Here is a 72,089-nt window from a genome sequence, read left to right as displayed (position 1 = left end):
AGGATTTGCGTGATAAGCACATTGTTTAATAGGGATGACATTACCCACATCTATTATCACTGTACAACACTATCTAGGGTAGCTGCGTCAGCCTGCGTAGTCTGCAAAGGAACAGGTAATAGGTTTATTCCATGCTGAAAAGAGAAGAAAGAAAATGCAACGTTTCAGGTGTGAAGCCTTCTTCAGGCGTGAGGGTCTTCAGCTCAAAATGAAACACTTGGAGTTTGTAATGTAGGGCGCTCTGAATGAGTTAAACTTTGATGCAGGAAAAATGCATTTCCCAGAAGCTATACTGATTCTCTCTGATGCAGTGTAGTTAAAAAAATATCTCTGATGCAGTTCCTAAATTAATATTGTTATGAACATCAGACATGTTATGCTCCTCTTCTTTTTATGCTCAGTTACAAAAATTTCCCTTTCGTTTCTTTTTATTCTCAGCTACTAAAATTTCCCTTTAGTTTCCCTACCGGGGGAAACGGGTGGAATACTGGTGTGTATTGTCTGTTTAGGGTTCTGTAGCATTCCAGGTTATGTTGTGTTTGTGTGTGTGTCTCTCTCTCTTTCTGCTGGGGTGCTGTGTCAGCTGTGCTGAAAATTAAAGCTTCATTTTTCATTCAGTGTCTGAGTCACTGTGTCTGTCCTCGCCGAACCCAAAAATAACAATGCTATAAACGCCCAGTTAGGCTGGGCAAATGATTTTTTTAATTTTTAAAAAAGAAATCAATAATGAGATATAATGATGTGTTCCTGCTTAACTTAGACATTGCATGATTTTAAAAGCTATAAAAACAGGTTTTGATAGTTAATAACCACTTTTTATGTGTGAACAAAACAGGTGATTTTTATTCATTTTGATAACCTTAGAATATTTGTGTATGCTGTAAGTTTTTTACTTCTTAATTAAATGTTTAAAATACGTGAATTTCATAAAGACAACACACTTTTGAACAGAAAAAAATCATATTCTGTTCTCTTCCTGGTATCAGCAGGTCTTTTTTTCCCCAATTGCTTTTTTCTCCTGTATTTATCATATTGGCTAGCTTATGCTCTCTCTTTGCTAGCAAATGTTACTTGTGGCTGTGTTTCTGTGTTGCGTAGCAATGAGGGACTATATTCTCAGTTGGAGGAACGTAAGTAGCTTAATTTTCATGTTAAATAAATTTTTTAAATTAAAATTTATTCTATACAGCAATCACATATTTGGCGTTTTATAAAAGCAATAAGGCACTCGAGGCCTTTAGCACAGGCCTTGAGTGCCTTATTGCTTAAATAATTAAATTCTGAAAAGTATGAGTTTCTTTTACTGTGATAAGGAGCAAAAATATTCATGGAAAATAATAATCACTTATGTTTGTAACAATTGGCAGCATTCCAGAATCACACACATCTTCCTTTTCCATATTTGCAAAAGATTCTTCTTTTAACACAATCAGTTACTTAGGAACATGTGTTATGAAACTATATAACACAGTATAGTATAGCTCTTGTGTCGAGCATTCTCCCATTCCACTTCAAACTAGTTTGGTTTGTCCACCAGGGGCGTAGCCACATCCTGATTGACCCTAGGCCTACCCAATCAGTCCAAAGTCATTTAAGATTTTTGCCCTACATGATTTGCTTTTTAATGTTACATGTCTGATTTTTTCATCATATGAAATTTGATATTGGCTCGCTTTTGTGACCAATAAGAAAATTATGTAAATGCTTTGGGCAGGTGCATGCATAGCCGTAGCCTAATTGGCTGTCGTTGTTGTCAGACACTCTTAGAGCTATCTAGGGCTAAGTTTTTGGTTTATTAGCCAACATGGCAAAACAAATGCATTAATAACTAAGTTTTTTAAAAAGCCACGTGTAGACGACCAGACCAGTCCCGAAACAAATAAGACACATTAGATGCTACAGACACCTTGGGTTTTAAGGATTAGAGCCTGGCTACCCGAATACAAGTGTTTCTGGAACGCAAGGGGCAGTGCAAGCGTTAGCTTGTAGCAGCTCGATACAATCTCGACCTGTAGGAGTTGTAGCGGCGAGGCTTAATAATAAGGCAGAATTAAGTGTTTCTGAGCTTCCCAAATGAGGCCCCATTTCTCTGTTCATCTCTGTGGAGCAGCCACAGAGAGACCATTAGTGCAGGGTGATTTAAGGTTTCCTAGGACAGCTCCCAAAGGGGGATGCACTTAGCTAAGTCTGGCTATCATGATCAATGGTCATCCACTGGCGCCTATCAGTCTAGGGAGTGCCGGATGGACATCTGGACTGCATTACTAAGTGTCAGGACTAAGTGACTCATATCTCACCTTGATCAACCAATCAGGGACTGGTAGGGCTGAGTAACCCACGTGGGACTCTGATGCCCATGGAACTTTCAGCCAATCAACGAGCTGAAGTTCCTCCAGGTAAAAACAGGCACCACAGGCCTGGAGATTCAGATTCGGGAGATTCAGTAAGATTCTGGAGAGGATTCTGTGGACTGTTCTAAAGGGAATTCAAAGGAGAATTCCAGGGCAGGACGGCCGAGGAGCAGAAGGCTCCCAAGGGCAGGACATTCTCGCAGCGCCTCCTGACCATCCTGAGACTCAGCCCGGACAACCACGGAACGGCCAGTGTGTCCGAGTGCCAGAACTTTCCTTTGTTCTAAGAGTCTAGAGTGGAGGTTGCCAGAGAGTAACCAGCAGCAGGCCTCGTGAACAGGTCGGAACTGTGGACAGCTGAATCACTATTCAGAACTAGCTTTTCACCAGGAACGAACCGGTCCTCTTCCTGACTTGCTGGGACCCCCAGTCATCTTTTCTCCTGTGCACAAACTTTGCTAGTTAAAGCCAACACTAACTAGCCGGTCAGTGAGCATCAGCAGCGCACCGTCGCAAGCCTGCAACTGTTTCTTTGTGCCCACAGGAGATCTGAATCCCCAGAAATTGGATGAGTATTCAACTTCACTGCATTACAGCTCGAGAATTCAATTGTTATCCCAACCAGTTTATATCAATTTAATTCCTAAGAGTTATGTACTTGTTTTGAGTATCTAATGTAGAAGTTATAACCAAGTTCATTTACGAAACGGTCTTAATGAATGATATACTGAACGTATGTCCTCTTGATATATGTAACTCTTCGTAACTGATTGAATATATATCTTTTGTATTCTGATAACCCTCTCGATAAGATCTGTTAGGTTTATATGCATATTCTATGTATTAATAAATGTATCCTCGTGTATTAGTACCTGTGTGTGTGCGTTGTTTGAGTTATGTCGCATGGTTGGATTCTAAAGCCATCAAAAGAATCAACTTTGTGATTTACTGCTACAATTGATAATTGTCTCAGTAAATGCCCAAACCCTACAGAACTGGTGCCTTCAGAGAGCCACAACGTTACATATTTGGCGTCCCTGAACGGCTATGAAACACTACAGAGTTAAGCACGAAGAGGTTCTAAAATGTCTCCTGTAAACAAATTACATGTTTTGGAATGCATGAATAACATTAAGATAGTATTGAGGGATAGATGTGAGTGTGCATTTTACAGATAGCTATTCATATTGCCTTTAATGCCCTACAGTATTTTTAAGTGAATGACATTTACAGAGCTAAAATACATCCAAATTATGTATTTAATGCTTTTATTAGCATACCATACTTGCAATGAAAGGTATGATGAATTGGTTAGCACTGTAATGCGACTATACCAATTCAGTGTTAAGTCTTGGGGGAAGTAAATCACGGATTTCCAAATTAGGTGTCTTTTGGCATCGAAAACAGAATACTAAATTTGTGGCTTTCATATACGTTTAAAAGCATCATGAAGGATCAAACAAGATCTTCAGAACTTGATATTTTAATACCTTAGCTTTTTATTCTCATAGCAGCTCACTCGATATTTCTCTTGGGGTGATGCATTTACTCCAACCTCTGAAACCCATATGTGCGTGCACTTTCTTCTGGTATGTTATGCAAAGTCTGCGGAATATTTAAAGGCAAGGTAAACCCTGCATGGTATTTTAAATACAATATTTTGGACTGATTTTGAATCTAGCGTTTTGTGTAGTGTTCATTGTGTTTTGAAGGCCAAAACCTCACAACAAAGGTAGGCACTGATGATTTTTTTTGTGTGTCCGGTGTGGCACAGTAGTGTTCTGCAGCCTAGGTAATTGTTGCTTATCCTGTGTGTGAGAGAGAGACAGTATATATGTGAGAGAGATAAGGTATACAGATGCAGCCATTCAAAACGCGTGGGGTATTTCGCGGTGCACCGCGGTGAGCGTGTTGCATCAAAATGCAGTATCACGCGGTGTAACGCGTCATTTGACGTCATACCGGAAAATATCTGGAATCACCTTGTAAACCACCAGGAGGAGCCAATAAAGCTTTACCTCTCACGTACAGCATTTGAGCTTTTAAATTTAAACTGTGTATTACAGCATGTTAATCATCAGTCATTAAAAAGTTGGTATATGTTATGAAAGCAAGATTGCTCAGTTGGGCAAAAGTACACAACCTACCTTTATCATAAATATTTTAATTATGCAGAAATATTTTATGCATCAAAGCCTTTACCGAAGATATTACTAATAGTATTAATAACGAATGACTTTGGACAAGCTGTAAACTCAAAGTATTACGCTTGTCCACATTCTTTCTAACCGTCATTTTAAACAAAAATACTTTTATTTTTTTCTTTGACAAATCCCACAGCATTTCGTTGATCTAACTAACGAGGACAGGACATTAGCTAGCCAATATGATAAAGGAATAAATGACTTTTTTTTGTTCAATTCTTTAGCACATTTGTACAAGCACTTGGAAACTGTCCAATCCCTACTTTGTCAGGCATTTTCTATTACTATAACGGGCATAAAAACTCCCTTGCTTTTAACAGAGCATTTCATAATTTCTAACAATGGAAATTATTTAAATTGTAATACTTATCATTCAACCAGAGTTCAAAATATCACAAGGTTATTCTGTTCTGTTCTGATTCTGTTTTTTGGTCTGTTATGGTCTGTAGCTCAAATCCTGCTTAACTAAAAATTAGACACAAGAAGAGTATTATTGGACAATGTTGTGAGGCTCTGGTGGAATTTCTCTGTAAACTGAAGAGTTATAGAGGAGACAGGTTGTGTATCGCTTCTTTTGACACTTGTAAAAAAAACATTCCAATGTTAATGCGACACGGAAGATAATGTGGTGTATTGGTTGTTAGTGAAAAGATTTAATCATTTAATCTCTTTACTGTGCACATTTTAATCCGCTTAGTATTAAATATTTATATGGAATTTTAACACTAAAGGGAAATTTTAGTAGCTAAGCATAAAACGCAGAGGAGAATAACTTATAATATAATAATAAATAAGGTCATAAAGGTCATAAACGATATTAATTTAGGAACATAAACATATTATGTAAATTGTATGTTGCTGTTATTGGTATTTTAAAGAAAATATACACACCAATACTCAATTTCTCCCTAAACATTTTAAGCACCAAAGTCTTAAGTGGTTGACCTTCCAACCATATTACTGCAATATCTGTATTGCTGTTTCAGTACGTGTTATGTGGCGTCATGGCTTAAGTGACTGATTTACAGTACTATATAAGTGTGAAGTCGGGTGTTCAAATCCAGCAATTGCTATGAGTTTTCTTTTAACAGAAACACTTCTTTGAAAAACAAAAATAGCAAATATTATGGACACTACAGTGTATTGACATTTTTTATATTTCAAAATAACACGTTCGTACTGTATGTACAGTACACAGCGGTACTGCAGGTTGAACTGTAGGGTGCAAATCCACCTGAGCCCAAAAGCCCAACATATTAATGTGCATTCGACTGGCGCTGCGCAGTTTTCATCACTCTCTGCGGGAGTGCTGGCTGTGACGAATTAAACTGGTTTCACAGGTATTTTCAAAGTAGAAGGGGGCAAGTCTTCCGGCGAAAGACACCTCCCCCCCCTCCAAAACCCCTTACTCCTTAACTTGCTTACAGTAGTAGTACTTAAGGACATTACAGTAAGTACTTACAGTACTTACATACGGTAGTACTTCTTGCGTTAAGAAAGCTAGGTGTTAGCATAAACTATTAGTAATCAATAATATTAAATTTAGCACTGTAATAAATTGTGCTAATAATAAATTCTATTCTACTCTGAGAATGTAGGGGGGAGGAAGAATGCCCGTGGTCTTTTCACTGATAAACTTGTGTCAAGCTGTCAACAAAAACCAGCTGTCAAAAAAGTTTTTTTTTAAAAAAGTCAATTGTGTGTTCATAATATTGCTATTTTGATATTGCTAATTCCTATTGCTACTGAGTCTCTGTGTCTACAGTACATTGTTTGTGAACAAAGCGGTTTCACAGGTATTTTCAACCCCCAGCCACTGTTGTTTCATCAGTTGTTATCATGTAAAGCACTTTAAGGAGGCACCTTTTAAGGCGCTATATAAAATAAAGTTTATTATTATTATAAATATTGATCATATTTTTCCTCCCAGAACTTGTAAATTATTGTTGTTATTGTTGTTATTATCCTGTAAAGCGCTTTGAGAAGCATATTGTCCAGCTTGTCAGATGCATTCTCTTGTAAAATAATAAGTAGAGCTTTGGGGTTATTACAGCAACCCAATGTAAATACATTTTGTCTCCAAATCCACCACCACTTGTATGAATCATAGCCCTGCCAAACTATGCAAATTCTGCTGCAATGGTTGTGTGCAGGAATTATTCAGTATGGCATCTCCATGTTCATGCAAACACTGCTCTGTGTGCAAATGCAAATGCATTTAAATTTAAAAAAAAAAGCCACCTTTAAAGGCGCTATGTAAAATAAAGTTTATTATTATTATTATTATTATTATTATTATTATTATTGATATTGATGATATTCTTCCTCCCAGGACTTGTAAAATTGTTGTTGTTATTGTTGTTATCCTGTAAAGCACTTTGAGAAGCATACTGTCCAGCATATTGTATTTTATTGCACTTTGACAGATCGTCTTATAATCACTTGTTGTTAGAATATCCCCCAAGAGGATATAGAGGATATCCCCCAAGAGGTATCCAGGTAACAGTGAAACGGGCGTTCAGTCTGGGGAGATCGCCCGTTTTCCATGTAAATAATTCCCTGGTTCCTCACCCCTTGGTGTTTCTTTCTCTCTATCGGGCCCGCGCTCTTGGCGGGCTTGTCTTGTGTCTCTCTCTCGTCTGGGCGCTGGAGTGCTGCTGGTGGGTGGTGACGGAGAAGAAATAAAGTGCAGTTTTTAACTCCACAAGCCTGAGTCTCTGTGTTCATCCTCAGTGAACCCAAATTCATTACATTGGTGTCAGAAGCGGGAGGATGGATAGTGAACAACTCAGAGAAGCGCCGGTTCCCCCAGCAGCCGAGTGACCCCCTAAAGCGCCTTTTGGGGGTGAGCAGCAGCCACCAGGGGCCTGGATGACCCCCTCAGCACCGCCAGTGGCCACAGCCCTTATCAGGGCTACCCAACAGTGACCTACTCAGTGGAAGGGGGGCCCTTTCCCGGGTCGCCTCAGGCCGTGTAGCAGGAAGGAGATGCCAGACCATCAGGGTCCAGCCTGTCACCCCTGCTCCAGCCTGAGCCGGTGAGACCGAGCCGTTATAATGGGGAGGTCCCATGGCAAATGTTTGAGGCTCATATCCAGACAGCAGCCTGGGCAAACTGCTGGTCTCAGGTGGAGATGGAGGGCCACCTCGCTGCCATTCTGGAGGGGAAAGCCTGCCAGGCGTTGCTGGATGTACCCGGGGACCAGCGGTACAACAACGCGGCATTGGCGTCGGTCCTCTGGAGGCGTTTTGGCAGGAGAGGGGAGGCGCTGGGACTGCTGCGGGCTAGGTTGGCCCAACGCTGCTGCCTAGCGGGAGAGCCACTGGGTCTGGTCACCGCAGACGTGGCCTACTTAGCCCGCCAGGGTTACCCTACTCTCCCGGAGGAGGCCCTCTGGGAGATAACGCTCCAGGCGTTCCTCTGGGCCCTGGCACCAACTGAGCCGTCCCCTGGTGGCTGCTGCTCACCCCCAAAAGGCGCTTTAGGGGGTCACTCGGCTGCTGGGGGAACCAGCACTTCTCTGAGTCCGACATCATTGGCCGTTCACTGTCCATCCTCCCGCTTCTGACACCATTGTAATGAATTTGGGTTCATTGAGGATGAACACAGAGACTCAGGCATGTGGAGTTAAAAACTGCGCTTTATTTCTTCTCCGTCACCACCCGCCAGCAGCACTCCCGCGCCCAGACGAGAGAGAGACACAAGACAAGCCCGCCAAGAGCGCGGGCCCGAGAGAGAGAAAGAAACACCAAGGGGTGCGGAACCAGGGAACTATTAACATGGAAAACGGGCGATCTCCCCAGACTGTGCGCCCATTTCACTGTTACCTGGATACATTTTGGGGGATATCCTCTATATCCTCTTGGGGGGAATATCCTCTTGGGGGATATTCTAACAACAACTGATTATAAGATGATCTGTCAAAGTGCAATGAAATACAATATGCTGGACAGTATGCTTCTCAAAGTGCTTTACAGGATAACAACAATAACAAAAACAATTTTACAAGTCCTGGGAGGAAGAATATCATCAATATTAATAATAATAATAAACTTTATTTTATATAGAGCCTTTAAAGATGGCTTCTCAAAGCGCTTTACGGGATAACAACTGATAAAACAACAGTGGCCAGGGGTTGAAAATACTTGTGAAACCGGTTTGTTTACAAACAATGTACTGTAGACACAGAGACTCAGTAGCAATAGCAATTAGCAATATCAAAATAGCAATATTATGGACACACAATTGACTTTTTTTTTACAGCTGGTGCAGCACCCCACCGCGCCAGCGCGCCAGCATTATATTCTCATGTACGGGTAGAATATGTTCATTGTCTTCCAATGAAAGGCGGGTTCCTTTCGCAGAAGTCGGAAGTCATTAGAAGCTTGCCACACCCGGACTGTTACACCAACACATTAGCAAGTTAAAGCTATTCCATTGAGGAGCCGGGTGCGATAATTGTTTTGTTCCTTGATTATCTGATCTGCAAGGTCATTTGGCTTCAGCGAATGTGAATTCTGTCTGGCATTGCCAGATTGTGAAAAAATAAAAGTATTTTAATCAAGATTCCCTTATAAAATTAACGTGAAACAAAACAAAAACTAAAAATAAGTTACAATCTATAGACATTCACAACATAAACATATCTTAAAACATTTACATATATTGTTAAATTATTACTTTAAATATATACTTTAAGTTACTGAAACAGCCAGTTAATAAAATCGTTGCAATTTTGTTCTTGTTTGGAGGTGGAGATATTCTGACAACAATTGATTTAAAGACAATCTGTCAAAGTGTAATGAAATACAATAATTACGCTGGGTAAACGTTCCGAGGTCAAATTCTTCCGCGACAGGGGTACCTTTAAAGTGCAGATGACGGCATCGAAAAATTTTGGCACGCCCTCTCTTTAAAGCCCTGTCCAAATACGAAGACAGTACGTACAGTTATAATTCAAACTGAATTAAAAACTACTCCTATTTGGCATTTTAGTTATGGAGGCGGAAAGGTCCCCCCCCCCTCCCATCTCTGGGTGCCTGAGTTGTCGCCATCTTTAACCAGTCGGTGTCCGAATCGCAGTAGAGACACGTTAAAAAAAAAGTTCATCCCAGCTACAATACATTATTTTTAAGATTTTTGTGGTAAGAGGGAGCAAAACATCAGTATTTACTGCTAGTAATTAGTGTAAGATCTATAGTTGAAATCTGAGCTTAAATATAAAGTTAAAATCTTAACAGACAAAGCAATGTAGAAAATGCCCACACAGAAATATACATAAAATAAATCCATTCTGACATCGCAAATCAGTTTCGATCAAGGTCTCCAAAACGAACAAGAAAAAGGGCATTTTCAGAGAGCAATTACGCTGTGTTTATGTAGAATAAGTGATTCGATTTATGAGCAATCGAATTACTTATTTGTTTAAAACGCTATATAAAATAAAGTTTATTATTAATTTGCTGGACAGAGTGGTGAATATTATTATGCAGAAGACAAAGATAACGATTTAGGTTAAAAGACATTTTATTAAACACGGGTTTGCGATTTAAATGGAAATGGGGGTGACGGGAACTCTTAATCTAAATAAAAATAAAATAAAACAAGTTTCGATAGTTAATAACCACTTTTTATGCGCGAAACACGGGTGATTTTTCTTCCTCCTATTCAGCTTAGAAATCTGTGTACACTGTAAGGTTTTTACTTCTTAATTAAACTTTTAAAATACGTGTTTCGAATAGAAACTACATATGTTCTTGTCTTCCTGGTGTGTAGAGCAGATCAGCACGTCTTTTTTCACCAATCAGAGGGGTGTCAGATTGTGTCAGCCAATCACCATTCTGAAGCCCTACCGTAATCTCTGGTATAGGGCGACCCCAGAATTCTGTCCCATAGTTTAGATAGATAGATGATAGATACTTTATTGATCCCGTGAGGGAAATAAAGTAAATCATTTTCATTTTAGGAAATTATGAAATGCTCGGTTAAAAGCAAGGGAGATTGTCTGTTATAGTGGACATAAAAACAAGAGTTTGCTGTGGCGTTATTGGAAACCCAAATTTAACAAAAAATTGCTGGCATTATATCCTAGAAGACACAGACCGGTGCCAGACTGGGAGAATGCCCGCAGTGTAAAAGAAAATGCCTGATGAACTAGGGATTGGACAGTTTCCAAGTGCTTGTACAATCGATGGAAATGTTCAAATAAATGTGCAAAAGAAACAAAAAAATCATTTATTTCTTTATCATATTGGCTAGCTAATGTCCTCTCTTTGCTTGTTAGTGGCTGTGTTTCTGTGTCGGGTAGCAACGGGTGACTATATTCTCCGGCAGAAGATGTAAACAGCTTTATTTTTGTGTTAAATATTTTTTTTTTAAATTAAAATTCATTCTATACAGCAATCACATATTTGGGTACTGTTTCATAAAATGTTCATGCTTAAAATGTTTAGGGAGAAATGGAAGACCTGTGTGTATTTTTTCTTTAAACTACCAAGACCAGCCATATACAGTACAGTTTACATACAGTAATATGTTTATGTTCCTAAATTAATATTGTTTATGACCTTCAGATGCATTACGCTCCTCTTCTTTTATGCTCAGCTACTAAAATTTCCCTTTAGTGGTAAAATTTAATATAAATATTCAATACTAAGTGGATTAAAATGTGCACAGTAAAGTGATTAAATGATTAAATCTGTTCACTACCGACCAATGCACCACGAGTGCCCCTGTCGGTCATTTTGGCCAGCCAATCACGCAGTATGGCGCGGTGGCGCACATGTAGTTGCCCGCGGTATGGGTTTGTACCGTACATTTTGAATGGCTGAATCTGTATGTATGGTATGCACAAATGAAAATACAGGGAGACAGTACCTATCCCAGCAAGCAATGGTCATAAAGCAGGATACAGCCTAGATGTGATGCCTGTCCATCACATATCACATGTGGACACAAAGAAATCAATTAACTTACCAGTAGGTCTCTGGATAGTGGGAGGAAACCCAAGTGAACACAGGAAGAACATGCAGGTGGGATTCCAGGTCCAGAATTGAAACCAGGGCTCCAGTGCTGTAAGGCAGTAATGGTAACCACTTTGGTACCTTGCCCCCTTATTTTATATATATATATTCATAAATAATTTACATTTTATACACTCACAGTAATTTCCAAAGTAGAAATGTGTATATATCAGTTTGTAAATTAATCTATGAATGTAACGTGTGTTTTGGGCTATATATATCTATCTTTATAAATAGTCATTAGAATCAAAGTAGAACATTGACAACATTTATTTCTCCTGTCTGTATTGTAAGAGAAATAATTAAGTATATAAACAAGTCTTAACTGATAGCAATATCACTGACCCATGGCTGTTGAAACTAACAAAAGTAATTATAACTCAATGTCATGCTTGTGTGTTAATATCATATTTTCCTATGTTATGACTTTAACATAATTAATTTATTAATACAAATATATTTAAATAGAAGTGGTAGCTGAAAATAAAATTAAGTTATAAACCACCATTCCACATTCTTCATAAACATCTGCATAAAATATTTCCCATGAATGCTTGCAAGGTGTTGGACATAAATACAGGACACAAGTACAGCTAGTGTAGAATTACATTAGTTACTGTATAGGCTCTTGAAGTAATTTTATTGCGTAAACATTGAAATGAATGGAAATTGAACATGTGGACAAGTTAGTTAGGAAAACTCCTGTTTACTGATCCTACTTTGTCAGCTTTTAACAAACATTACCTGGCTAATTTGTGTATTGTGTGTTTATTATAGCTTTAGACTTGAGTACTTCGCTGCTCATCAAGAGATTATTATTGCATATTTTATTTTGCGATCACTACACTTCTACATCACTATCCTGGTACCACCAGAAAAAAAAACTTATGTAGCACTGCTTATCTCCTAATCAGGACTTTTATTCACGTATGTAGCGTAGGTAGCAATTCAGGTGGGTAGCTGCGTCAGCATGCGTAGTCTGCAAAGGAACAAGTAATAGGTTTATTCCATGCTGAAAAGAGAAGCAAAATAACACAGCAAATAACACAGCCGCCCTCGTGTTTCAAAATCTTGTGACTTTTGAAATTTACTGGGGGTGGACCACATCAGTAAATTTCGATGGGTCCAGAGGCAAAAGTGCCTTGCATTGCAATCTACGGGAAACCATTAGTAGCATGGTGAATCGTAGATTCTCAACACTTACTTTGAGCGACTGGAAAAGAATTAGTGATCGGATCAATAAAATGCTTCGAAGAAGGTGGCACTCTTTTCCTCTAGTTTAACAGTCTGTCCAGAAACAAAACATTCCTGTTAAACAAGAGGAATGTAAAAACAAATGCACAAAAGTAAAAAACAATTACTTTTTGACAATGAAAAACTGTGTGTGTCTCTCTCTCTCTCTCTGCTGACGTGCGGGCGCAGTGGGGTGCTGTACCAGCTGTACAGAAAATTAAAGTGCCCCTTTCCATTCAACGGGCGTCTGAGTCGCTGTGTCCTATCTTCTGACAGTCAGTGTTATGAATGTCTGTAGAGTGTATCTTATTTTTAGTACTATATTTTTATATTATATTCCCTATTAATCAAACTCTGAAATTATGCTTTTAAATGCGCAGTGACATGGTCAGAAGGAGCAAGGGGCACGTAAAACGTTTCCAAAATAACCACATGTAAGAAATGTTTAGGGAGAAATGGAATACTGGTGTGTATTTTTTCTTTAAAATACAGTACCAAGACCAGCCATACACGCCTTTATATAGCACCTTTATATAGCGCCTTTAAAGGTGGCTTCTCAAAGTGCTTTATGGGATAAAAACAACAGAGCTGTTAAACCGGTTTTTATCTATTTTTCGGCACAGCCAGCCAGCCGGCTGTCGAGTGGTATTAAATGCAACTTTTTTGTATAACCGGGCTTCCATAAGAATCAAGTAATAGGTTTATTCCATGCTGAAAAAAAGAAGAAACAAAACACATTCCATAAGAATCAGCGCCTTTATATAGCGCCTTTAAAGGTGGCTTCTCAAAGCGCTTTACGGGATAAAAACAACAATAACAACAACAACAATATTGTATTTCATTGCACTTTGACAGATCATCTTTAAATCAATTGTTGATTTAAAGTTTGACAGTAAATGTTTATATTGTAATGCATACAGCCTCCGTTTCTTTATAAAAATTTGAAAAATCATTTGCACAGCCTAAGAGAGGGGGTCTGCTCTCAGTGACAGCTGACAATAACGCCAATGTAAACGTCATATTTACAGTTTGTTGATAATAAAACTGTTAAGTTTTCTAAAGCTTTGTGGCGAGGAAGTCATGGTCAAACGGCATGCCGCCCCATATATCAGGGAGCACTTTGGATCAAGGCACTGTCTCTTTCAAGACAACGATCCGAAACACACAGCAGCAAGGGCGAGGCTTATAGCAGAAGGAGTGAACTGGGTGAAAACTCCAACCGAATCCCTAGATTTAAATCCGATAGAGATGGTATGGCATTCCCTGAAAGACTATGTTCAGAAAACAAAGCAAGAACTTATCACTGTCAATATAATGCCAATAATATTAGCTATTTAAGTTTTTCGAAGAAATTTTTATTTGTTAAAAGAAAACTGATGGCACTAGTTGGATTTGAAGAGCTGATCTCTCGCTTAGAAGTCGGGCACTTAGACCATCACGCCACTCGCACAATTGCTTGATGAGTGGTGAAACAGCCCTACACATACAGTAGCAACAGACATTGTACAGTGTATACTATTGTGTTGCAGTACATGAATATAATTATATTGTTATTAATTTCTTTAGATATGTGATTCCATATTATATTCCCTATTAATCAAATTCTATAAGTATGCTTGTTTACTCCGGTATTGAGCGTATTTGCAGAAAAGCTTAAAACTATCATTTTTTATACACATTATTTCACATGTTAGTTAAAGACTTCGATGCTTAAAATGTTAAGGGAGAAATTGAATACTGGTGTGTATATTTTCTTTAAAGTACCGAGACCAGCAACATACAGTTTACATACTTTAATACTGTATGTTTATATTCCAAAATTAATATCGTTTATGGTCTTCACACGCATTTTGCTCCTATTCTTTTTATGCTCAGCTACTAAAATTTCCCTTCAGTGGTAAAATTCCATATAAATATTCAATACTAAAACGGGAACAGTAAAGACATTAAATATACACATACATACCGTATACAGTACAGTATGCATACAGTAATATGTTTATGTTCCTAAATCAGTATCTTTTATGATCATGTGAAAGGCATGGTGAATTGGAGATTCTCAAAAATTACTGTACTTTGCATGATTGGAAACAAATGCGTGATTGGATCAATGAAATGCTGTGGTGTTACTTTTACAAAGACGGTCAATGAAAAAATAAAATCTTTTCATTTACAAAGACGGTTACAAAGAATGTGGACCAGGGCAATACTTTGAGTTTACAGCTTGTCCAAGGTCATTCATTATTAATACTATTAGTAATATCTTCAGAGACCTTGATGGCGACAGCTCAAACATGAGAGGTTGAGCTTTATTAGCTCCACCTTGCGGAAATTCCGGATACTATTATTTTACTTCCGGTACCATGCGGTGTTATGTGAGAATATGTGGTATTTATATGATATTATACAGTAACTTGAGTTACACCGCGTCAAGTGCACCGCATTATAATGTGGTATCGCCCGTTTGTTTTGAATGGCTGCATCTGTAAATCCCAGACTTACTCTAAATGAACCTGGATGAGAATGTGTCTGTCAGTCTTTCAGATATTATCCAATTAATAAACTAATTTACTTCATGTGAATTTATTTCACCATAGAGGTCTAAACAAGCTGATACTTGATACTTGACACTTTTTTTTAAATTTCAGTTATAGCCCTTCATATTGATTAATGATTGATTAATGACAATGCAATGTTAAAATAATATCTGACTTTAATAAATTGATAAGCATGATATACCACTTTGTATGATACTTTCTCTTGCTTTCCCCTTTGGAGTTCTCCAATCTTGGGCTTGTAGCTTAACATTGACCTCATGTGAAAGTATCTTAATCCAAATGCAGAGAGCAGTTAAAATACAATTTTCTTTAAACATTAAATTTCACTGGCAGGGACTTCAAACAGGTCATGATGCAGACACTGTAATTGCTTTTGGTAGCCTCAAGTGTGTTTTGTACCTCCCAGAACTATGTTCCATCAGGGATTCAAATAGCTGCATTTCAAGATCCACAACACAACTTCACTAAAAAACTGAAAATGTTGCTGGTATCAAAACTATCTAGTTGAAGCAGAAAAGGAAACATCAATCTTTTTTGACAAAACTTTTTTTTAGATATATCAAAGGTTATTGATTGCATCAAGGCAGTCCCCAAAGCATGCCAAAACCTTCCCACAGCTTAGCCAACAAACATTTCTGTTCAGAAGCAGAATATTCTCTATGCACTGTCCATCTCCTGAATCACTTTGTTGTGTTTTGTCGTGCCTTGTCTTAACATGTATTGTAATTACACATTGAGGTGCAACAAACAACATTCTCAACAATAAAGAGCTCAAATAGCATGGTCTTTATGTTGAACAATCCATACTGATCTTTTATAAAGGAATTTACTAAAATTAGGAAACATCTAACTTTGCTTTCTTAGCAACTACCATTTTGTCCAAAATGTTTGACTTTACACTTAACTGTAAAGAAATGTTATCAGTGGCATGGATAGCAGGCTTTCTTGTGAAAACAATAGGCTAGCCCTGCTAACAATATTGCAGTAAATAAATCAAGTTAATATTTTTTTCTGTGCCAAAGAGCTTTAATTAGTTAACATGTTATAGAAAATCACTGAACACTCAAGCATAGTTTTTATCATTTAACTATCTTTGTGGCTTATTATTCCCTCTAGTGGATGTTGTCTAAGAATGGTATCACCACCCTGGCAAAGCTCTCTCTCTCATCTTTAGGATGTTGTGGTGAGAGTGGTGGTGTCATCCCACAGATTCTCTCTGCCTTGGCTGAGAATTGTACAGAGAGATAGTTTGTAACCCTTGAGATATTCTTGCCCTCATACAGAGCCTCTCCTGCTGGCATCCTGAGTAAAAAAAGCCAGTGCTTGAGCACCATTGTCTTTCTCCTGCTCTGTAATTTCTAGCCAGAAATTACAGAGACGGCAAATTACAAAAGATGGCAGTCTGTCATTGTCATTCACTGGCATCAGGAGTTTCATCTCCTATACCATCGCTACCTCATTTGGAGATTCTGGACAGGAAGGAAATAGCAACCTAACATCGTCTTCTGGCACCTTGAGCTTGATCTTCCTCACATTTTGGGATGCTGGTATTGCCAACTCCTCTTCTTCCTCCAACAGAGAGAGAGACTCCACAAGCAGCTCTTCCACTTTTCTTTCAGCTGAGACAGGGAACTACAGATTCAGCCATTCAGAATGCATGCCAGATACTGCATCATTTTGCAGTGTGCATCCCCTAATGCTCCATAACATACCCCAGTTTCTTTTTAAAAAAATCTCATTTTGGACTGCATTACTTTTTAAAACCGCCAGGTGGAGACGTGAAAACGTCTGGTGTGTGGAGCATTTGGGCTGTTGTCAGAAAACACCTGGTTTTAAAACCCAGTCAATGCTGATGGATAGGCTTTTCCTGTTACAGAATTTAAGTTGTATGCCGTTTAAACTTTTATTAATTTTAAACTGCGTTTAACATTATGTAAAATATTAATTTAATTTTTTTTTATTAAAAAAAATACCTTTGATATCTAAAAAAGGTTATTATTATATTGTGGCTTGTTGTGAATGTCATGTGCTTTCTTCAGGTTTACTTCCACATTTAGATCATTTATATTTTATCTTAATGAAAATTTCAGCAACTAGTAAATTTTGATTATAAAAATATGTTTAACATATTGTATTGTAGAGGCTTTAAAACCATACAGTATCATACTGTATACACATTATACAGATGCAGCCATTCAAAATGTACAGTACAAACCCATACTGCATGCAACTACCCACAAGCCACTGCGGTGTACAACGGTACGTGATTGGCTGGCCAAAATGACCGACAAAATTTAATCATTTAATCTCTTCACTGTGCACATTTTAATCCGCTTAGTATTGAATATTTATATGGAATTTTACAACTAAAGGGAAATTTTAGTAGCTGAGCATAAAAAGAAGAGAAGCATAACGTGTCTGATTATCATAAACAATATTAATTTAGGAACATAAACATATTATGTAAAATGTATATGGGTGGTCATATATACACACCAGTATTCTGATTTCTTCCTAAACATTTTAAGCATCAAAGTCTTACATGTGGTTATTTCGGAAACGTTTTTATGTGCTCCTTCTGACCATATTAAGTTTATATACTTTGTGAAAAGTGATAATGTTTTGACCTAGTTACCTAGTTAAAAATGAAACCCACCACATCTATTTTAGATCCCATTCCCACCACTTTATTTCAGTCCTGTTTCTCTTTTCTCTGTCCCATTGTCCTCAATATTATATATGAATCCATGAGCACTGCCATTGTACCAACGGTCCTCAAAACTGCTGCCATTACCCCCATTCCAAAAAAGCCTAACATGGCTCTTGACAATCTTAACAATTTTAGCCCCACCTCCAACTTACCCTTTCTTGCTAAAATTCTAGAACGCACTGTCACACTTCAGTTACATAACCACCTCATGACAAACAACCTTTTCGAACCCCTCCAATCTGGCTTTCGTCAACTTCACAGCACAGAAACTGCCCTGGTCAAAGTCACTAATGATCTTCTAATAGCTTCTGATTCTGGTTCTCTTTCTATACTCATCCTTCTTGATCTCAGTGCTGCTTTTGACACTGTTGACCATAACATCTTACTTTCTCATCTTGAGACTGTGTGTGGAGTTTCTGACACTGCTCTCAAATGGTTCAAATCTTACCTCACTGATCGCTGTCGCTTTGTCTCTCTTAATGGGTACAGGTCTGAAATTGGTCTTGTTAAGTCTGGTGATCCTCAGGGCTCAATACTGGGCCCTTTGCTCTTCAGCATTTACATGTTTCCACTTGGTCAGCTTTTAAGATCACATGGGCTCAGCTTTCATTTTTATGCTGACGATACTCAAATATACATCCATACCAAACCTGACACTGATGTGGCTGTCTCTATTCTATCTAATTGCATCTCTGACATAAAAATTTGGACGACTCAAAACTTCTTTCATCTTAACTGCGACAAGACTGAAGTCATGCTTATTGGCACCCCCCATTAACTTCGTAAAGCCAGTCCTGTAACCCTATCTGTAGATGGTTCTGTACTTGAGCTTCAATCAAAATTCAAAACCCTTAGGTTTATATTTGATTCTTGCTTAACATTCGACCCACATATGCAACATACTGTCAAAACATATTTTTTCATCTCAGAAATATCGCTAGACTACACCCTATGCTATCACTAACTGTGGCTGAAAAGCTGATCAACACATTTGACTACTGTAATCCTCTACTCGCTGGGGTATCTAAATCTACTCTGAACAAACTGCAGTATGTCCTAAATTCAGCAGTCAGAATTCTGACCAGGTCTAGTGCAAATTATCACATTACTCCTATCCTGGAGTCCTTGCACTGGCTTCCGGTCAAATTCCATGTAGACTTTAAAATCCTCATGCTCACCTATAAGGCTCTGCATGGCTTGGCACCTCAGTACCTGTCTGAACTATTAACGCCCTACTCCCCACCTCACAACCTTAGCTCTTCTAATTCTGCTCTCCTTACTGTCCCCCAAGCCCATCTACATTGTTGGGTGACAGGGCCTTCTCCTGTTATGTCCCCAAGCTCTGGAAAACTCTCCCCAAGGATATCAGAGAGTCACCTTCTCTAAACTCCTTCAAATCCAGACTCAAAACCCTCTTCTTCAGAAAAGCCTTTACTTAACTGGTTCCATTCTTCACCCCTCTGCTTTCCTTAATAAGTAATTGTGTTCCATCTTGTGTATTCTTCTTATTTATTGTTCTTGTCATCCTGTAAAGCGCTTTTAGAAGCCACCTTTAAAGGTGCTATATAAAATAAAGTTTATTATTATTAACCTTTTCTGTGAATTCGGTCGTTATTGGCGTAAACAAAAGCATACTTTTAGAATTTGATTAACAGGGAATATAATATGGAATTGCGTACCTAAACAAATTAATAACGATATAATTATATTAATAAACTGTAGCACAAACAGTAGTATAAGACTTTCTATTGATATGTGTACGGCTGTTTCACTGCTTTCCCCATGACTGCGTCTGTGGCGTGATGGCTTAAGCATGTGCCTTATATGTCTGAGATCTGCAGTTCAGTTTACAGCCTGTACAAGATAACTTATTATGAATAATGTCTTCTGTATCACATTAAAATTTTTATAGGCATAAATCAACCTATTTTTTAACCACTTTATCCAGGACAGGTAACAGTTTCATTCCTCTCCCTTCCCTCTGCCTGTCTGACTTCTTTTTTAACCCTTCTGTGCCCGAATCGCAGCAGGTGAGTAAAGAGAAAAAAGCTAAACTTACAGCATACACAAAGATTCTAGGCTGATCACGAGGAAGAAAGATCACCCATTTTCTGCGCATAAAAAGTGGTTATTAACTATCAAAACCTGTTTTTATAGCTTTTAAAATCATGCAATGTCTAAGTTAAGCAGGATCACATCATTTTATCTCATTATTGATTTCTTTTTTAAAAATTAAAAAAATGTTTGCCCAGCCTGAGGGCGTTTATAATATTGTGGCATTGTGGCATTATTTTTTGGTAGAGCCTGAAAGTAGTTAGTGTTGTACATTGATAATAGACGTGGGTAATATCATCCCGACATTACCCACATTAGCGAAAATCCTGCTAAACTAAAAATTAGACACAAGAAGAGTATTTTCTGAATCACTGTGCCCGTCCTCGCCGAACCCGAAAATACTACAATATACAGATGCAGCCATTCAAAATGCGCAGGCGATACCGCATTATTTTGCGGTACGCTGTACGCAGTCTACCGCAAGCTACCGGTAAATACCGCGAGTTACCGTAAATTCTCCTATAATACGACAAGCAAAATAATAGTATCCGGAATTTCCGCAAGGTGGAGCTAATAAAGCTCAACCTCTCATGTTTGAGCTGTGGCCATCAAAGTCTTTAACGAAGATATTACTAATAGTATTAATAATGAATGACCTTGGACAAGCTGTAAGTGTAAACTCAAAGTATTGCCCTGGTCAACATTCTTTTTTTCATCGACCGTCTTTGTAAAAGTAACACCACAGCATTTCGCAATCACGCATTTGTTTCCAATCATGCAAAGTACAGTAATTTTTGAGAATCGATTCACCATGCCTTACACATGCTCATAAAAGAGATTGATTTAGGAACATAAACATATTACCGTATGCAAACTGTACTGTATACAGTATGTATATGTATATTTAATGTCTTAACTGTGCCCGTTTAAGTATTGAATATTCATATCTAATTTTACCACTGAAGGGAAATCTTAGTAGCTGAGCATAAAAAGAATAGGAGCATACTGCAACGCGTGTGAAGGCCATAAATGTTTCTAGGTTTATATTATGCATTTCATACGGTCAAATTACTTTTGAGCAACTAATAAGAAGCGCGAAACGGTATGCGTTTTAGTTTCGTTTTGTGCTGGGACCCGTGGATTGATTAGAGATATCAAGTACATACAAGTCATTTTTTAAATGTTGTAGTTCGTCTTGAAAAAATGTTACGAGTACATCATCTATCAACAATTACACAGGTTCTGTTTCCATATTGCGTATTTTGGTTACGTAATATTATTTTCTAGATTTCACGTTGTGAATATATGATTTGGGCAAACAGAGCCGCAAAGAAGTACATTATGGGTTGTTGTTTTTTTTTTTTCAGTTTTATCTAGAACAAGTGATGCTTAAACCTTTGTCTGATTCTTGTGAAACTATCCACACGACAGTTACAGTACCTAGGAGTTGACTTCAGTGATGTCACTGATGGGATGTTTCTAAAAATCCATCCTCTGTAAAACGTCTTCTCTAGTTGTCCTGCATATGTATTCGCTAATGAAGCTGTGTGTTCTGAGCCTGGATCTCTACATTTCTGTATGAACCAGCTTAGAGGGCTAAAGACAGCTTGTGTTTAAATTGAGTGTAAGGCAATTTATGCTTCTAAAGTCATGGTCAGCATTTATTATTGTACTGTGCTGTAAACTTGTTCTGTGCCTAGTCACATTATTTTATAGCGTTTTTATAGCGTTATCAAATCCGGTGGCGCTGTGTGTTAGTTTCCTGACTCCCATGTCACATGGTCTGTGATTGAAACCTGTGAAACCGGTTTAATTCGTCACAGCCAGCACTCCGGCAGCGAGGGGGTTGTACTCGTAAAGTAGAAGCAGGCGAGATTTCCAGCGAAAGACACCTCCCCCTTCTTCAGGTGTGAGGGTCTTCTGCTCAGAATGAAACGCTAAAATGTAATGTAGGCTCTGAATGGGTTCAATTATGAGTTGGGCTTGATTAAGGTCGCTGCCTTTCATCTAAAACCTTACTTGAATCCTTCTAAACTGAAAATCAGTGTTAGTGAGTTCTAAATAAAGAGGTATCCAGGTAACAGTGAAACGGGCGGACAGTCTGGGGAGATCGCCCGTTTTCCATGTAAATAGTTCCCTGGTTCCGCACCCCTTGGTGTTTCTCTCGCTCTCTCTCGGGTCACCTGATCATTAGCTCGAAAGATTTCAGTGCTTTGTGTATATTCTAATGGTAGTGGGGGCAGGGTGTGTGGGAACAGGTTTGGTTGAAATTGCATTGGAGATCTATGTTCTTCACACCTGAAACATTTTCTCTGAAAGCATTTTCTTTGCAGTTTAACTGATCTTGTTACAGCATGTTACAGTTTACTATTATTAACCATATTAATTTTAAGTGCTTAATGTAAAATCTTGTAAAAATATATTTTCATTGTTCAAATATACATTAAGTCTGACTATCATATAATAAGTTAAATACAAAACTAAAGAAAAAATAGGGTTAAATATAATTCAAAATATTTTGCTAACAATGTTAACTGTTTATGAATAATAAAATGTATTAACTAAGGAGTAGGATGGCACAGTTGTTAGTATGTTTTTTGTTTTGTTTCTTTTTCATAAATACAACAGTAGTACCTGATGTCTCAGTGGCTTTCAAAATTAAATTATACATGCAAACCTGTGAACTAGAAAGATAACTAAGATATCCATCCATTTATAATGGTGGCGAAGTGGTTAGCATTGCTATCTTGCAGCACTGGGGTCCTAGGTTCAATTCCTGCCATCCTGTGTGTGTGGGGCTTACATGTTCTCTCTGGGATACATGGTTTTTCTCCATATGTGTGATATGACTCCCTCTCGCACTCCAAAACATACTGGTAAGTTAATGGGTTTATGGGAAAACTGGCCCTGGTGTGTGTGTGTTTGTGTCTGTCTGTGATGGACTGGCTCTATGTCCAGGGTGTATTCTGCCTTGTGTCTGTTGCTTACTGGGATAGGCTCCAAATCCTCTGTACTGGATAAAGAGATTAGAAATGGATGGAAGTAAAGGCACTGTGTGGATGGAACTATACAGTTCCATCAGATTTCGAGTCAACTTCAAAATCCTTATCCTCCTTATATACTGTCCTACAACTGTTATTATTGATCACCGAATTATTGTACTTGACATGACTTCATTCAGCCTTTCCTGAACGTCTATGACAGGCAGAGAGAGTGCTGTTTCTGGTGCGATCTTTTGCAGCTGACATTTCACTGTTTTAAACGAACAAGAAATTAGATTGCTCATAAATCAGTTATTCTATATAAACACAGCGTAATTGCCCTCCGAAAATCCTCTTTTTCTTGTTCGTTTTAGAGACCTTGATCGAAACTGATTTTAGATGTCAGAAAGGATTTATTTTCTCTGTATTTCCTACATTGCTTTGTTGAGATTTTAACTTTATATCTAACTTTATATCTAGGCTCAGATTTCAACTATAAATCGTACAGTAATTAATAGCAGTAAATACTGATGTTTTGCGCCCTCTTACCACAAAAATATATGTTTTGTAGTTGGGATTAACTTTATTTTGTACCCATAGCTACTCCGATTCGGACACCGAACAGTTAAAGATGGCGGCAAATCAGACACCCAGAGAGGGCGGGGGGGGGGGCGTCTTCTCGCCTCCATAACTAAAATGCCAAATAGGAGTGGCTTAAGCGACATACACAGTCGTGTAACTGACAGTTTGAGGTAGCCTATCGTGTAAATTTCGCTTTGTTGCTGATAGGTTAAGCTTTCGAAACTCTGCCCCAAAGTCATGTGACTGATTTTTCGCCCTGTTTCGTTGGTTAAACGCAATGATCACAAGCACCACCATGGTAACTGGGATGTGTAGTTTTTAATTCCGTTTGAATTATAACTGTACGTACTGTCTTCATATTTGGCCAGGGCTTTAAAGAGAAGGCGCGCCAAAAAATGTCGGTGCCGTCGTCTCTGTTTTAAAGGTACCCCCGTGCTGGAAGAATTTAACCTCAGAACGTTTGCCCAGCGTAGTTATAGTAGACATAAAAACAAGAGTTTGCTGGCATTATATCCTAGAAGACACAGACCGGCGCCAGACCGGTAAATGCTTGATGAACTAGGGATTGGACAGTTTCCAAGTGCTTGTACAATCGATGGAAATGTTCAAATAAATGTGCAAAAGAAATAAACAAAATAATCATTTATTTCTTTATCATATTGGCTAGCTAATGTCCTCTCTTTGCTAGTTAGTGGCTGTGTTTCTGCGTTGGGTAGCAACGGGTGACTGTTCTCGGGCGGAAGATGTAAACAGCTTAATTTTTGTGTTAAATAATTTTTTAAAAATAAAATTAATTCTATACAGCAATCACATATTTGGGTACCGTTTCATAAAACTTTCATGCTTAAAATGTTTAGGGAGAAATGGAAGACTGGTGTGTATTTTTTCTTTAAACTATCAAGACCAGCCATACACAGTACAGTTTATGTACATACAGTAATGTTTATGTTCCTAAATTAATATCGTTTATGACCTTCAGATGCGTTATGCTCCTCTTCTTTTTATGCTCAGCTACTAAAATTTCCCTTTAGTGGTAAAATTCCATATAAATATTCAAAACTAAGCGGATTGAAATGTGCACAGTAAAGACATTAAATGATTAAATCTTTTCACTACCAACCAATGCACCACGAGTGCCCCTGTCGGTCATTTTGGCCAGCCAATCACTTACCGCGGTGCCCTACGGTGCCCTGCGGGTTGGTTACTGTACCGCAGGTTTTTACCACTCATTTTGAATGGCTGCATCTGTATATCTCTAAATATCACCTATCCAGGTTGTTTCATTGTGAACGTACTGTATGTACACAGCAGTCCCGCAGGGTGTGCGGCACAAACCCACATGAGCCCGAAAGCGCTACATTGTTAATAATATCTTCCGTATCGCATTAACATTGGAATGTTCATTTTTACAAGTGTAAAAAGAGGCGATACACAACGTGTCTCCCCTTAACTTTTCAGTTTACAGAGAAATTTCACCAGAACCTCACAACATTGTTCAATAATACTAACATCATAAGAAGCCATCATATAATCACTTTATTAGCCCTGCACAATTTCTTGCATTATGAATTTGTTTTTTTTGCATACTCCAGCTTGCTCTCCATGAGACACAGACAGGGAGAGAGAGAAGCTTGGGGTCATAGTACAGGGTCAGCCATTGTACAGCACCCCTGGAGCAGTTGGGGTTAAGGGTGTTGCTCAGGGGCCCAACAGAGTAGGATTCTTCTGCCAGCTGGGGGAGTTGAACCAGCAACTTTCCAGCCACAGACACAGAGCCACCACTCCACCCACACTCTTCTTGTGTCTAATTTTAAGTTTAGCAGTATTTAAGCTACAGTATATGAATTTAATTATATCATTATTAATTTCTTCCATATTATATTCCCTATTAATCAAATTCTAAACATGTTAATGTAGTGTCCATAATATTTGCTATTTTAGTTTTTCAAAGACGTCTTTCAAAGGTTTGAGGCATCTGTTAAATTGCCCCACTGGATAATGTGTTTAGAATTAAACCGGTTTTACAGCTCTTAAGCATACTGTAGTTTTGACCATGGGCACTTTTCCTCCCCCTCTTCACTCTCAGAGTAGAACAGGTGAACCTCCCAATGAAAGACAGTCCCCCTTCCCCCCACAGACAGACTGACAAATGTTTTTTTTTAGAAAAAGAGATTCACAAAACGTAGCTGTGTCAGTCTTCTGTGTAAAAAATCAGTTTCAACATTATGGGTGCTGTTTTTAATAAGCTGCTGAGTAAAGAATAGGAATTTTCCTGCTGTCAGCAGTATTGTGTACAGATGCAGCCATTCAAAGTGCGCGTTACAGACACGTACCGCAGGTGGCGTCGCTCAGTGTGACGCAAGATGACGCGTGGCACCGCAGTACGTGATTGGTTGACCAACAGGGGCACTCGTGGTCCGTTGGTCTGTCGTAGAAAGACTTACAGTAAACGTCTTTGCTGTGCCCGTTGTAGATATTGAATTTTACCACTGAAGGGAAATCTTAGTAGCTGAGCATAAAAAGAATAGGAGCATACTGTAACGCGTGTGAAGGCCATAAACGATATTAATTTTGGAACATAAACATACAGTATATATCTGGTCTTGGTACTTTAAAGAAAAAAATACACACCAGTATTCCATTTCTCCCTAAACATTTTAAGCTTTGAAGTCTTTATTAACGTGATACCGGAGTCAACAAGCATACTTTTAGAATTTGATTAAAAGGGAATATAATATGGAATCGCGTATCTAAAGAATTTAATAACGGTATTCGTGTGCTGCGACAGGGCTGTGTAGGGCTGTTTCGCCTGCCTGTTCATGTGAGCTGTCTTGTAGCCGACTGGTCTAGGTGCGTGACTACCAGCTGGCAGGTTGTGTGTTTGAATCCAGCTGGTGCTGGACTTTTCTTTTAACAAACATTTCTTCGAAAAAATAGAATAGCGATATTATGGACAATCAATTGACTTTTATATTTCAAAATATCGCAACATGATCGATATTTGCGATATTTTGAACATATCTTCCCTTCTGACAGCGGTTCCTGCTTCTATTGTGTGTGTGCAACAGAGTAAATTTTTATAGAGAAATGGAGGCTGGACAGTATGCGTTACAATATAAACATTTAATTGATTTAAATCGTGTTCTGATTTAAATCGCAAACGCGTGTTTAATTATATGTGTTTTTTAATCATAATCAGGCTAATGCAACATAAATTGATACAGTATCTTTGTCTTCTAAGTATCTTAATAAACTTTCAGCATAGCTTTCTACCCGTCAAGATTTATATTTCTTGGGATTTTGGGATCAAACGTGGAAGGATTAGATTATAATCGTTTTTATTTGTCAAATACGTGATTGTATTTCTGAATGTTATGTGACACCTACAGTAGTTCACTGCTTTAAATACATCGAATTAAGAAAGTTATGTGTAGCACTTTAGATCTTTTTTCTGAACCAGGGAAAATCTGATCATGTTTCTCTATAACAATAATAAAAAACTTTATTTTACATATCGCCTTTAAAAGTGGCATCTCAAAGCAATACAGTAGATTGAAAAACAGTTAAAAGGGACCAAATTAAATACCAGACAATCGCAAACGCGTTTTCAATAAAATTATTTTATTCATTCAGCAGTTTGTGAGAGGGACATCCAGCAGGGAGAGACACACACACCGGTTTTCATTGACAAAATTGTTTTTTTTCAATTCCTCTTGTCTAACAGGAATGTTTTGTTTGTGGACAGACTGTTAGACAAGAGGAAAAGACCGCCTCCTCCTACGAAGCATTAATCGCGTATCTAAGGAAAATTGCAGTATACCTTTGTTCATGCACATCATTATACAGTACAGTATCTCAATTTGTATTTCGATAAAAAAAATCGTTTGCCCAGCCACTACTGTTGTTATTGTTTTTATCCTGTAAAGCGTTTCCTTTTTCTGCGTTTTCCATTTCCTTTTTCTGATCACTCGCTTTCTGAATACACATCTCACCTGTCCTGTTCTTTGTTTTTCTTGTTTGCTGATTATGCCTGCTGCGGTCCACTCCTACCCTCACACCTAAAGAATACTATTTTAAATTTCTTGGCGCAGTTCATTAACCCTTGTATGTGCTGTCCGCGCCCAAAATGCAATTAAAAAAAAGTCAAAAACCGCGCTCAAAATACAATTTATAGCTTAATAAGATACACTCCACAGGCAAAATTAAAGACGATTAAAATCTGTAATCTTTCCACTTGTACTGTGAGTCATCGGACAGTTTCTGCTTTGTGTAAGGATGGTGAGAAAGCTGTGCTCAATGTATTTAAGGGACTTAAAAGTAAAAGGAGATGCTTCATATTGCTTGACTAATTTTAAAAACCAAGTTATAAATGCAGACGCTCCCTCGGTGCCGCGCCGGGTGTAAATATCAAAGTATACATTCCCAACAAGAATTGTACCCATCTGTCATGCAAATAAAACACCTTGTGAATTGAGGGAGAGAGGGGGGTAGTGGGACAGAGATACTGTAGACAGACTCAAGGCAAATAAGATACTTATGGGTACGCAGGCATTCACGACAGCAACATACGAAACGTTTGCATGTACTGTATAGTTAAGTTATTACTTGGTTTTCAAAGTGCAACGAAATACAATATTGTTGTTGCTGCTGTTCTGGTTGTTTTTATCCCGTAAAGCGTTTTGAGAAGCCACCTTTAAAGGCGATATATACTGTAAAACCGCTGATTCTTACGGAATGTGTTCCGCAGGAGATTCAAATTTTTATTTATTTATTTTTTAATCGCGTATCTTAGGAAATCTCAGTATAACTTTGTAACATGCCACTGTTCATGAACATTATCATTCGTTTTTTTAACAAGGCTCGCCAGCTAATGTGAATCGAAACCTGTCTTGCTAGCTTTTAAAGTCGTGCATGTGTAAACTGTACTAGAGGGCATGCAAGTTACTCTGCCCCTTTCAGCTGCAGGGAGTCCCTCTGCTGCAACACACAGCAGACAGAACGGGAGACTATTGCCTTTCATATCTGACACCAGTGAAGTAAAAGGGGTGTCTAAAGGGGTGATTTCAGACCACATTTTAGTTACTTTATTTTGTTTACTTTTAACATTTCTGTAATTTACAGTAGATGTCACAATAGAAGACCGAAGCCTATTATACTCAGTCTAGCCTTGGATCCTCTGAGTCCCATGACTCAGTCTTGTCTGCTTTCCTAGAATAAAACCAGTTAAGTCTTGTGTACTATGCAATTTATATTTTCCGATTCCATGCATTCCCTTAATGTTTAGAGTTTACTATATTCTCCAGACTCAAACACATAAGTACTAATAGCTCTGTCCCTTTAGGAGACTCTTTGCAGTACTGTGTCCCACTACCCCCATGAATTCTTTAGGTTGGGTCTAATATTTTCCAGTAATATACAGAATGGGATACAAAATGCTGTCAGGCAGGTAACAGAAAAGAGAAAAATATAAATATTTCCATTTTACAGACGTTCACACATTTATAACATTTTGGCTCAATAAAAAGCTAACCCAATAATTAAATGTGATAAAGTATAGTTTGGATGTTTATACATTCATGTTAATCGTATTCTTGATTTATTTCATGTTTCATTTGCTAACTTAGAGCATATTGTGCAATGAAGAATAAAATAGCTGCATGACAAGTGACTTTCTTCTCTCAGTGGAAATTAAAAGGTAGCCTGATAAATTATAATAAGACAGTAAGAAAGGTTCCAATCAGGAGGAGACAATTCTTTCCATTTTTTTGTTTGATTGCTGGTAGCAAACTGATCTGAGGATCTACTCCAGCTCTTTCTCTTTTTATCATACAGTAAATCTTATTTTCTTGCTTTCTGAAACACAATATAACAAAAAATAACCTCACAAACTCAAAGAAAAAATCCTTGCTCCCCCCCTTCCCTTGGCAGTACTATCTCCCATGCTTTTAACTAAGGGCATCTAAAATACTGTCAAACAGCTACAATGGTATCTCTGTACAAGGCTTTGACTGTGTCAATCACAGCACCTACCATTCCCTTACCAGCAACAACATGGATTCTAACACTCAGACATTAAAAAAAGTCAGGCCAAGAGAGAAAATACCGAGCTTTACAACATGCAGTACCAGTAACATTTTACCCACAGTAGACTCACCAACCAGATGTGTTTCAGTTTCTGTGATAAGCCTAGATTAATCATATCCTCTCCTCTAGTAGGAGCACCAAGTGTAAACATGTAACGCCCCTATTAAAAATAATGGCAAAACAGAAGTTCACTCTTTCTAGAACATACCTTCCTATGGACACTCCTAAAATGTATAAAATAGTGTCCACAGCATCTCATAATAGAGGCAAATGGGGAACTACAAACTCATTTCATACAATGCCATCCATGAGGGGTTAAATACACCCTGAGAGAAATTAATTTCTGGATAATTCAACGGCTGTGATTTCTGGAATATGTATTATCCCAAATATTTTCAAAAGAAATTGAATCATTTCAATGAATCTGTGCCATTCAAGTACCTGCTCCAGACAGTAACCACTGCTAAGGGTTTATATGAAGCTTGCATTAAAAGACTTTAAAAAAATGTCATGTTCCCATAAAAAAGTCATGCCTTGGAGTATAGACTCCCAAAGGAATGCCATAGACTCAAACTGCAAAATAAACACATACAGAAAGAAAGTATTTGTATTGTAATTGCAAATCCTGGTATGAGTGATTGGTATGACTTTCCTCATTACAAATCTCTTATTAGAATTTAAATTTCTCTGTAACTCCAGGTCAGAACAGAGAAAATGTAACTGCCTTAAGGAGTTTACGATTATGAAAAATAGAAGGATAAGCATGATACGTATGTCTTCTGTCATTTTCTAAGTCATGTTACTGAGCACCAAATCTTATTGAGAATATGAATCCATTTAAGGTTTATACCATTAAAGTAAAGGTTTATTCCATGCTGAAAATGTTTGTACCAGACTTTTTTGAGGCCTGTTTAATTGTGTCTGAAGTCTGATGTTGTAAATTTTATTGTTAAAAAGATCCATGAAAATGTCACTACTAAAGTTAGCTGGTACTGTTGGTACTGTAAGTGGCAAGCAGAGCTCATATTTTAGATTTTGTGTAGTTGCTAGCGTTGAACTGTGTGTTGGATGCACATGAATTGAAGGAATGGGCAAACATAGCTGATGCAGATCCACAGAGCCAGCATATTAAGATGTTTATAATTAGAGGCAATTTGTTTAAATAACTAGGTATGGATACTGATGTGCAAGAGAGGTGGAAAGGCTGTTTCCTTAAGCCAGCACTATAAAATGTTTTCTCAGTGAGATGCTGCCATTTCATAGTGGGTTTCTAACACTGTGTATAGTTCCATCCACACAGTGCCTTTACTTCCATCCATTTCTAATCTCTTTATCCAGTACAGAGGATTTGGAGCCTATCCCAGTAAGCGACGGACACAAGGCAGAATACACCCTGGACATAGCGCCAGTCCATCACAGGACAGACAGACACAAACACACACACACCAGGGCCAGTTTAAATCTAACCTCAGAACCTTTCTTTTCAGAAGACTTAGTGTCTGTATCTGCTTCATTTTCTAATTTTGGTAGCACCTCTAACTGCTTGTCTTTCTTATATGCATTTACTTTGTAATCTGTGGTCCTTTTATCTGTTTTTACATCTACTGTATTGCTTTGAGATGCCACCTTTAATGGTGATATATTAAATAAAGTTTTTTTTATTATTGTTATAGGGAAACATGATCAGATTTTCCCTGGTTCAGAAAAAAAACATCTAAAGTATACTAGTTTGTCACTCTTCTCATTCCCTTTGCTAAATGACTTTTCATACTAATCTGATCAATCTAACTGCCAGTTTTCTGTGCTTTCTCTATCCTGCTAGATTTGCAATTATTCTGAAAATTTTCATCTTGAAATAACTCATTTCTAAATACCTTTTTCACTGTTAACATCTTGCAGCAACTCTGCGACAAAATATACACTCTGACAGTTCATCCTGCTACCAACATTAAATAAAACAAATCTTAAGATTTCTATATTTATGTCTTTATTTAGTGGTTTCATTAGTGACAAAGGCTAAACTTTCTTGGAAAAATGTCTTTTATGTGTTGCGGAAAAAACTGACTCGCTTTAACAAAATATGTTTACAAATCCTTTCACCTGGCATTTTCGTAGTTAGAAATTATGGAACGCTCTGTTAAAAGCAAGGGAGTTTTTATGTCCGTTGCAGTTCTTTTGCAACATGAATATAATTATATCGTTATTAATTTCTTGAGATACGCGATTCCATATTATATTCCCTTTTAATCAAATTCTAAAAGTATGCTTGTTGACTCCGGTATCGCATTAGTTAAAGACTTCGATGCTTAAAATATTTAGGGAGAAATGGAATACTGGTGTGTATGTTTTCTTTAAAGTACCGAGACCAGCCATATACTGTATGTTTAAGTTCCAAAATTAATATCGTTTATGGACTTCAGACGCGTTGCAGTATGCTCCTATTCTTTTTATGCTCAGGCACTAAGATCTCCCTTCTGCTTTGTGTAAGGATGGTATCAAAAGCAATGTTAAGTGGTGAGAAAGCTGTGCTCAATGTATTTAGGGGACTTAAACGTAAAAGGAGATGCTTCATATTGCTTGACTAATTTTAAAAACTAAGTTATAAATGCAGACGCTCCCTCGGTGCGCTGCTCTGGTGCGCCGGCTCTTACACAGTGCCTGTCTGCCGTAAGCATTACAATATACATACCCAACACTGCTTGTACCCATCTGTCATGCAAATAAAACACCTTGAATTGAATTGAATTAAGGGGAGAGGGGGGGAATACTAAAGACAATACTGGCTCATTACCAATAAGGGCTTTGACGTGCTAATGCGTTGGTTTAACAGTCCGGGTGTGGCAGGCTTCCAATGTCAACTCGACTCGATTGGAAGACAATGAACGTATTTTAGCCCTAAATGAATTAATAGCAAACATGGTTTACATAAAATACATTTTTCCAAGAAAGTTTATAATAATACGATCTATAGTTGAAATCTGAGCCTACTTTAAAAATAAAGGAAAAGCATTTTCAGAGAGCAATCACACTGTGTTTATGTAGAAAAAGCAATTACGTTTATGAGCAATCTAATTACCTATTCGCTTAAAACGCTATATAAAATAAAGTTTATTTAGAGATGAATGATCAGTGTCGCAGTTTAAATAATGGGAATCAGGAAACTAACACACAGCGCCACCGGATTTAATAACGCAATAAAAACGCTATAAAATAATGTGACTAGACACAGAAAAAGTTTACAGCACAGTACAATAATAAATGCTGACCATGACTTTAGAAGCATAAATTACCTTACACTCAATTTAAACACAAGCTGTCTTTCTGTATGAACCTCTAAGCTGGTTCATACAGAAAATGTAGAAATGCATTAGCCTGATTATGATTAAAAAACACACATAATCAAATGTATACTTTGATATTTACACCCGGCGCGGCACCGAGGGAGCGTCTGCATTTATAACTTGGTTTTTAAAATTAGTCAAGCAATATGAAGCATCTCCTTTTACTTTTAAGTCCCTTAAATACATTGAGCACAGCTTTCTCACCATCCTTACACAAGGCAGAAACTGTCCGATGACTCACAGTACAAGTGGAAAGATTACAGATTTTAATCGTCTTTAATTTTGCCTGTGGAGTGTATATTATTAAGCTCTAAATTGCATTTTGAGCGCGGTTTTTGACTTTTTTTTAATTGCATTTTGGGCGCGGACAGCACATACAAGGGTTAATGAACTGCGCCAAGAAATTTAAAATAGTATTCTTTAGGTGTGAGGGTAGGAGTGGACCGCAGCAGGCATAATCAGCAAACAAGGAAAACAAAGAACAGGACAGGTGAGATGTGTATCCAGAAAGTGAGTGATCAGAAAAAGGAAATGGAAAACGCAGAAAAAGGAAACACTTTACAGGATAAAAACAATAACAACAGTAGTGGCTGGGCAAACGATTTTTTTTATCGAAATACAAATTGAGATACTGTACTGTATAATGATGTGCATGAACAAAGGTATACTGCAATTTTCCTTAGATACGCGATTAATGCTTCGTAGGAGGAGGCGGTCTTTTCCTCTTGTCTAACAGTCTGTCCACAAACAAAACATACCTGTTAGACAAGAGGAATTGAAAAAAAACAATTTTGTCAATGAAAACCGGTGTGTGTGTCTCTCCCTGCTGGATGTCCCTCTCACAAACTGCTGAATGAATAAAATAATTTTATTGAAAACGCATTTGCGATTGTCTGGTATTTAATTTGGTCCCTTTTAACTGTTTTTCGATCTACTGTATTGCTTTGAGATGCCACTTTTAAAGGCGATGTGTAAAATAAAGTTTTTTATTATTGTTATAGAGAAACATGATCAGATTTTCCCTGGTTCAGAAAAGAGATCTAAAGTGCTACACATAACTTTCTTAATTCGATGTATTTAAAGCAGTGAACTACTGTAGGTGTCACATAACATTCAGAAATACAATCACGTATTTGACAAATAAAAACGATTATAATCTAATCCTTCCACGTTTGATCCCAAAATCCCAAGAAATATAAATCTTGACGGGTAGAAAGCTATGCTGAAAGTTTATTAAGATACTTAGAAGACAAAGATACTGTATCAATTTATGTTGCATTAGCCTGATTATGATTAAAAAACACATATAATTAAACACGCGTTTGCGATTTAAATCAGAACACGATTTAAATCAATATAAATGTTTATATTGTAACGCATACTGTCCAGCCTCCATTTCTCTATAAAAATTTACTCTGTTGCACACACACACAATAGAAGCAGGAACTGCTGTCAGAAGGGAAGATATGTTCAAAATATCGCAAATATCGATCATGTTGCGATATTTTGAAATATAAAAGTCAATTGATTGTCCATAATATCGCTATTCTATTTTTTCGAAGAAATGTTTGTTAAAAGAAAAGTCCGGTACCAGTTGGATTCGAACACACAACCTGCCAGCTGGTAGTCACGCACCTAGACCAGTCGGCTACAAGACAGCTCGCATGAACAGGCAGGCGAAACAGCCCTACACAGCCCTGTCGCAGCACACGAATACCGTTATTAAATTCTTTAGATACGCGATTCCATATTATATTAGCAGAAAAGCTTAAAACTACCACTTTTTCACACGCTATTTCACTGCTAGTTAAATACTTCGATACTTAAAATCGTTAGGGAGAAATGGAATACTGGTGTGTATTTTTCCTTTAAAGTGCTGATTCCTGGAATCTGACTGGCTGACACCCCTCTGAAGTGGTTCCATAAAATCTGGTATACGGAAAAGAAAGCGTTGATAAATACAAGTGTCTTTTAATACACTCTTTGCTGTGCTTTTGAGGATACTTGTGATATTTTAAGCTCTAGTTGAATGATAGGTGTCGCATTTTAAATCATTTTCGTAGTTAGAAATTATGAAACGCCCTGTTAAAAGCAAGGAAGTTTTTATGCCCGTTGAAGTAAAACAAAATGCCTGACAAAGTATGGCTTGGACAGATTCCAAGTGCTTGTACAAATGTGCTAAAGAAATTATACTTTGAGTATACAGCTTGTCCAAAGTCATCCATTATTAATACTATTAGTAATATCTTCAGTAAAGGCTTTGATGCATAAATATTTCTGATAAAGGTAGGTTGTGTACTTTTGTCCAACTGAGCAATCTTGCTTTCATAAAATATACCAACATTTTAATGACTGATGATTAACATGCTGTAATACACAGTTCAAAATTAAAGGCTCAAATGCTGTACATGAGAGGTTAAGCTCCCCCTGGCGGTTTTACAAGGCGACGCTGGATAGTTAACCACGTGACACCACGTTAACTGCGTCATACCGCGTGATACTGCGACACGCCCACCGGGGTATGCCGCGAAATACCTCACTCATTTTGAATGGCTGCATCTGTATATAGTTGACCTTTACCTGAATGAAAACAGGACATAAAGAAGGGTTTCAGAAATCAAACAAAGCTTTATTCCCGTGCTTACAGGGTTCCAGTTAGTGCATAATTACGCACAGATGAAAAACCGGAGGTTTACAAAAAGAGAATTACCTCACTGATAGTTTTATGTAGAGGCTGTGAAAATTTTCACAAGAAGAGGTTTTTAAAATGTGTTTGGTTTGAAGGCTTTCTGTGTTTCCCTTGCAAAGATATGCGCATAAGAATAGTTGTGCGTGGTCAAACAAATGGCATAAAAACGACACAGCCAAACACTGCTGTGATTTTTGTAGTTATGCCAGTCCACTAGAAGCAGGCAGCCACTTACTGTACTTTTTGGACCAGTCTCCCTGCAGTCCGCCCTGCACTCTACGTTTGGGCTGGTCTCTGGCATGTGCCCTGACCAGTCTGGCTCCTAACACACTCCTGGTCGACCACCCATAAGAAGTATGCTACTTCTACTGATATTATTACTGACAATAAATATTATCGACACTATATTGTCATTACAAACATGTATGTAACCATACAGCGTATGCGTTACTGAAACTAATAGTTTAGCCTTTGTCACTAACGTAACCACTAAATAAAGACATAAATATATTAATCCCTATGTTACAAGCTGTATATGGCTGGTATTGGTATTTTAAAGAAAAAATACACACCAGTATTCCACTTTCTCCCTTAACATTTTAAGCATCAAAGTCTTACATGTGGTTATTTTGGAGACATTTTTACATGCTCCTTCTGACCATATTAAGTTTATATTAAGTTTAAGTGCTCATGGGCACTTTTCCTGTCTGTGAGGGGAAGGGGGCTGTCTTTCATTTCTTTCTAACTTTCATTAGACTCTGAGAATGTAGAGGGGTGGAAAAGTGCCCGCTGACATTTAATTAGTATTAAAATTTGCATTGTTTCCCTTGCGAAGATATGGACATAAGAATATTCATGGATGGTAAAAAAGGCATAAAAACAACATAGTGAAGGCTGTGGAAACATTCACAATGTATTTTGTACACAAAGCAAATGTTTTTGTAACTCTAGGAGGTTTCGTGAAAACACTACAGGCGTGCCAAAATCAAGTTAACTTAACCCTGTTCTTCACAGTCTTCCTTCTTTGAACTCAACTGTGCTTAAGTAAATAATGTACAGTTTATAACCTTCTGCAATCCTTCTAGTTTAGCAGGATTTGTGCAATAAGCACATTGTTTAATGGGGATGAAATTACCCACGTCTACTATATATCACTGTATGACACAGGTTTGAGTCGGATGGTGTTCTTACTACTGTACTGTACTGTACTCTTGGAAAAAGCTAAAACTTTAGACTTTTTTTATGAGGTACAGAATAAAAGCTTAATGATATTACTGTTCGATCTTTGATCTAAGCTTTAATAGAGAGCTTATCTCTGTTAATATAACTATCAAGTGGTATTAAATAAATACAACTTTTTTGTATAGATGAGACTTTTCTAAAATTCAAGCTAACTTTACTCCGGTCAGTATGAGGAAGTACAATATGCTCCTGCTTTGTTTAACGATGGTATGAAAAATAAATCTAAATGGTGAGAAAGCTATGCTTAAAGTTAATTAAGGGACTTAGAAGACAAAGATAATGATTTACATTGCATTTTCAGATTGTGAATCAATAAAGGCATTTAATTAAACACGCGTTTGTGATTTTAATCAAAATGGGGGCAATGGGGTTAGTCCATTAGACATGCAATATACATTCTTGTGATCATCTTAGAATCTTTTTGTAAGGTGTAAGTTTTTTTTACTAATTTTTACAAAGACCCTATTTTGCTTGAATAATTTAAAATGTGTCTGCCTGACTCTATTGCAGCTTATTTCACTGAACTCTTCAGACACCCACAGAGATATCCAATCTAAACTTAAAGTCCGCTTCTTTCACGGTTTGTTATGCGAAATGTTTCTGACCCTTGTTAAACCCTTCATTTGACTTTTTATTTTCCCATTTAGCTGAAACAGAAAAAAAGAAGACATTATATAGTTAATCTTTTTGGAATTCGATTTATTATATTATTTATAATTAATAATAATTACTATTACGCTTCTGTGGCCATTGATGCTTTATGAAATTGCAACCACCAAAGTTTAAGTTATGGAGAGGAAAGTAAACAGCTTTCTCCGCTGTTGGCTAGGTGTTCCCCGTAGCTTTACTAGCCTCGGTTTCTACAGCAGATCCTCAAAGTTACAGCTGCCTATTTCATCATTAGTTGAGGAGTTCAAACTAGCATGGAATGATGTTTGGAAACTTGAGCTTTTGCAGATTGGGGCTAACTGAAAGTCCCTGCTGCACACTGTATCAGCCTGCAGTATGGTACTAGGGCAAGGCAGGTATTGTTGGCGCCACGATAAGGTACTCAGGGCACTAGCCTTGAATTTGGATAAATTTAGAAAAGGCATGAAACCTCAATCAGCACGATCCAACATTAGCTTTATCAAGGCTGGAGAAAAGAGCACAGCACTTGCTGGAGTTAGACCTGCCAGCATTCTTCAAAGACACTTCAGCAGAGATTGGTCAATGGAATTCGACTTAGACAAGCGACCTGTATTTCCAGACATAGTCCAGACAAACTTGCAACCGGATGTAGTCATGTCATCCTCCTAGAGAAAGGTTATAATCCTCATTGAACTGACAGTTCCTTGGGAAGAGAGGTGCCAAGAAGCTTTTGAGAGGAAAAAAGCAAGGTACGCTGAGCTAGTGGATAACATCAGAAGCCAAGGATGGAAAGTCTGGTCATTTCCAGTTGAGGTAGGATGCCGTGGTTTTACAGCCCAGTCACTTTGGAAGATGTTCCGAGAGCTGGGGATCAGCGGCAAAGATAGAAAGTCAGTGGTGCAGCAGATTATAGAGGCAGCAGAAAAAGCCTCATGCTGGCTTTGGTACAGACAGGATGAGCTATTATGGTCGCCACAGGCAAGCAGTGGCTGATCATCACTGCTGTCCCACTATCCTGAAGAAGTACTGGGTTAAGGGACGAAACTTCTTGTGACAGATAGACCTAGCTGATGATGCCAGGCAGACTGTTTCTTCTCGTCTGTATTTAATACATACACTATTATATTATTTATTATAAAACTACTAACATTGACACAGGTGCTGCTGCTGTTCATAGCTTCTCATTAATTTAAAATGCACTGAACTCAGTGAAACTGTACCACTTTTAATTCTTAACACCTTTATCATCTTTATCATCTTTGTCTGTCCCGGGGCTGTCCCAAGTACCCAGCTATAAGAACATGAATGGGAATTAAGCATTTAAATGTTGTGATATATAAAATTAATAACCTGATACAACCAGCTAAATACATATATCTAAATTGATAATGGCACTCAGAAACGTATTGGTAGCAAATTCATGAATTAAGAAGATTTTAAAAAATAAGAAGCTTCATATTTTGGAAACGTCACGATTGTTACACAAGGAAGTGAATTTAATAATGTGAACATCATATTTACATTTGACAGCGTCATTTTATTTACAATTGGTTTAAATTGTCATTGCACTTCAAACTTGCATCACAAAGAAAATAAAAAAGGTTGTAATGTGCTCCAAAGCCTTATCAGTCAAGAACTGAGAGTTCAGGTAAGTAGCTGTGTAGGCTGCAAAGCAACAAGTAAAGGTTTACTCCATGCTGAAAAGGGAAGAAAATAAATCTTTCAGCTGTGAATGTTTCTTTCAGGTGTGAAAAACAGAGAGTCCCAATTCAATCGCCGCCTAAATCTTCCTCCCCCCACTGTGATTAGGAAATACACAAAGAAAGCACTTAGAAAGCAAAAGCACTGAAAGCACTCCAAGGAACAATTTGGTAAAAGTACAATTTGCATTTTGGCTGTGATTAAACGGAGACCTTTCTACACGCTTCAATGCATGTTTCAGTGGCATTTTTAATACTACTTACTTTGTTATTCTAGATTATTATAATGTATATATATCAGATTTTGTTTTGAGGGTTGTTTTTACCCCTGCCAATGACATTATCCACATTTGCAAACTCCTTCATTTCATTATTAATATATCTTTCATTATCTTCAGTATTGCATTTAAATTAGAACATTTTTACAAGTATAAATCCACCAGTCCATTTATTTTCTAACTGCTTTATTCAGGACAGCTTTTTCTTCTACAAAATATACTTTATTCTGTATCAACATCTCAAAAAGGAAAAACATTCTCACAGATAGGGGTATGACTTACAGTATTATGTTACATTTTTTAGGTTTTTGAGAGACTGTGGAACACTTTCACTAATGCATAAAAAATGTAACATAATGCGTGGTGTGGTGAAAAAGCTATTGAGCAGAGAACATCTTCGGTCCTGTCAAAATACAGATGCAGCCATTCAAAGTGCGCGGTACAAACCAGTACCGTGGGCAAATCATTACGTCAAACCGCGTCATAACGCGCCATACCTTGGTACATGATTGGCTGGCCAAAATGACCGACAGGAGCACTCGTGGTGCGTTGGTCGGTCGTGGAAAGATTTAATCATTTAATGTCTTTACTGTGCACGTTTTAATCCACTTAGTATTGAATATTTATATGGAATTTTACCACTAAAGGGAAATTTTAGTAGCTGAGCATAAAAAGAATAGGAGCATAACGCATCTTAAGGTCATAAACGATATTAATTTAGGAACATAAACATATTACTGTATGTAAACTGTACTGTATATGGCCAGCAGCCATATCACCCTGCAACTCACAACTGGCAACCCACTGAAGCTTAGCAGGTGTGAGCCTGGTCAGTACCTGGTCAGTACCTAGATGGGAAAAACTAAGGTTGCTGCTGGAAGAGGTGTTAGTGGGGCCAGCAGGGGGCACTCACCCTGCGGTCCATGTGGGTCCTAATGCCCCAGTATAGTGACGGGGACACTATACTGTAAACAGGCGCCGTCCTTCGGATGAGATGTAAAACCGAGGTCCTGACTCTCTGTGGTCATTAAAAATCCCAGGGTGTTTCTCAAAAAGAGTAGGGGTGTAACCCTGGTGTTGTGGCCAAATTTCCCATTGGCCCTTACCAATCATGGCCTCCTAATAATCCCCATCTATGAATTGTCTTCATTACTCTGCTATCCTCCCCACTGATAGCTGATGTGTGGTGAGCGTTCTGGCGCACTATGGCTGCCATCGCATCATCCAGGTGGTGGTGGAGGGGAGTCCCCATTACCTGTAAAGCGCTTTGAGTGGAGTGTCCAGAAAAGCACTATAAGTGTAAGCAATTATTATATGGCTGGTCTTGGTATTTTAAAGAAAAAATACACACCAGTATTTCATTTCTCCCTAAACATTTTAAACATCAAAGTTTTGGAAACATTTTTACGTGCTCCTTGCTCCTTCTGACCATGTTACTGTACGTTTATACAGTATACAGTACTTTGTGAGAAAAGTGATAGTTTTAAGCTTTTCTGCGAATACGCTCGATACTGGAGTGAAGAAGATAAGAGAGATGCCCGGGAAGTGAAATACAGATGCAGCCATTCAAAATGCACGGGCGATACCGCATTATTTTCTGGTGCGCTGTACGCAGTCTACTGCGAGTTACCGGTAAATAACGCTAGTTACCGTAAGCAAAATAATAGTATCCGGAATTTCCGCAAGGTGGAGCTAATAAAGCTCAACCTCTCATGTTTGAGCTGTCGCCATCAAAGTCTTTAACGAAGATATTACTAATAGTATTAATAATGAATGACCTTGGACAAGCTGTAAGTGTAAACTCAAAGTATTGCCCTGGTCCACATTCTTTTTTTCATTGACCGTCTTTGTAAAAGTAACACAACAGCATTTCGCAATCACGCATTTCTTTCCAATCATGCAAAGTACAGTAATTTTTAGAATCGATTCACCATGCCTTTCACATGCTCATAAAAGAGATTGATTTAGGAACATAAACATATTACCGTATGCAAACTGTACTGTATACAGTATGTATATGTATATTTAATGTCTTAACTGTGCCCGTTTAAGTATTGAATATTTATATGGAATTTTACCACTGAAGGGAAATCTTAGTGCCTGAGCATAAAAAGAATAGGAGCATACTGCAACGCGTGTGAAGGCCATAAACGATATTAATTTTGGAACTTAAACATACAGTATATGGCTGGTCTCGATACTTTAAAGAAAACATACACACCAGTATTCCATTTCTCCCTAAACATTTTAAGCATCGAAGTCTTTAACTAATGTGATACCGGAGTCAACAAGCATACTTTTAGAATTTGATTAAAAGGGAATATAATATGGAATCGTGTATCTAAAGAAATTAATAACGATATAATTATATTCATGTACTGCAACACAAGAATAGTACACGCTGTACATTGTCTGTTGATAATGTTTCTGTAGTGCTTTTTCAGCTCCCTGCATGTGACCTTGCCGGTGGCGCTGTGGGTTAGGTTCCTGATTTCCACCTCACACGGTCTATGATCGAATCCCACAGACTCGATCGGTTTGATATATTTGATTTTGTATTGTGGTTGTTATCTATGTTTTTGGTTGGTATTATGTTTATATGGTTGTTTTTGTTGGTTGGTTGTTATTATGGTTATTAATAATACAATCTATAGTTGAAATCTGAGCCTAAATAAAAAGAAAAAGCATTTTCAGAGAGCAATTACGCTGTGTTTATATAGAATAAGTGATTAGGTTTATGAGCAATCTAATTACTTATTCATTTAAAATGCTATATAAAATAAAGTTTATTATTAATTTGCTGGACAGAGCGGTGAACATTATTATGCATAAGACAAAGATAACGATCCTGATCAGTTTAGAAATCTGTGTACGCTGTAAGGTTTTTACTTCTTAAACTTTTAAAATACACGTTTCGAATAGAAAGAAATCCTCTTCCTGGTACAGTACTGTATGTATAGCAAACCAGCACGTCTTTTTTCTCCAATCAGAAGGGTGTCAGATGGTGTCAGCCAATCACCATTCTGAAGCCCTACCATAATCTCTGGTATGGGGAGACCCCAGAATTCTGTCCCATAGTTTAGACAGATGATAGATACTTTTATTGATCCCGTGAGGGAAATAAAGTAAATCATTTTCATTTTAGGAAATTATTAAACGCTCGGTTAAAAGCAAAGGAGATTGTCTGTTATAGTGGACATAAAAACAAGAGTTCGCTGGCATTATATCCTAGAAGACACAGACCGGCGCCAGACCCGGAGAATGCCTGCAGCGTAAAAGAAAATGCCTGATGAACTAGGGATTGGACAGTTTCCAAGTGCTTGTACAATCGATGGAAATGTTCAAATAAATGTGCAAAAGAAATAAACAAAATAATCATTTATTTCTTTATCATATTGGCTAGCTAATGTCCTCTCTTTGCTAGTTAGTGGCTGTGTTTCTGCGTTGGGTAGCAACGGGTGACTGTTCACCGGCGGAAGATGTAAACAGCTTAATTTTCGTGTTAAATAATTTTTTAAAATTAAAATTCATTCTATACAGCAATCACATATTTGGGTACCGTTTCATAAAACTTTCATGCTTAAAATGTTTAGGGAGAAATGGAAGACTGGTGTGTATTTTTTCTTTAAACTATCAAGACCAGCCATACACAGTACAGTTTATGTACATACAGTAATGTTTATGTTCCTAAATTAATATAGTTTATGACCTTCAGATGCGTTATGCTCCTCTTCTTTTTATGCTCAGCTACTAAAATTTCCCTTTAGTGGTAAAATTCCATATAAATATTCAAAACTAAGTGGATTAAAATGTGCACAGTAAAGACATTAAATGATTAAATCTTTTCACTACCAACCAATGCACCACGAGTGCCCCTGTCGGTCATTTTGGCCAGCCAATCACTTACCGCGGTGCCCTCCGGGGGCTTGTGGGTAGGTTACCGTACCGCAGGTTTTTACTGCGCATTTTGACTGGCTGCATCTGTAATATCATTTTCTTGTTTTTGTATGTTTTTTGCAAACTATGCACTCTAGTGGCTTGACATAGGCTTTGTACTCAAATATATATAAAGATGCTGCCTGCCCTTGGTCAGTAAGATAAGGGGCATGTATTTGGTAAGCTGGCCCAGAATATGAAAAGAACTAACTGTTGTCTAGTCTGCAACTTAGATATCATTAATTGGCAGGTGTTGCTGTTTCATCATTTGTTTAGAATATGTCATAGTAACTATTTGTGTTTTAAGGTATAAAGGAACATCTTTTAAGTCTGGTGGTCGCAAGCCGGACTTCCATATGCATATGAATAAAGGGACTTCTGCTTCACAGACACCTGAACTTTGTCATTTGTTTGACACTACAATTTGGCACTGCGGAGTAGGGTACTCCCAGCTGAACTCTGACAGAGAGGTGGAGAGGAAAAGCTAGGCAGCTGCTTCTAAAAAGAGGTAAGGACTCCTCTTTTCTAAAAAGTCCCTTATCCTCTCCATGTTGCTGTCGAGGGTTTTTCTGAAGCTGAAGCGAGTACAAAATAATGAGTTCATGGTGTATGTGGTGGTAGACTTCTGATAAGTGTGTCGGCTGTTTTCCCAGTTGAAAGATACTGGATGTGTTTTCCCGGTTGTAAGATACTGGACGTGTTTTCCCAGTTGAAATATACTGAATGTGGTCTCCCAGTTGAAAGATACTGGCAGAGGACGGTGGGGTTGAGAAAGAGGGATTGCTGAAGGAATAGCGTCTCGCCCTGCCCGTGCAGAAACCCAGGTGTTGTATCCTGACACACGGAAAAATCCAGGTGTTGTATTCTGGTCGGGTGTCGTATCCTGATACGCGGAAACCCAGGTGTTGTATCCTGGTCGGGTGTTGTATCCCGATACGCGGAAAAATCCAGGTGTTGTATCCTGGTCGGGTGTTGTATCCTGATACCCGGAAACCCAGATGTTGTATCCTGGTCGGGTGTTGTATCCCTATACGCGGAAAAATCCAGGTTTTGTATCCTGGTACACGACTACAGTATGGCTGAGGGTAGTAACTCAAACTGTACTCGCAGAAGAGCCGAGGGTGGTAACTCGATTCAAGTGTGTTTTTAAAGCCAGGATTTGGAACCTGGTCCGTGTTCCTGAATTGTGATAGTTCGTCAGTTTGTCTCGACTGGGGGATCCCGTGGGGTGCGTGGGAGACGAGAACATGGTTTGGTGTGAAGAAAAATTTGTGGAGGTGTCTGACTGGGTGTCAAAAAAAAAAGAAATTAGATTAATGCAAAGTGAAACTTAAAAAGAAATATGGACTGTCAGATGGAATTTAGTCTGAATAGGAATGCAGAAAATGTATGAACATTGGGATAAAAATAAACAGAGAAGGGTTTATTTTAGAGGAGTATTTGAGAATTCAACAGAATATCATAGAGAAAACAGAATGGGATGAGACGCAAAAATCCCTGACGGAAAAACTAAAAGCAATGGCTGAACGAAACAAAGTTATATATGCAGAAAAAGAAAAAGCAAAAGCAGAAATAGAATGCCTTAAGAGAGAATCTGGGAGAAGGGTAGGAATTGGTGTGGAGATTTTTGAAAGAGCATTACCCACCGAAAACTGATTAGAGAAAAGTAACAGCATGTCAGCAAAGGAAAGTGAGAATGTTTCAGATTTTACAGAAAGGTTTATAACTTTATGAATAGTATACTTTGGGTTAGCCCCAAAAGGAAGTGAATGAAGATACTTACACAGTAATAAAACAAATTAACTTGAGTGGGTTAAAACCTGATGTTGCCAAGAATGTACAACTATGCTTTCCTGATATTACGGAGAGCGGAGACAGATTTGATTTAATAACTCGCGAAGCATGCATGCAGAAGTGTGAGTGCTGCAAATGGGAGGTAAAAAGACTCCCAAGGAGGAGAAAAAGGAGCCTCCAGTTTGTCGCAATTATAGTGTATATTATATTAATATTATACCGAGATATAAGACCCCTTCAAGAAAATAATGAGGACTGGGATAAATCTCCTGATTGGGCATATCCAGATGGAGGAAAAGGAGGACAAAACCCCAAAGATAAAACTACTAATAAGCTGGTGTGCAGTTACTAAAAAAAAATGGCGTTTTTTGGAGAAATTGTAAGAAAGAGGCTTGATTTCATATTTAAAGAACGTCAGAAGCTGTAATGTGAAATAATAGATTTAATCTAGTAAGCCCCTTTGTAGCCTTCCTAAATTTATCTCAGGATTTAAATAAAAGTGAAATGTAATGTGAAATAATAGATTTAATCTAGTAAGCCCCTTTGTAGCCTTCCTAAATTTATCTCAGGATTTAAATAAAAGTGAAATAATCTTACAGTGTGCAGTAACTGGGGGACACAGGAGCACAGCTGTCCTGTTTTTAGACTAAAACAGCAGATGTGATATATAGTTTTCTAATGGGTAACAGGAGGCTACAGGAGTAGGGGGACAAGGGTTGTGTTTAAAGCAGATACAAGCTGTCACAGTATGCTTGGGAAAAGATATACAGTTTCAACTACTGATGTGGGTGGGGGACACCCCAGACCTATTGGGCTAGGATGCCCTGCAGCATTTATAAGGAATTTCAGTATGAAATAGCATTTATGTGAACTACCTCAATAAAGCTATGTGATATTGTGATTGTTTTACCTAATGAGGGAATCCATAAGGCCAGGCTACTCCAAGTATTAGATCTTTGGACGGAAAAAGGGTATAAAACCAACTACATGATAAGCCAGGGTGAATTCCTTCTCAGAACGAGCTCGCCTGGTGACGAACTGGCTAAAGGGAGGTAGTGCAGTCTAAAGACAAAATTGCCTTGACCCCTGCAGCAGAAACCATTTTTAATGTTTTGAAACAAGTTTTCTTGCAGGCACTGGCCCTGGACTGGATTCCTTCAGACGGCTCATCTGTATGTAATCTGTCTGTAAGTGAAAGAAATGGGGTGAGAGCTGCTGTGCTGGCACAGGAGCATGGAGGTAGGCATCGTCTGGTGGGTTATTATTCAGGACCCCTTGATGCGGTGGCCACGGGGCCGTGCTACTTGCCTGTCTGTATAAACTGTGAATAATCTGGTGTAGAACCAGCAGACCGAATGAAAAGATTTAATTGAAACTTGTAAATAAAATGGAAAATTGTATCGATTTATATAGACTGTATATATACATTTGGTGTATGCCACAATTTTGGATGGCAGTAGAGGAATAGGGATTTCCTCAACACGGCAGGGACTCCAGTTAAGAATGCTGGGTTTGTCTCTGAACTGTTAGAAGCTTTGCAGCTACTGAGTGAAGTAGCTGTGGTAAAGTGTAAATCACATAATAAAGAAATGTTTCCAGTAACCCGAGGGAACAACTTTGCAGATGCAGCTGTCAGGGGAGCAGTCCTGGTAGAGCAGGAGTCTGAGACCTCTGTGAAACCTCTGTTGGTGAAAAGGGGACAGCTACAGGACATTCAGGCTGAGGCCTCTAAAGCAGAAAAATGGACATGGTTAGAAAAGAATGTGGGGCTGCATGATGATTGGGTGTGGGGCTGCTAGCACACTGGATGCCCTGCATGCCCTCACAGCCTAATGCCCTTTGTAGCTCGACAAATGCACTCTGTCAGACACCCGGGTGTGAGTCAAATGGTGTGCTGGTTACCCAAAACTGGGTGGGGACCGGGTTTGAAGCAGTAGCCACTTATGTGGTATCTCGATGTGATGCTTATCAAAGGAACTCAACTACTGTTCAGGTGCGGGTGGTACAGCACAAAAGGCCTGCTCCTGAGGAACCTTTCATGCACTGGCAAATTAACAATTGTAAAGGGAAACCTTGGCTCTTATAATCTGTTTTCCCAGTGTGTTGCTGCCAATGCCTCTGTGTCTACCAAACACTTGATGATGGAGATAAGCCCTCGGTGGGCACTGCCCTGCCGCTTGTATTATGATGAAGGGACGCACTTCACAGGGAAAGTGTGTCAGGCTGTGGCTGCATTGTTCGGGGTGAGATGGACTGAGATCACCCTCAGTCTGCTGGAACAGTGGAACGAAGGAACAGAACTCTGAAAGATCGACGAAACATCAGACTGAAGGAAAACCATGCGAAGATGCTCGGCATGCGGTCCTGTGTAGCCTGCGGGCTGGATCAAACAGAACTGTGTAACAGCCTATTTGATATCATCACGGGCCAACCAACGGAACTTCCTGGAGGGCCAAATCTGGCTAATGGATCATTGAATTTGCTATCTCATTCTCTATTGTAGTATTGTAGATTGTTAATTGAAGCATTGCATGGGGCTGGTGAACAGGTGCTGGACATTTGGGGACCTCCAGTAGAGGGAAGACACAACCTGATACCTGGCGAGTGGGTGTGGGTGAGGAAGATATACCCTGCCAGATGTTGCAACCCCGCTGAGGAGGGACCATATCAAGTGCAACTGACTACCAACTCTGCCATCTGAGTGACAGGATGAGATCGCTGGATCTATGCGTCACACTGCCACCGAGCCACTGCACCAGAGACTTAGTGAACATTAATTATTATGTTGTTACTGTTTCTGTGTTTGTTGAGCTTCCTGAGGGAGGCCGACAGTGTGCCTGTTTTACTTTGATAAATGGGGATATGGAATCAATACTTTATCAATCAGCCACAAATAATAATCAGAGCTCATGTTGGGTTTGTATTGCTATAAAAGATGTTAATGGGAATAATCCTCTTTGATAGAGGTGATTATTTAGGTTTATTGGCATGGGTAAATAGTTCTGCTTTTAGTCTGAGTGTAACTCAAATGTATTAGAATGGAACGAACCATATGCTCCCTGCTATAATCACAGTTCTAGACCATCCTCTATTAAGGTGATAGACAGCTGTTTAGGTGAGCGAAGACTAAGCAGTACTTGTATTCCAGACAATTCTGAGCACATTAATGACTTAGCACAGCACATTTATGATGAAGAACAATAAAAATATATCATAATTATAATCCAGATGATTGGGGCATTGGTGCGTGGCTACAGTCTGTGCTAGGAACATGGGGAGGGTCCCTGGTTCAATACATATTTGTGGGTCTGGTATTATTCGTTATGATCATATTGTTAATATCCTGCTTGAAAAAACATGTGGACTAAAGCTGCTGCTTCTGTGCTAATTGTATGCCCTGAAGAGATCACGAGGTCAAAAAATGATTTCATGGGAAAGGTCTCTACATCTCTTATCTAGTGGTAGAACCTGATTGGTAGAACAGTATGGTTCTAAAGGAGGGACTGAAGAAGATAAGAGAGATGCCCGGGAAGTAAAATAATATCATTTTCTTGTTTTTGTATGTTTTTTGCAAACTATGCAGTCTAGTGGCTTGAAGTAGGCTTTGTACTCAAATATATATAAAGATGCTGCCTGCCCTTGGTCAGTAAGATAAGGGGCATGTATTTGGTAAGCTGGCTGTACGCCCAGAATTTGAAAAGAACTAACTGTTGTCTAGTCTGCAACTTAGATATAATTAATTGGCAGGTGTTCCTGTTTCATTATTTGTTGAGAATATGTTATAGTAACTCTTTGTGTTTTAAGGTATAAAGGACCATTTTCAGCTACTGAAGTAGTCTGGTGGTCGCAAGCCGGACTTCCATATACAAATGAATAAAGGGACTTCTGCTTCACAGACACCTGAACTTTGTCATTTGTTTGACACAACAGAAGTAAACAAGCATACTTTTAGAATTTGATTAATAGGGAATATAATATGGAATCGCGTATCTAAAGAAATTAATAACGATATAAGTATATTCATGTACTGTAACACAAACAGTAGTATATACACATATCTATTGAAATGTGTACAGCTGTTTCACCACTTCTCATGTGACCATGTTAGTGGCGTGATGGTTTAAGTGCCTGACTTATAAGTGAGAGGTCGGCTGTTCAAATCTGGCTATTGCCACGACTTTCCTTTTAACAAACATTTATTTGAATAACTAAAATAGCAATATTATGGACACTCTATTGACTTTTTTATATTTCTAAATATCACAACATGTTGGAATCTAAGTCATTTTTTAATAACAACGAATAGTAACAGTCTTTCCCTCTGAATTGCTCCAGTAGCAGGAACCTGTATCTTGTGGATCCCTTTAGATCTCCCTTCAGATTTAAAAGGTTGTTAATAATATCTTCAGTGTTGCGTCTTCCCAGTTTAGCTGATCTTTTGCTGCCTACGCATGCTTACACAGCTCCCTAGGTAAATTATCATACTTGACTGAGAAAGCTTTAGAGAACTTAACATTTTTATTATCAACAAATTGCAAATACGACGTTTTCATTGGCATTATTAATTTTTCACTTGAGTGTATGGAGGAGTGTCAGCTGTCAATGAGAGCAGACCCACCCTCTTAGGCTGGGCAAATGATTTTTTATTTTTTTTAAAAAAGAAATAAAAAATTAGATATAATGATATAAACATTTACTGCAATACAATACTGGAACGTTTCGGCTGTGAATCCTTCTTCAGATGTGAGGGTCTTCAGCTCAAAATGAAACGCTTGGAGTTTGTATTGTAGGGCGCTCAGAACGGGTTAAACTTTAATATAGGAAAAATGTATTTCCCAGATGCTAACGTATACTGATTCTTATGGAAGCCAGTTTCTATCAGTGAGTAAAAAAAAAAAGCGCTATGGTATTTGCGCCGATGCAGTGCAGTTAAAAAATATCTCTGATGCTGTTCCTAAATTAATATCGTTTATGACCATCAGACGCTTTATGCTCCTTTTCTTTTTTCCAACGGATTGAACAGGGAAAGGCATTTCATGAGAGAGACACAGAGAGACACACACACACACACTTTTTCATTGACAAAAAGTAATGCCACACTCTCTTGTTTAAAGCAGCATGTCTCTTCCCGTTAAAAGGAGGAGACACTTTACAGTTTAACTCTTCACTTCACAGAGAAATTTCACCAGAGCCTCTTCTCGTCTTGTGTCTAATTTTTAGTTTAGCAGGATTCAAGCAGGATTTCAGATGAAAGGCAGTGACCTCAAGCAAGCTCAAATCATAGTTGAACCCGTTCAGAGCCTACATTACATTTTAGCGTTTCATTTTGAGCTGAAGACCCTCACACCAGAAGAAGGCTTCACAGCCGAAATGTTGCCTTTTCTCTCCTCTCTTTTAAGCATATGTACGATGCTGTAATACAGTTTAAAATAATTAAAATTCTAAACAGTACCAACTTGAATTCTTATCTCTATTAATATAAGTATTGAGTGGTATTAAATAAATACAGCTCTTTAGTATAGATTACACTTTTCTAAAACGTATTGTAATGAATTCGGGTGCGGTGAGGATGAACACAGAGATTCAGACTTGTGGAGTTAAAAACGGCCCTTTATTTCTTTCTCCGTCACCACCTGCCAGCCAGCACTCCCTCATCCAGACTTGAGGGAGACCCAACAACCACCCCTCAGAGAGAGTGTGCCAGTGAGCGCGAGCCAGAGAGCACAAGAGAGCGAGAGAGAGAGAAAAGAAAGACAGTAATACCCAGGGGTGTGGAACCAGGGAACTATTTACTTGGAAAATGGGCGATCTCCTCAGACTGTACGCCCATTTCACTGTGGGACAGCTGCACTGGTCAGCGGCCTTCCTAAACCCCGGCCTGACCACTTTCACTCCTCTCCTACCCCTCACCGTGTAGCCCAGCTTGGCGCTTTTCGGCCGCTGCCCGGGGCGAATGCATTACACTGCCCCCACCTGAGACGTCTGGCATCCTGCTGACGTTGAATAGTCTGCCTACATCTGGCACACAATCCTGCAGCCTCTGTGGCACCCGGCGAGAGCGCCCGCTGCGTTGAGGTGGAGTCTGGCGATCTGCCACCTCAGCCACCCCTAGCCCGCTGAAATCTGGACCTTGCTGCTCCCCAGGCTCCTCTACGCCCTCCCGTTCAAGCGTCCCCTCGCGAGCCCTGAAGGGATCCAGGCGGTTTCGGTGCAGGACCACCACCCTCCCTCGTTTCCTGTAACGGACACAGTAGCAGACCTCCCCCACGACCTCCAGGACCTCTCCGGGTTCCTTCCAGGCGCCAGCTTGTAGACCCGGACGAGATCCTCCGGTCTAAAAGGGGTACCCCTGCAGCGCAGATCATAGTAGTGCCTCTGCCGTACCCCCGCTTGAGTCAGGCGGCTTTGGGCGAAGCTGTGTACTTGCAGCATCCACTGCTGCAGGTCCCACTCATAATCCAGCCCAGCTGGCTGTGCCAACACTCCTCCTGGCGGCGAACCGAATGCCAAATCCACGGGGTGCGCAGCTCCCGGCCCAGCATGAACGAGGCCGGGTTGCACCCGGTGGACTCCTGCACTGCGGTCCGGTACGCCCAGAGGGCAAGGGGGAAGCGGCGGTCCCAGTCCCGCTGGTGCCGCGAAACCAGGGTGGCCAGTTGAGTGGAGAGCGTCCGTTTAAAACGGTCCACCAACCCTTCACTCTGGGGATGCAGCGGGGTGGTCCGCGTTTTCTAAATACCCAGGCGCTGGCACACCCCCGCGAACACCCGGGACTTGAAATTCCGCCCCTGGTTGCTGTGGAGCTCTTCCGGCACCACCAGCCTGACAAACATCCCCTGCAGCAGGGCGTCAGCTACAGTGGACGCGGTCTGATCCAGGAGGGCGTAGGCCTCAGGCCACTTCGTAAAATAATCCATCGCCACCAGGACGTAGCGGCTGCCTGCCTCGGTGTGCGGAAATGGGCCCAGCACGTCCTCCCCCAATCGCTCCATGGGCGCCCCCAACTGATGTTGCTGGAGGGGTGCCCGTGAGCGCCTGGGCTCTCATGGGCAAATCACACATGTCTGGCAGAACTGCTCCATGTCCTGGTGATAGAGACCCCAATAGAAGTGGCCCTGGAGTCACCCCTTGGTTTTCGCTGAGCCGAAGTGCCTTTCGCTGGGCTGGCCGTGCACCACTTGGAGAACCGCCCCGCGGAGCGACCGCAGCACCACAAACTGCCACCTGACCTCACCGCTGGAGAGCACCCGCCACCCCAGGCGCAGCTCACCGTCCCTCACCTCCAAGGCCTCCCACAGTGCGCAGAGCACCTTCATGGACTTGGGGTGAGGGGCATTCTCACCGTTGCGCTTGGTCCCCACATTCCCCCCAGTGGCTGCCCCATCAACCTGCCAGCCAGCACTCCCGTGCCCATACGAGAGGGAGACCCAGCAAAGGTCCCCTCAGAGAGAGCGCGCCAGCGAGAGCGTGAGCCAGAGAGAGCTGTACCAACTGTATAGAAAAATAAAATGCCCTTTTTCATTCAACGAGTGTCTGAATCGCTGTGTCCGTCCTATATAATAATGCCACACTATGTCTTTTATGTGTCGCAAAAAACTGACTTGCCTTAACAAAATATATTTACTAATCCTTTCGCCTGGCAATTGACCTGAGTACCCAACTATCTGAGAAGCCCTCCGTGAAACCAAAAGAACCACAATTGAACGAGTGTTGATAATAAGAGAGAGAAGAGAGAAATAATAAGAGTCCCCGTTACCCCCATTTCAATTTAAATCGCAAGCATGTGTTTAATTAAATGACTTTATTGATTCACAATCTGACAATGCAATGTAAATCGTTATCTTTGTCTTCTGCATAATAATGTTCACCTCTCTGTCCAGGATATTTCATTTTATTGCACTTTGACAGATCACCTTATAATCAGTTGTTGTCAGGATATCCCCCCCTCCAGAAATCCTTTTTTTTTTGTTTTGCTTACAGTGGGGTCAATGTAAACATTACACCTCTGTAATAAAAAGTTCTATACAAATGCAGAGAATCATCATTACATACTGTATCACTATATATGTGCTTGTAACACAAAGTTGATCAGTTATGGCTGATCTTGTATTATCTGCTCAGTAATTATCTATTATTTTATTGATTTAAATATTGTTTTTATTCATTGAGTATGTCAATTATGTTGTTCATTTGTTGTTGCATTTTTATGGAGTACAGTTGTGAATAATAAGCAAAATAATATTTGAGTGGTAGAACTGTCAGTGTGCATTGGCTGCAAAGAAACTAGCAAAGGTTAATTGCACTATGAACAGCATACAGAAATGTAAAATAGTCTTCTTTAGGTGTGAGGGCAAGAGTGGATAGTAGCAGGAATAAACAGCAAATCACAGGAGAACAAAGGGCAGGGCAGGTGAGAAAGAGTATCCGAACAGTGAGAGATCAGTAGGAAGAGGTGTGAAGATGAAATCGGTAAACGAACGCAGTGATTTAAAAAATAGATCGGTCTTCTATTGAGAGTGGGGGGGAAAGTGTAATCTGCCTGATACAACTATTAAGAGTACTATAAGAATTTAATCTTAAAGAAGTCTAAAGAACACTGAACAGCAGACTGTTGCTAGCTTCCAACAAGACAGACCATAGCTTTTCCACTTTTTTGTTTCCCTTTAGTTTCCCTACATGTCATGTAATACACGGCATTGTGGAATATAAGTTTATTTTAAAGGGATCATACAGAAACTAGGAACTAGAGAAATCAAGAAAGGCTTTCTTCAATAGAATTAATGAATGCACATCCTGTTCACTGGGTTATTTAAATCCAGATTGAGCAATCTCCAATACGTTCAGAATTTCACAGCCAGAATCCTGTATTGCTTTTGGATGCCACTTTTAAAGGTGCTATATAAAATAAATCAATATATTTACAGTAACTTAAAGTATATATTTAAAGTAATAATTGAATAATATATGTAAATGTTTTATGATATGCCTATGTTGTGAACGTCTGTAGATTGTATCTTATTTTTAGTTTTTGTTTTGTTTCACGTTAATTTTATAAAGGAGAGTGTCATAGAGAAGACTCCCTTACCCCCATCTTGATTAAAATCGCAAACGTGTGTTTCATAAAATATTTTCATTTTTCACAATCTGACAATGCCAGACAGAATTCACATTCACTGTGCCCAAACGGACTTGCAGATCAGAAAATCAAGGAAGAAAACAATTATCACACCCGGCTTCTCAATGGAATTGCTTTAACTTGCTAATACGTTACTGTAACAGTCCGGGTGCGGCAAGCTTCTAATGTCTGACTTGGGCAAAAGAAACCCGTCTTTCATTGAAAGACAATGAACATATTCAACCCGCACATGAGAATATAATGCTGGCGTGCGGGCGCGGTGGGGTGCTGTACCAGCTGTACAGAAAATTAAAGTGCCCTTTTTCACTCAACAAGTGTCTCAGTCACTGTGTCCCTTCTATATGACAATGCCACAATATTATAAATGCCCCTTAAGCTGGGCAATCAAATTTTTTAATTAAAAAAAATAAAAAATGAGATGTAATGATGTGTTCCTGCTTAACTTAGAAATTGCATGACTTTAAAAGCGATAAAAAAAGGTGACAACTTTTTCTGCACGGAAAACAATTCGGGCACAGAAGGGTTAAAAAGAAAGTCAGACAGGCAGGGGGGATGATAATGATATCAGAGCGCCCTACATTACAAACTCCAAGAGTTTCATTTTGAGCTTAAGACCTTCACATCTGAAGAAGGATTCACAGCCGAAATGTTGCAGTATTGTATTGCAGTAAATGTTTATATCATTATATCTAATTTTTTATTTCTTTTTTAAAAATTAAAAAAATCATTTGCCCAGCCTAAGAGGGGGGGTCTGCTCTCATTGACAGCTGACACTCCTCCATACACTCATGTGAAAAATTAATAACGCCAATGTAAACGTCGTATTTACAATTTGTTGATAATAAAAATGTTACGTTCTCTAAAGTTTTCTCATCAAGTATGAAAATTTACCTAGGGAGCTGTGTAAGCATGCGTAGGCAGCAAAAGATCAGCTAAACTGGGAAGATGCGACACCAAAGATATTATTAATAACCTTTTAAATCTGAAGGGAGATCTAAAGGGATCCACACGATAGAGGTTCCTGCTTATGGAGCGATTCAGAGGGAAAGATGGTGACTATTCGTTGTTATTAAAAAATGACTTAGATTCAAACATGTTGTGATATTTAGAAATATAAAAAAGTCAATTAATTGTCCATAATATTGCTATTTTATTTTTTTAAAGAAATGTTTGTTAAAAGAAAAGTCATGGCGCTAGCTGGATTTGAAAAGCAGACCTCACGCTTATAAGTCAGGTAGTTAAACCATCACACCATTAACACAGTCACATGAGAAGTGGTGAAACAGCTGTACACATATCAATAGATATGTGTATATACTACTGTTTGTGTTACAGTACATGAATATACTTATATCATTATTAATTTCTTTAGGTACGAGATTCCATATTATATTCCCTATTAATCAAATTCTAAAAGTATGCTTGTTTACTCCGGTATCAAGCGTATTCGCAGAAAAGCTTAAAACTATCACTTTTCTCACAAAGTACTGTATACTGTATAAATGTACAGTAACATGGTCAGAAGGAGCAAGGAGCATGTAAAAATGTTTCCGAAATAACCACATGTAAGACTTTGATGTTTAAAATGTTTAGGGAGAAATGAAATACCGGTGTGTTTTTTTTCTTTAAAATACCAAGACCAGCCATATACAGTACAGTTTACATACAGTAATATGTTTATGTTCCTAAATTAATATATTTTATAAGCATGTGAAAGGCATGGTGAATCGGAGAGTCTCAAGAATTACTTTGTATGATTGGAAACAAATGCGTGATCGGATCAATGCTGTGGTGTTACTTTTTGTCAATGAAAAAATAAAGTCTTTTCATTTACAAAGACGGTTACAAAGAATGTGGACCAGGGTAATACTTTGAGTTTACAGCTTGTCCAAGGTCATTCATTATTAATACTATTAGTAATATCTTCGGTAAAGACTTTGATGGCGACAGCTCAAACGCTGTACATGAGAGGTTAAGCTTTATTTGCTCCACCTGGAGGTAATTCCGGATACTATTATCTTACTTGCGGTATTATGCGGTATTACATGTTAACCCGCGTTATGATGTGTTATACCGCGACACTCCCACCGCTCATATACCACATAACCCGCTCGTTTTGAATGGCTGCATCTGTAATTCCATATGTAGTTATAGTTACTTTTATATGAGTGGAGGGGTTTTGTGCATTTACCTGGACAATTATTAATTGTAACAGTAAGTCACAAAATGATTATTTTATGGCTATTAGAAAACCAACCTTGCAGGATAACTCAGCAACGCAATCACACGGATACTAATACATGACAATACATTTATTAATACATAAAATGTGCATATAAACATAACAGATCTTAAGAGTGAGGGTTAGCAGAATACAAAAGGTATATATTCAATCATGAAGAGTTACAAACCAAGAGGGACATACATTCAGTATACCATTCATTTATACCATTTCCTAAATGAACTTAGATTACACCCTCTTACATTAGATACTCGCAAGCAAGTACGTCACTTATAGGAATTAAATTGATATCTACTCAGGTTGAGGTAACAATTGAATTCTCGAGCCGTAATGCAGAATGTTGAATACTAATCCAATCTGTGTGGATTCAGATCTCCCGCGGACACAAAGAAACAGTGGCAGGCTGTTGCTATGTCCAATCGTTGTCCTCTGGCCTGGTGCCAGGCAGTGCTGGTTCGGCGTGGAGGTGTGAGAGAAGGAGGGAGAGATTTCTGCTGCAGCACGCTAGCAGTGAGCTCTCTGAAGACTGGCTAGTGAGTTCTGGCTTTACTAGCAGAGTTTGTGCAGATGGAAATTGACTGCGGGTCCAAGCAGGTCACACTCTTTAGACGGGAAGAAGACCGGTTCGTTCCCGATGTAGCACTAGTCCTGAATACTGATATTCAGCTGTTGACAGTTCCGACCGTAGTTCACTTGTTGATCAGGTGAGTGGTCGCGGTGCGTTCACGAGGCTTGCTGCTGGACAAACCACAGGCGGATCCTTTGGTTACACGCGACAACCGTTTTCAACTCTTAGAACAAAGGAAAGTCCTGGCACTCAGACACACTGACCATTACGTGATTGTCCGAGATGAGTTTGAGAATGTCCTGGAGGAGCCCTTTCCTGGGCTTTGAAGGAGCCTCTCTCTGGCCTTGTGCTTCCTGTTTTATCTGGAGGAACTATGGTCGTTCATTGGTTTAAAGTTACGCGGTCAGTCGAGACCCATGTGGGGTTACCCTGCCCTACCAGTTCCTGATTGGCTGATCGAGGTGGATGATGAGTAACAATGCACTCTGACCTTAGGGTTTTAAACCTAAACAAAATACAAGCAGTTTGAATATTGTTAATAGTGATCGGATACATTATTATAGTTTGGTTTCAGTGGTGTTTTTAATATCACCTATTCTCAATGATAATAATATATCATTTTTTGTTTTAAGACTTGTTGTAAAGGCTTGTCTTGATTTGCCCCACTGGAATGCAGTATTTTGAACTGAATTGAAATAAACCCTCTGGTGTAATCATTTCAGTGCATTAAAAAATCTGTTCATAACACAACAGTATCTGTTGTTTGGGGGGAGAATACTTATTAAGGCACAGTAGCACTCATTCAGCTTGGGTTATTACAGTTTAATTTAAGACTTTTCATATTATGTAGGGTCACACCTCTTATTGTATCTATTTTTATAGAACTCTTGGATGCTGCAATCCACCAGAATTCCAACATAATGGATATTAAATTTCTACAAAAATCACATTCTACACACCATAAAATTAATTTATAGGATGATTATATTTTACTGCACCTAAAAGAATTACAAATATCACTACCACAGATGCTCCAATGCAGAGAGGAGGGCAATTTGTTTTTATAGCAGTAGTTGGTGCAGAGTTGAAAAGAAAACATGACAACAACAATACACATACATATTTGCATAGAAAAATCAAGTGTTAAGTAAAATTATGAATAGAGGTATGCATGAGAACTTAAATCTATTAGTTTTGGAACTGGGAAGTTAATAGCTGCATTCTGATGGGAGTAATTGGAATTCATCAAACAAGGGGTGTAAAGGATATTCATAGATTTTGCTTTACGCAAAACACATGATAACTCATTGATTGATGACTCACAACTTATTGATAAACTCAGTGACATTTTAGGATTTAAAAAAATATGGTTTAAATTGGATGTTATGTTATGAACTAAAACACTATTGCAAAAGAAAAACTAAATTTTAGATCGACTCCTAGCAGTCCGCGCAGGTTTAGTAATGTCACTGACATTAGGTATTCGGGAATGCAAATATCTATTCCAAAGTCAAAATGGAGAAAAATAATGTACAGATGCAGCCATTCAAAATGCACGGTACATCCCCGTACCACACGCAATTACCCACAGTGCACTGTGGGCATTGGTTGCTAGTGAAAAGATTTAATAATTTAATCTCTTTACTGTGCATGTTTCAATCCACTAATATTGAATATTTATATGGAATTTTACAACTAAAAATAAATTTTAGTAGCTGATATAAAAAGAAAAGGAGCATAACGCGTCTGAAGGTCATAAATGATATTAATTTAGGAACATAAACACATTATGTAAACTGTATATGGCTGGTATTCGTAGTTTAAATAAAAATGCACACCAGTATTCCACTTTCTTCCTAAACATTTTAAGCATCAAAGTCTTTCATTTGGTTACATGTGGTTAATAACGAAATAATTATATTCATATACTGTAGCTCAAATTATCACAGTAGTACACTTTCTTTGGATATGTCTGCTTCAGTTTCACTCTTTTCCCTGTGATTATGTCTGTGGCGTAATGGCTTTGTGCCTTGTATGCCTTAGGGTAGGGGTGTGAACCCAGCTGTCAACAGGAGGTTTCTTTTAACAAATAAAAATTTACTTGAAAAACTAAAATAGCAAATATTATGGACACCATATTGACATTTTTTATATTTCTAAATATTACATGTTTGAAGCTAAGTCATTTATTAATAACAACAAATAATTTCAAACTGCTACTACTGTTGTTATTACTGATAATAAATATTATCGACACTATATTGAATTTGTTGGTATTTCTAAATATCACAAAACATTCAAAGTTAAGTGATTAAATAATTACCATTTTCCATGAATACTTGCGCTTATCACAGTAAAAGAAACTCATACTTTTTATAATTTAATTATTAGGGAATTTAATATGGAATCATTTATCTTAAGAAATTAATATCGATATTAATTTAAGGATCTAAATATATGTATTTATATAACTGGTAGTATAACTGTATTCCACTTTCATTGTAAACACGTTTTATTTTTAATTTGACTTATTCACACATGATGAATTGTGAGAGAGTAATAGCTGGAGACAAGATGGAGGTTGCTTGTCAAAACAACATTGCCCAGAATGCAGTGGGAAATAATGTACCACCCTCAGTCACCTGACCAGCAAGCCAGAATTACGTATTATCCCTACGTCTGCGAAACACCTGATCCTGTATTGTTCATACCTGAAACTGAGTCACCTCTTGACTGAGAAAACTTTAAAGAACTTTACATTTTTATTTTCAACAAATTGTAAATATGAAGTTTACTTTGGCGTTTTACTCCTGATGGTAACTGTAACAAATCATGACATTCTCATCCAATCTAAGGTTTGATGTTTTTTTTTTATTTTGAATCCATGATCTTGACATGCAGGTGTGAAGAAGAGTTAACAGCTTCAGATTTAAAAGGTTATTAATAATGTCTTCAGTGTCACATTAACATTGGAATGTTCTTCCAAGTGTAAAAAGAGGTGATACACAACGTGTCTCCTCTATAAATTTTCATATTACAGACCATCCAAGGTCATTTATTCTGAATAATATCTTCCATATTGCATTAAAATTGGAATGCTTTTACAAGTGTAAACAGGTAACAGTTTCACTCCTCCCCCTTCCCTCTGCCTGTCTGATCTCTTCCCATTTTTAACAATTCTGTGCCCAAATTGCAACGGGTGAGAAAGAGCAGGAAGAGACAGAAAATTGTGAATCCTTTTTTTTAAAGTCAGAAGGCTTCAATTGATGCATAAAAAATATAGCATAATGCCTTCTCGCGTTATGATGTCACTTGCGCCTGGGATCCACTTTAGTTTCCCGGAGATTGTTAATAAACGATATTAAATTAGGAACATAAACAAATTATGTAAACTGTATATGGCTGGTATCGGTAGTTTAAAGAAAAAATACACATCAGTATTCCACTTTCTTCCTAAACATTTTAAGTAACATTTTAATTTTAAGTCTTACATGTGGTTATTTTGGAAACTTTTTTACATGCTCCTTCTGACTATATTAAGTTTATATACTTTGAAAAAAGTTACAATGTTTTAACTTTTTTCTGCGAATACGCTCATTATCGCAGTAAACAAAAGCATACTTTTTAGAATTTGATTAATAGGAAATATAATATGGAATCGCATATCTAAAGAAATCAATAACCATATAATTATATTCATATACTGTAGTTCAAATCCTGCTAAAACTTAGACACAAGAAGAGTATTATTGGACAATGTTGTGAGGCTCTGGCGGAATTTCTCTGTAAACTGCAGTTATAGAGGAGACACGTTGTGTATTGCCTCTTTTTACACTTGGAAAAAGGAACATTCCAATGTTAATGTGACACGGAAGATATTATTAATAATTTAGCACTTTCAGGCTCACGTGGGTATGTGCCTTACCAGCTGGGGGATCGAACTAGCCCATGTTGTAACAGAAAGAATAGGGTTCTGGATCCCGAGATGAAGTTAAACAGATGAGTTTATTGCATGCAAGGAAGAATAAAGCCGAAGTCCTGTTTCCCGCAAGAAACAACAAAACCGAAATATTGTTCAAAGTGCTGGTACAAACTTTAGGTTTATATATCCTTTTCTTTCCGCTTCTGATGTCATTTGTTATTATGGTAAAGGGGGGAGGTCACGTGTTTTGCCAGTTTACAGTTTTTTGGCCAAATGGTCAGGGATTAAGTCCCCAGGGGGTTCCCTAGCTCTCCTAGCTCGCATCTGGAATCCTTATCAGTTTTCCCTTTCCTGCCATAAACTCCTGTTGCTTAGAAGTCTAATCTTCAAGAAGAAAGGCCTTAATTTAACCCCTATCTTTACTTTTACTTCACCCGTCACCCAACAGGGAACCAGCCAGTTGAGCTGCAGTGAGTTCTGCCCTCACCCCCCAACGGATCAGGTCCCTGCTATTCACATGAAAGGCAGTGACATCACTGTGCAGCAAGCCGGCTCGCACAATACCTGTAATGTCAGCCAATCGGCGTATGCGTTACTGAAGCTGCAAGTTAGCTTTTGTCACTAATAATACCACTAAATAAAGAAATAAATAGAAATTCCTACATTACAAACTCCAAGTGTTTCATTTTGTCTATTGCTACAATATCGACAGCAGTGTAGTTACAAGGAACATGTCAAAATGTTTCCAAAATAACCAAAATTTAATGATTTGAGGGTTTTGATAATAATAGAGAAATAATAATAATTGCTTACACTTGTAGTGTTTCATAGCCGTTCAGGGACGCCAAATATGTAATGTAGTGGCTCTCTGAAGGCACCAGTTCTGTAGGGTTTGGGCATTTACTGAGACAATTATTAATTGTAGCAGTAAATCACAAAGTTGATTCTTTTGATGGCTTTAGAATCCAACCATGCGACATAACTCAAACAACGCGCACACACAGGTACTAATACACGAGGATACATTTATTAATACATAGAATATGCATATAAACCTAACAGATCTTATCGAGAGGGTTATCAGAATACAAAAGGTATATATTCAATCAGTTACGAAGTGTTACACATCAAGAGGACATACGTTCAGTATATCATTCATTAAGACCGTTTCGTAAATGAACTTGGTTACAACTTCTACATTAGATACTCAAAACAAGTACATAACTCTTAGGAATTAAATTGATATCAACTGGTTGGGATAACAATTGAATTCTCGAGCTGTAATGCATTGAAGTTGAATACTCATCCAATTTCTGAGGATTCAGATCTCCTGCGGGCACAAAGAAACAGTTGCAGGCTGTTGCTGTCCAATCCGCGCTCTCTGGCTCGGTGCCAGGTTGTGCTGTGCGGCTTGCGACGGTGCGCTGCTGATGCTCACTGACCGGCTAGTTAGTGTTGGCTTTAACTAGCAAAGTTTGTGCACAGGAGAAAAGATGACTGTGGGTCCCAGCAAGTCAGGAAGAGGACCGGTTCGTTCCTGATGAAGCGCTAGTTCTGAATAGTGATTCAGCTGTCCACAGTTCCGACCTGTTCACGAGGCCTGCTGCTGGTTACTCTCTGGCAACCTCCACTCTAGACTCTTAGAACAAAGGAAAGTTCTGGCACTCGGACACCCTGGCCGTTCCGTGGTTGTCCGGGCTGAGTCTCGGGATGGTCAGGAGGCGCGCTGCGAGAATGTCCTGCCCTTGGGAGCCTTCTGCTCCTGGGCCGTCCTGCCCTGGAATTCTCCTTTGAATTCCCTTTAGAACAGTCCACAGAATCCTCTCCAGAATCTTACTGAATCTCCCGAATCTGAATCTCGTTGAATCTGAATCTCCAGGCCTGTGTTGCCTGTTTTTACCTGGAGGAACTTCAGCTCGTTGATTGGCTGAAAGTTCCATGGGCATCAGAGTCCCACGTGGGTTACTCGGCCCTACCAGTCCCTGATTGGTTGATCACAGTGAGATATGAGTCACTTAGTCCTGACACTTAGTAATGCAGTCCAGATGTCCAACTGGCACTCCCTAGACAGATAGGCGCCAATGGATGACCATTGATCATGATAGCCAGACTTAGCTAAATGCATCCCCCTTTGGGAGCTGTCCTAGGAAACCTTAAATCACCCTGCACTAATGGTCTCTCTGTGGCTGCACCACAGAGATGAACAGAGAAATGGGGCCTCATTTGGGAAGCTCAGAAACACTTAATTCTGCCTTATTATTAAGCCTCGCCGCTACACACTTATATAGTGTTTTTTCTGGGCACTCCACTCAAAGTGCTTTACAGGTAATGGGGACTCCCCTCCACCACCACCAATGTGCAGCATCCGCCTAGATGATGCGACGGCAGCCGTAGTGCACCAGAACACTCACCACACATCAGCTATCAGTGCAGAGGAGACCAGAGTAATGAAGCCAATTCATAGATGGGGATTATTAGGAGGCCATGATTGGTAAATGATATTTGGCCAGGACGCCAGGGTTACACCCCTACTCTTTTCGAGAAACGCCCTGGGATCTTTAATGACCACACAGAGTCAGGACCTCAGTTTTACATCTCATCAGAAGGACGGTGCCTGTTTACAGTAAAGTGTCCCCATCACTATACTGGGGTATTAGGACCCACATGGATCGCAGGGTGAGCACCCCTTGCTGGCCCCACTAACACCTCTTCCAGCAGCAACCTTAGTTCTTCCCAGGAGGTCTCCCATCCAGGTACTGACCAGGCTCACACCTGCTTAGCTTCAGTGGCCTGCCAGTTGTGATTTGCAGAGTGATATGGCTGCTGGCTTAATCATACCACTGACCATGTGTTGCTTCATGCTATTCATGTTTACCCAACCGAAAGAAGGACAACTAATACGACACAAAAAGACTTTAATTTTTCATTGACAAAAAGTAACGCCACACTCTCTTGATTAAACAGATTGTTTTGTTTCTGCACATACTGTTAATCCAAAGGAAAAGAGCGCCTCTTTCTTTGAAGCATTTCATTGATCCGATCACGTATTCGTTTCCAATCATACAAAGTAAGTTTTGAGAATCTCCGATTCACCATCCCGATAATGGTTTCCCGGAGATTGCAAGGCAAGGCCCTTTTGCCTCTGGACGGATGTGGTCCACTCCCAGTAAATTTCAAAAGCCACAGGATTTCGAAACAGAAGAGTGCTGTAGCGGTCTGCTCTGGCTTTCCCATCTATGCTAATGCACTGCATGTACAATCCCTCCTCCTTCTCTTGACTGATGGGCAAAACTTGGATATCTGGGAAAACTGTACATTGCATTGGCATCTGAGAATTCTGCTGTGTAGATGGTGCTTCCTGAGGGGATATAGACAGTGGGGACAGCACCAGCCAATCCCTGGGCGGTGGTGAGCAGAGAGGCCGGGATGGAGTGTCCTGAGGCGGTGTGTGCTCTGCTGGGGGCAGAGGGCTGTGTGGAGATACGCATTCCACCAGGTACAGCAACCTGCAAGGCGGGGAGAGGCACTTATCAGGAGATGAAGGTCTCTTCGGAGACAGCTGACCTAGTGTTTGACTGCCGGAACATACTGTCTCCGGCTTCTGCATCTTTAGGAGGGTCTCCAGCCTCCCAATCCTCCCCAGCAATGAGTCGTACAGCTCCTACTGCTGCCGAAAAGTCTTCACACAGGTTGGCACCCTGGCCAGTGGCCGAGAGCAGAGACCCACAGCCTGTGGCAAAATAACAGAATACATGTAAGAAATAACGTCACACAGTAGTATTCAGCAGTTGCGAACCAGGTGTCAAAATTAACTTTTCTTTTCATCCATCTTACCGCTTTCTTTTTTACTGTCCTGGTAAACTTTGAAGATTGTTTCGAATGTGTGGTGTTTTCCTGTAGAACAGGCTGAGAAGAAATATCTATAAGAATGTATAATTCAATACAGCAATAATACCTTGTATTATGCACTATAATTGGGTATTTCAGATGAAGCCCCCTGTATTTGCTTACCCTTCGCACTTTGCAAGCCGAGGCAGCTGAAGCACCACGTCTCTTCCCGTAAAAAGTCTAACCCTAACCTTAACCCTCTAGGAACCAGTAGTAAAAACTGAAGTTTTTCCATAATGTTATGTAATTTGGGGAACAAATACAGACAGAAGTGATACAGACCCCGCCAGGAAAGCGCCCTATGGGTTTTATTGGAATTAGTGTTCCTAAGCTAATAAACATCTGTAAACATTTGTTATCTGTTTTTATACCTGACTCCACCCTGAATGATGTTAACCTGTGCTCCCTAGCAGACAAATTGAACAAGTAGTGCTGGTAGCTACTGCCTGCTGTGGGGAATGCCATGTAAACTTGTACATTGAGAAACTTGTGTGTTGTACAGTATGTGTACGTTGTTTTCATTGAAATTATGCCAGAGTATAAAGAATTCGCTTTCATCTAACTATACCACCCAATCAGGTATATACTTGGGGAAGTTGGGGATTATAATTATTTATTTTACTTAATAACTAGTTCTCTCTCAATTCCTGCTATTCATCATATTCATAACGTAACACGTCACAACGTTTCATAATGTAACAATATATTTAAATTCTAATGTTGTTATTCACTGTTATATTGTTGAGATTTGCACTGCTGATTTACAAAACAGTGGCGTAAATAATTGACAATCTGATTAAGGCAGTCTACAAGAGCTGTTGTAATAGCTGATGTATGAATTTCTGTGGAAATTTCTCCAATGAATTATTTAACTCAGCAACTTTCCTTACTCTTTTTGACATTGAGGGTTCAAAAATTATTTCCCTTATTTCACTAGTTTGCTTTTACTGTGTAAATAATTTACTAACTATCCTGCTAGAATAACGGAAAATTACTAACTGCAATTTACAGTAAGTGTGAGCTGGCTGCGCGCCCGGAACGTGAAGGGCAAAGCCAGCCTCCGGCAGCCTGACCAGAACTGAGAGTGCCTGATATCTGCTTAAGCCATGATTAAACAATAATCAAAGGAACCCAAGAATATTCTTACAATTCTTACAGTTTATCACGTACAGATGCAGCCATTCAAAGTTCGCAGGTATTTTCAAAGTAGAACAGGGCAAGGCTTCCAATGAAAGACACTCCACCTTCTCCCCACGGACACATGTCTTCTTAGAAAAACAGATTCACAACGCGAAGCCTTCTTCTTCTGTCAGTCTTCTGTGTAAAAAAAAAATCAGTTTGAACACCATGGGTGCTGTTTTTAAGACACTGCTGAGTAAAGTATAGGAATTGTACTGCTGTCAGCAGTATCGTGTATATAGTTGACCCTTACCTGAATGAAAACAGGTCATAAAGAAAGGGTTTCAGAAATCAAACAAAGCTTTATTCCTGTGCTTACAGTCTGAGTAATTGGAGACTATGCTGTTATGCTTCCTATGGTGATATACAGGTTCTTCGCATGAAGCCGTATTGAGCAGTATTTCTCGTGTTGTGAGCGTGTGTACACAGCGATCCCCTTGGGTTCCAGTTAGTGCGACATTATGCATCGATGAAAAACCGGAGGTTTAAAAAAAGAGAATTAACTCACTAATAGTTTTATGTGCAAGCTCTGAACATGTTCACAAGCCGAGGTCTTTAAAATACATTTGGTTTAAAGGCTTTCTGTGTTTCCCTTCTGAAGATATGATCAAAAGAATATTCGAGCGTGTAAAAAAAATGGCTTAAAAATGACATAATGAAGGCTGTGAAAACAGTCAGAATGTACTTATCACAGCAAGTGTTTTCGTAACTCTAGGAGGTTTCGTGAAAAAGCTACAGGCATGCCAAAATCATTTTCGAACTTCAAGCTAACTATCCCAGTGTGGGCACCGCATTGTTATCTCAATCACCTGCTAATTCGTTTTACACCATGGGAAGACAGGAGAATGTGATTGTACTGTATCTGTACGGAATGTGTGTTGCATTTTCAAAATTAAATGCAACTTTTTTGTATAAATGACACTTTTCTTAAATTTAATTAAAAAATAAAAATAATTACACTCTAATCTTTCCACGTTTGACCCCATAAGGAAGTAGTATATGCTTCTGCTTTGCTTAACGATGGTATGAAAAATAAATCTAAATACTGAGAAAGCTATGCTTAAAGTGAATTAAGTGACTTAGAATGCAAAGATAACGATTTACATTGCATTGTCAGATTGTGAATCAATAAAGGCATTTAATTAAACGCGCGTTTGCGATTTTAATCAAAATGTGGAAAATGGGGTTAGACCATTAGACATGCAATACACTTCCTCGTGATCATCTTGGAATCGTTGAGTAAGCTGCAAGTTTTTTTATACATAGAATTCAGAAATACAATTGAGAATAATTTTGTGGTGTATGCATAGATTCAACTTTTCTAAAATGTATAACAAAATTAAAGACGATCCGTAATCTGTAATCTTTCCACGTGTAATGTCATTAGAAAGTACAATAAGTTCCTGCTTTGTCTAACGATGGTATCAAAAAAGAAACCTGTGCTTAATGATAATTAAGGGACTTAGAAGCCAAAGAAAATTATTTACGTTGTTTAATTTTTAACACTAAGTTATGAACACAGATGCAATTGGTGCTTTACAGCCATTGTCCAATACTGAGCTCCTGCACTTCCTCCTTCCCGGTTCTACCTCCCCATCTGATACAGCACAGTAGGTGGCACACTGTTTTCAGAGCCTCTGATTGGGGAAAAAAGACCTGCTGATCTGTGCTACATACCAGGAAGACAACAGAATATGATTTTTTTCTATTCGAAATGTGTGTTGTTTTTATGAAATTCATGTATCTTAAATGTTTAATTAAGAAGTAAAAACCTCACAGCTTACACGGCGATTCTAAGATTCTAAGAAAACATGTGTCCGTGGGGGGAAGGTGGAGGGTCTTTCATTGGAAGACTTGTCCTGTTCTACTTTGAAAATACCTGTGAAACTGGTTTGTTTACAAACAGTATAGACACAGAGACTCAGACTCAGAGGCACAGCCAGCACTCCCAGAGAGAGAGAGATGCGAAAACCACACAGCGCCAGGCGAATGCACAACATTAATGTAGGGCTTTTGGGCTCATGTAGATTTGCGGCCTACACCCTGCGATACCGCTGTGTACATACAGTATGAACATATTGTGATATTTAGAACTGTCAATATAATGCCAATAATATTTGCTATTTTAGTTTTTCAAAGAAATGTTTGTTAAAAGAAAACTCATGGTAACAGGTAGGTTTGAACACCCGACCTCAGGGTTATAAGTCACTTAAGCTATCATGCCACCAAGGCAAGTCATGTGACAACAACAGAAACAGCCATAAACATATCAATGGAAAGTTTTATACTACTGTTTGTGCAACAGTATATGAATATAGGAACAAGTAATAGGTTTATTCCATGCTGAAAAAAAGAAGAAAGAGAACGTTTCGGCCGTGGAGCCTTCTTCAGGTGTGAGGATATGAATATAGTTATACTGTTATTAATTTATTTAGATACGCAAATCCATATTATATTCCCTATTAATCCAACTCTAAAAGTATGCTTTTGTTTACTCCGATAACGAGCATATTCGCAGAAAAGGTTAAAACAATCACTTTTCACAAAGTATATAAATGTACAATAATATGGTCAGAAGGAGCACGTAAAAACGTTTTCGAAATAACCACAAGCGCAAGACTTTGATGCTTAAAATGTTTAGGGAGAAATGGAATACTGGTGTGTATTTTTTCTTTAAACTACCAAGACCAGCCATATACAGTACAGTTTATATACAGTAATATGTTTATGTTCCTAAATTAATATCTTTTATGAGCATGTGAAAGGCATGGTGAATCGGAGATTCTCAAGACTTACTTTGTATGATTGGAAATGAATGCGTGATAGGATTAACGAAATGCTGTGGTGTTACTTTTTGTCAATGAAAAAATAAAGTTGTTTCCTTTACAAAGAATGTGGACCATGGTAATACTTATCAGAGTTTACAGCTTGTCCAAGGTCATTCATTATTAATACTATTAGTAATATCTTCGTTAAAGACTTTGATGCTTAAAATATTTCTGCAGAATTAAAATATTTATGATAAAGGTGGTAAGTTGTGTACTTTTGTCCAACTGAGCAATCTTGCTTTCATAAAATATGCCAACTTTTTTAATGTAACATGCTCTAATACACAGTTTAAATTTAAAAGTCTAAAGAGTATACAACTTAAATTCTTAATTGAATAAAGATTGTCCCTCAGATGTGATCGGGATTCGAAACCTGGTGTTTTCTGGTGACAGCTCAAATGCTGTACATAGAGGTTAAATTTTATTAGCTCCACTTGGCAGTTTTACAAGGTGATTCAGGATACTATTAACATAATCTAATCTGCATACAGTAGAGTGCGGTAGGACATGAAATGACACGTTATGACGTGTTTGAATGCGACATGCCCACCGTGTTGTATCGCAGCGTATCTCGCTCGTTTTGAATGGCTGCATCTTTATACGGCATGAAATTGTACTGAAACTGTTGTGGGTGGGTTTTCTGTTTTTGATTTTGTATAAAAAGCTTCCTTTTGTAACAATGAGTTGAGTCAGTGCTTCATTGGCTTTGGTTCCCATGTGTATACTGTACGTAATAAAGGAAATACCTGCTTCATACAAGCTCGGATCGTGTCTCCTTTTGTTGGACACAACAACATTACGCAGTCTTACAGTTCAGACTAAACAAAAGTGTATCATGCTGTAAATAGCAATGTTACATGTCTGGAGCATCAAATATATAGTTTGTGTCAATATATTTGGCTCAGGTTCCTAATTAAAAACTATATTTTGTACTTGCTGAAGCATACACTTCCTGTTTCCTTATTACTTATAATTATTCAAATTGGTTTAGAAATATAATATAAAGAAATGCTACACAATCCAAAAGTAATATACATATTCTATTGTCTTTTGTCACCCTATATCCTAGCTAGGAATTGTGATATGTTTCTCACCTTGTTCTTTAAGCTTCATTCCCTTGATTAAGTTCAGAGATAACAGGGGATTGCGAGACAGGTTTAACCGGGTCGGGCAGGCGTCTCCAGAACAGGGTAAGAATAAACAATGCATGATTACACCTGGCCATCTCCATACGGTCTGTTTTTTTAACCATCCCCAAGCCTTTAGCTCTGTCCACACCCAAGACAAAAACTTTACAGAAATCTGTAAAAGACATCTACAGAAAAAAAAACTGGAGGAAACAGTTTGGACGTTCTGATAATGTTATCATATGTTAAGTTATACCATTGCCTCACATAATTAAATGTATTCAATTTATCAGTTTTTCTTTGCCAGGCATCTTCTCAGGTTTTTGCAGCAGCTATGGCATCATGCCTCACTCTTATAGAACATTTATTCTCCTCATGGTATTCCTTAAGGAGCAATAATTCATCACCACTGAAATAAGATGCACATTGTTTCACCGTGGTTTTGTCTTTGTGAATGAAGAATTTGATGCTCTCCTCTCCTGTCTTTTGAAGTGTGGAATACATGTAGAGTTAGTCAGATTGTCTAAACTTGATTTGCTTTAACAAATTTAAATCAATTTTGACATTGTGAAAATGGAGCAAGCCTGAATCGCTTACTGGATTAATTCAATCTGGTCAACTTGAGAAAAGCCTAAAGTAGTTAAACCTCCTGCATGAAATAGCCCCCTGATGAATTATTCTGGTAAGTCATAATAAAGGACAAACATTCAACAGCTCAGAGAACACAGGATACAAATGCAGATAGAAAGGGATAGGGGAAGTGTCACTAGGAGAGCTAGAGCGGTGCCCAAGTGAGTTCTTTTAAAATAAAATGATGGCTCATCTGCAATAGCACTCAGGTGCAAAAGTGTTTTTTTTTTTGGCAGTGTTCCCCACAAACCAACAAAACAATTATATTTATTGCAAAACGTGACAAAATGAATTACAAAATACACCAAAAAAGTCTCAGAGTTATAAGTCAGAAGTCCCACCACACTTAGGTCCTATCAGCTAACTCCCCCCTGGCCTAACTAAGGAGCCTCCTCAATAGGTATAGCCCTGCCCCCTCGGACCCTATACCACTGTCCCACTGCATATCTCATGATAAACTTATCATTTCCCTCCATAACAATCCATTCATATTTTTGAACAATAGAATATACAGAAAGTACAAATAAAACCAAAGAAACATGAACAAAACATGTTAATCTTTTAACTGTATTTGTAAAAATGGTACTTCCTATACTGGAAAATGTGTGCATGCACCACTCAGCATTGACACCACAGTGCCAAGCTAAGAACAGTGTTCAGGTGTTTAGGTGTGGGGCCACCACATCTGGACGTCAGATTTTCCAGGATGCACGGCAGTAAACCACAACACAGAAAAAGGAAGACAGAGACAGAGCGCTCTATTACACAGATAGGTACAAATACACATAAAACATAATGTTATCCTTGAGTGTGAGCATGTGTGTGAGTTCTCTAAGAATAACAGGAACTGATTTAGATGTAAAAAAAGGTTATGTTTTGCATGTATGAAATGGGAAACTGCTAGCTGAGCCCGAAGTGTGTATCCTCGCAAGCTAGCTAGACAGCCAAATAGATGTATGAACCCATGTGTAATTTAAGTGGGATGACGTGTGTAGTGTAATGTACTGTACACGGATGGAAGGAAGGAAACTAAAGGGAGAAAAATGAGAAGATGAGAGAAGAAAGAACACTGTCACCCTCCTCTTCTTCTAAGCTTGTGCCATGGACCTTGTAGGAGGACTTTGTTCTCATCAGTCTTGGAAACCAGATTCTGCTTAAGTAATTTAAACCTTATTTTAG

The sequence above is a fragment of the Atractosteus spatula genome, chromosome 1 (genome assembly GCF_055471065.1).
Source record: "Atractosteus spatula isolate fAtrSpa1 chromosome 1, fAtrSpa1.hap1, whole genome shotgun sequence".
Lineage (NCBI taxonomy): Eukaryota > Metazoa > Chordata > Actinopteri > Semionotiformes > Lepisosteidae > Atractosteus > Atractosteus spatula.
This window is presented reverse-complemented; position numbering follows the sequence as displayed.